Raw genomic sequence first — 72,089 nt, forward strand, 5'->3', positions numbered from 1 at the left:
CATTAGGCAACTCGGTGGTCACTCAGACAAACCTGTGTGGTTGGATTTCTCGTTTTGTAATTGGGCTAGCAAACCTACTCATTTCTCTAAAGTGGAAGGTTAGCTTTTAAAACCGATTTCAAATGATCAAAAAGTTACTGCTGAGGTCAAGAGGTTTCACAAAAGCATGGACAACTAAAATGGATGGATCAATATCAACAGGTTCATAAAGTTTCAATACATCGAATGACAATGTTCAATATTTGTTCAGGTTCTTTTAATAAAGTGTTAACTTGACGTTATGTTAGATAACACTTTGATTTTTCACTTATTCGATCTTGTCTAAGAATGAAATGAAAGGTGTATGGTATAACAAAGATACTAAAGATGTGAAACGGACGAAAAAGTGTGTTTTGAATCAATACATTATTAAATTGGTTTGATTTTTTTAACCGCAAACACACACTCATTTTTTTTTTATTTACGATTAGTTTTTTAATTATTATTATTTTGCAAATTGTACACATTAAGATAGTATAACACCACTTATGAACATAAGTTACTTTTCATAGGAGATTTTGTACCACGAAGCTTGGCTTGAGTGGTATGAGGTGAGATCCAACTTGTGGTACTTCCAACCCATATTCGATTCTAACTCCAAGCAGAAGTTTCCAACATTTGATGGTACTCCCAACATCAATTTGCATTGGGAAGGTCTTGGGGGTTTTTTTCCAACCTTCGATGATACTACCAACATCGCCGCGAATTGGGTTTCTGAAGGGACCCGTCCTAATCCATCTGGACGAATACATTATATTTGGTTACATCGCGAGGTATTTGACCTCTATATGATACATTTTACAAACATTGCATTCGTTTTTAAAAGATAAACTTTCAATACATTGAAAGTTGACGGCATGCATACCATTTCATAATATATCCAACTATAATCGACTTAATAATAATCTTTGATGAACTCGATGACTCGAATGCAACGTCTTTTGAAATATGTCATGAATGACTCCAAGTAATATCTCTAATATGAGCAAATGCACAGCGGAAGATTTCTTTCATACTTGAGAATAAACATGCTTTAAAGTGTCAACCAAAAGGTTGGTGAGTTCATTAGTTTAACATAAATGATCATTTCCAGCATTTTAATAGACCACAAGATTTTCATTTTCAGTTCTCATAAATATACGTCTCATGCATAGAGACAAAAAAATAATCATTCATATGGATTAAACACCTGGTAACCGACATTAACAAGATGCATATAAGAATATCCCCTATCATTCCGGGAAATCCTTCGGACATGATAAAAACGAATTCGAAGTACTAAAGCATCCGGTACTTTGGATGGGGTTCGTTAGGCCCAATAGATCTATCTTTAGGATTCGCGTCAATTAGGCGTGCACTAATTCTCAAAATTAGTGATGTTCCCTAATTCTTAGGCTACCAAGCAAAAAGGGGCATATTCGGCTCCGATCATTCAACCATATAATGTAGTTTCGATTACTTGTGTCTATTTCGTAAAACATTTATAAAAATTTCGCATGTATTCTCAGCCCAAAAAAATATAAAGGGTAAAAAGGCAAATGAAACTCACAATACTGTATTTTGTAGTAAAAATACATATGACGACATTGAACAATGCAGAGTTGGCCTCGGATTCACGAACCTATATTAATTGTATATTCATTAATACATATAATCGTAATCGAATGAATATATATAAATTTATTAATTACACCATTTTTATATTAATAACATATATTTTTAAATTTGTATATACATTCGAAATGATTAATATTTTTATATTTATATTAATATATATGTATAATTTGTTTAGTGTTATATTAAAAATACTTAAGTTGTTATATGTGAATATTTCTAAAATGATTTGTTAATATAGTTAATATATATACTTATAATCTTAATAATATTTTTAAAACCTTTATTTTTATATTCATAATTCTTTTAGTAATAATGATATTGATAGTACTAATAATTATATAACTTTTTGTTTTAATGATAACCTTAAATAAGTTATTAGTAATAATAATAATAGCACTGATAATGATAATCCTAATAATAATAAACAAAATGATTATATTAAGATAGTACTTATAACAATAATAATGATAATAATGATTTTACAAGTTTTAAATATGTTACTAATACTAATAGAAATAATACTAATACTAATATTAATGAAAAACAATACTCTTTTTTTTATCATATTCATTATAACATTAATAATATTAGTTGTTATCATAATAATAACAATAATTAATAATAATTTTTATCCTAATACTTGTATTTGTAATGATAATAATAGTTATATTACTAATAATAACAATAATAAATAATAATTAGAATAACTATAATAACAATAAATAATAATAATAATAATAATAATAATAATAATAATAATAATAATAATAATAATAAAAACCTAATAATAAAAGTATTTGAAGGACTACCTTTATGAATAAGCCTCACAAAAAAAAATAAACACCCCTGCCGGGTCTCGAACCCGTGACCTTCCACTTGCTACAAACTCCCTTAACCATCTGACCCGTAATGTTTTTCTGATTAAAACAGATCCCGTATATTTATAACCTATTTTTGTTTATTCCTAATGCTTCTTCTTCCCAAGTACTTAGTCAATCAGAGATAAAAATCAGTAATTACGAGTTTGATGAATTGTTTTAAGATTTAAAACTTATACATGATTAATTTCTGAGCGTTTAAATTTACTGAAACAGAAAAAAAAATTAAAAATTTAATACGCTGTTAATTAACGAAGAACACCCTTGAACTTACTAATTGATTTTGAAATTTAGGAGGTTTTAGACCATGATTCCTTCTTGAAACATTTCCCAAATCTCTCCTAGAAACCATCTGGACCTTCAATTGCTACTGAAACATCTTATAGGATTCGAATTACCCGATGAACAAACAAGTTTGACTTTTTTAAAAATTAAGGTTTGACTCGAAATTCGAAGTTGATATAACGAATTGGGTTTTGATGTTTTGCAGAAAGTTTTAGCAATAAATTCCTCACAAGACCCCATTTACACTTTTTGAAATTTGTTTCGTAATTGTGGTATTTGAAAAACGGATCAAGAACAGGGCAGGGAGCCTGTGTTCTTCATCCTTTCTGCTAATTTTCGATTTATTAGGAGTGGTTAAAGGGTTCTGTAGTCTGTAAGTGATAATGTGATATAGTGTGGTATCAATTATCAACTGCACGAATTACTTTATAGCAAATTGTCGACAAGAATATTTGATCAGGAATATCTTGAATAAAAAAAATAAAAGCATATTCTAATTCATATTTGATTTGTACTATGGAATACAATATGTAACAGAATTAGGTTAGGAAACAAAATTGAAAATAGTTGAAAGTGATCTGTGTTATCATTCTATTATTTCTGTTTTCATATTTTATATAAATAATATTAATAAATATATTAATAAGACATTTAATATTAGTAATACTAAAAAAATATAAATGTAAATATTAAGCATAATGGTAATTATTAATAATAATAATGTTATTAATAATGATAATAAATAGTGTTATATCGATAATCATAAAATTTTAATAATCTTAATATAATTCTAATAAATTTAATGATAATAACAATCTATATATATAAAAAAATTTTGACTCCCATTGCCATAAATTAGGTCATTAATTCCATTCATCTCACTTATGATTTTTTACCCACCATAAACACTTAATCACATTATAAATCTCTTTTATTAAGTTGAGTCCTAGAAAAGAAATGAGGTTATTAAATGAAGTTAGTAAGTTAAATCCTTTAAAGTTTTGGTTATTCTATAATTTAGAGTTTATAGTTTATAATCTTATAATTATAATTATATAATTATGTATCTATAAACATCATCATATAATATCCATCTTCTATATATATCTAATTCTATATCTATCTATATCAATATATATAAAACTTGAGTTCTAAAACACTAATTTAGTTTATCCCATAATAATGATAGTAAAATAGTAAAAAGAAAAAAAATTGAATTTAATACATGATAGTAAATCTTTTTTTTTTTTTTTTGTACTTTTAGTAGCTATGATTCATTTAACTTTTAACATACATAGAAGTTGTGTTGTATGATATTATATGTGGTTTACATAAAATGATGGTATACTAAAACTCATTGAACTAAAAATAATAAATTATTTTGTTTTTTATTTTCAATTATATGAATGAGTATGGTGATTGTGTTAAAAGATATATAAACTACAATATATCAACTACCAATTATAAGGGATAAATCAAAAGATAAATATTACTAAATATTATTGTAGATATTTTTTAAATGATAAAAATGATTAATCAGTTAACTACATCATGATTAAAACATAATAAAAAAATTGTGTTAACTAATAAATGTTGTTGGTATATAATTATAATATTTTTCATAATAACACAATAATAAAATGTGTTATAATTGTTTTAACCATTTTTATTTTTCTTATATAACATGTATAAGTTTCAATCCTTTCATATTACGTATATTAAATAGATAGGTTTTAATCCTTTCAATTTTCTTAAAATAAATAGACCAATTTCAACCGTTCATATTCTCGATATTAAATAACTATGAGTTGATACATAGTTGCCTATAAATACAATTTTTTATTTTTGCATTACTCACTTTGCAACTGATATAATTGATATAGTTTCACAAAGATTCCTTTTCATCTTTATCATCATCATCATCATTTTAGTAAGATGATTTTCTCCTCCAATGTCAACTATTCGTCCATCACCTTAACAATAAATTTAACGATAAATTTATGTTATGGTAACACTCTATTTGGATGTTATATTATTGGTGTTCATAGAATATTTTCTTATTAATGTAATTTTTATTTTCATTGATTGTTACTTAGAGTTCATTTATATTTGTACTTTTGATTTATGTCCAACTTTTCAATTGTATATAAGAGTGTTTGATTTAGTGTTTTGTTTACTTCGTTTATAAACATTCCACTAAAATGTATTTAGTATTTATATTTTAGAATAATAATTATCTTTGTCATGCATCCATCAACAATATAAATATAATCGTCCATTTGAAAAAAAAAAACTATAACTTGATTAAGAAACTAACGAAAAAAACTATTAACATAAATTGTGTACGTAACTTTTACAATATATTTTGAGGGGCTAGAGTACATATTTGATTTAATCATTTTCTTAATAAAGAATTAAATAAAAATCTTGATTGTATTTTTTTTATTAATTGTCCTAATAGTTATTTTATTATGTGTTATTTAGTAATATTATACGAAGTATATAAGTGGAAGAAAAGGAAAAGATAGTAAAAAATTTCTACATTTTCAATCCATTTATCTATATTATCAAACACACGAACGAAGTAAAGTGTTGAAACTAAAATAAATATGTAACCCAAAGATTCACATATCTATTGTTTAACAAGTCAGAAGATGAATGCCAAAATATTAAAGTGTACGTGCAACGCACGCTCCTTACCTGCTAGGATAATATAATATTGACTCATGGAAAAATAAAAATGGTTATTAATGAGAAGAGCAATCTATATCTATATTTATATTTATATATATATATATATTATATATTATTATATTATTGTTATATCTATATCTATATATCTATCTAATATCTGAGTTCTAGATGGTATTTATGACTTACTCTTTGAATTTACTAATGGTAAAAAAGTTTTAAAAAGTGACTACAATTAAAAGTAGTAAAAAAACTATAAAGTTTTATAAAGTTACTACTATTTAATCTAACTTCTAACTAAAAGTTGAGTCCTAGAATTATAAATATGATTATCCCTATACATTAACTAATGGCAAAAATATCTAACTTCTAACTAAACGTTGAGTCCTAGAGTCATAAATATGATTTACCCCTATACATTAAATTATGATAAATATATTAAAAGAAAAAGTTACTTGACTTTAATATTTAAAAGTAGAATCATAAGTATGATTGACCATCTCTTAATGTATGGTTAAAATTACGGTGATACCTTTATAATAAATAATAAATTATAGCTAAAATGTATGATTAATACTCATGTATTACATGGGATATTATTATTATTTTATCTGTATAAAAATTAAGTTATTGAATGTAATTATGATTATTACCCTTGTATTGATGACGGTAAAAGATGGTAAAAATATAACAAAAATAGAGAACTATCCCCTCATTATGTATTATATTTATATTTAAATATTCGATTTATCTATATTCATGTAACAAAGTCGCATAATAAAGCATTGTAAAAATTGTATGAAAAAACTGGAACACTTGAAATGGTAAAAGTTATAATAAAGTATCGTAAAATTACACGTTAAAAATTGAACACATGAAATGAAAAAAGTTTAGCCACTTTGAATGAAGTGCATAACATATGAAAGCCAAACAGTCTAGAATTAATAGTATTCTAATTCACTTAAATGGTATGATTTTTCAACATCAATTCACTTCAATGCAAGAGACTATTGGATTACTTCTAATATTAAATCACTTAAATGTAACATTTTTTTTTTAAAATTAATTTGAGCATCTAAAAGAGCTCTATACACAATATAAAACCCCACTTTTCATAACTTTGAATTTTGTTGTAAATTTCACTTTCATTATATTAGCCAACTTTATTAATGATATTATGTTGTACTCCAAAAATGCTCAAATTTATATTGTTATAGTGTTAGTTATTATGGTTTTCTATGTAATTGTCTATTGTTACAGGTAATATGCTTAAAGATGATATAGTGACTACAGACAACAATGATTTCAAGTGCTAATAGTTTTTTTTATTATTTTAGAAGATATGATACAAATGTTAGGTATGTTTCAAAATTATTTTATTGTCGTATTTTACTGAGTTACTTTATGTTAATTGGAACAATAATTCGATGTGTGTTAATAGATGAAATTCAGTTAATTTTGATGATCTATATATCTTTTGTTTTGTTTGAAATTTGAATTATTAGTGGATTTTTTATCAATATGATGACAACTGAAAATGTGATAATCATATTTTTATGTATTTTGACATCAATTTTAAACTCATTTGACCCACTTAAGTAAAGTTTTATTTATAAGTCATTAATAGTATATAGTATTAGTAGTAAAACCTTCAATTAAACATTTATTTTTCTTAACATCAATTAAATCTTTGTTTGATATTTAATTTTATTTAGACCTTTTACTAATAATATTTATCTCATCAATTATTAATACATGTTAATAACAATAATATTTTAACCCTATACTAACCATTTAATCATAATCATCTAAATTATGTAATCATACATATTACATAAAACTCTCAATTTTCACCCACTAATGATAACGATAATGCATAAGATCAACATGTATACGTATAAAAAAAGATGCATCAATAAAATGTAAAGATATGATGAGATCTGTATGAATTAATCGAAATTATGCATATTCTTTAATACCTTGAATGTTGAATTTTTAAGTCATGTTGTTTACAATGTATTAGCACATGTTTCTATTGTTATTTCCCTCTCAAAAGTAGGTTTTACAAATCATAAACATATTCGTGCAACGCACGGGCATTGCAACTAGTAATATTAGTAATAATAGCAATAACCATTTAAATGTATCGAATTTCATATAATGATATTAATTTAATTTGATGTTTATTTTATTAGTAATAATGAAGGTATTAAACTATATAACAACTATATTTAACTTGTAAATAAATTTAATATATTATTACATATTATAAATTTTCTAATACTTTTATAGTAACATATTTGAGTATTTAATATATATATATATATATATATATATATATATATATATATATATATATATATATATATATATATATATATATATATATATACATATATATTACAATTTACATATAATAATACTTATACATAGAGATCATCTATACTTATATTTAGATTTATTTTAAATTACGACATAATTATTTTGTATTTTATTTTACATATCAAATTTCGTATCTATATATAATATTATTAATACTAATATTACTATTATTATTTATTTTAATGAAGGTGATAATAATATAGAAATTTTTATTTGTAAGTAAGTTTAAGATATTGATATTACATATCATTTATAACAACAATTGATTTATTAATATTTTTTTTATATATGTAATTATTTATACTTACTTATTTATATATACTTATCTATTTACAATTCAGGGTTCGTGAATAGTCGGAATTTGTCAAAGGGTAATTGCATATATGAAATTAGTTCAGAATTTTTAGACTCAACATTATAGACTTTGCTTATCGTGTCGAATTTATATTAAGATTAAGTTTAAATTTGATCAGAAATTTCCGGGTCATCACAGTTTCCTCCTAATGTGTGTGTGGGTGTCATATGATCGCGAAGGTGGCTAAGTCTCCTCAGGGTGATGCCGATATCACCGTTCGAAAAAAAAAACAACAGATTTTGTATTACATTGTAATATCATTTGTAACCATATATTTAATGATTATTATTTAAGTGTTTATGGTTTTTGCAGAGTTTAATAATCGTCACTTTAAAGTCAACATGTAACCGCTATAAATACAATAATTTCAAGTTAAAAAAATTATTAATATAAATAACTAAATAATAATAAGACAATATACAATAATAATAATAATTTATAACAAACAAATGTGAAATATCACTCATAGTAACCGTCTTTATCTTTATTTACGTCCCACGTTATATAGGAAAGTTATATTTATAAACGTTGTTTCTGATAAATTCACTTAAAATTTCTGTGAAATAAGAATTTTTGTTGAGTATAAGATATGTTAAATGAATATCAGTTTTTTTACATTTAAAATAAGTTTGACGGCATTTATTTTAAAAATAAATGATTAAGAGTAATAAATAAGGGTAATATGAAGATTTGTCTAAAAAATATTCTCAATTAATTTAAATAACAATATATGATCATTTAATTTTTAGTTAAACCCTTTTTATAATTGAAAATATAATATTTCATTTAAAAAAAATCTACTAATTACTTTTTATAATAACTTTGTTTAGTTAAAATAACTCATATAACGAAAGATATAATTATACAACTCATAAAAATATATTAAATCTAACAAAAAGTCAAACCAAATAATAATTCTGAGGTGGACATAGTAGATAGATTTTATTGATATTTATTTTATTAAGCCAACTAATTAAAATTTGTTATAATTCAGTAGGCTTATAACTACCTTTAGTGGTTTGGTTTGTGTTATAATTCAGTAGGCTTATAACTACCTTTAGCGGGTTTGTTCTTGAATATAGGCTACTAATAAACTTAAAATAAGAGAGAGTAAAATAATTGAGATATATGAAAATATATTCTCTATGTGTATCTTATGCAAATCACATTCGTTGGTATTTATAATACAAAATTATCTACTGTGCAGTTAGGTATACACCAATTTGTCAGCCAATGTCTTTATCACAACACTCCCCCTTGGATGACAAATTATTAAAAAGCAACTTAGTACTGCCTCGTTAAAAATCTTGCTAAAGAAAAACCCAGTGGGATAAAACTTTAGTCAAGGAAAAAAGAGTGCAGTATAGAGTTGACTCCCCCTCAAGTAGACATCGCTGACGTCACATATTTTGAACTTGCTTCATGCCAATATTGTGAACGTGTGTTCTGAAAATAGCAGTTGGGAGTGCTTTGGTGAAAAGATCAGCAGAGTTTTTGCTGGATTGAACATATCTCATTTCAATCTGGTTATTCTTAATGAGATCTTGAGTGTAAGAGAAGAATCTAGGAGGTATGTGTTTCGTTCGGTCACTTTTGATATACCCTTCTTTCATCTGTGCTATGCAAGCTGCATTATATTCATAGATAGTTGTTGGGCTTTTATCGCGTTCTAGTCCACAAGAATCAGTAATGAGTTGTGTCATTGATTTCAACCAAAAATATTCCCGAGTAGCTTCATGTAATGCAATCACTTCAGCATGATTTGATGATGTTGCAACAAGTGTTTGTTTTTGAGAACGCCATGATATTGCGGTACCGCCATTTAGGAATACATATCCAGTTTGAGATTTGGCTTTATGTGGATCAGATAAATAACCTGCATCTGCATAACCAACTAAATTTTGTTTTGAATTGTTAGAATAAAATAATCCTAAATCAGTAGTTTCTCGAAGGTATCGAAATATGTGTTTGATCCCATTCCAGTGTCTTTTGGTAGGAGCTGAGCTGAATCTTGCCAACAAATTAACTGCAAAAGAAATGTCAGGTCTTGTACAATTTGTAAGATACATAAGAGCTCCAATTACACTAAGATATGGTACTTCTGGTCCCAGGATATCTTCATGATCTTCACAGGGACGAAATGGATCAGTGTCAATATTAAGTGATCTAACAATCATAGGAGTACTTAATGGTTTTGCCTTGTCCATATTAAAATGTTTTAAAATCTTTTCAGTATATGTTGTTTGATGTACAAGTAAACCATTAGGCATATGTTCAATTTGTAAACCAAGGCAATACTTGGTTTTTCCGAGATCTTTCATTTCTAATTCTTTCTTTAGAAGTTGAATGGCTTCATGGATCTCTTTATTTGTACCTATGATATTAAGATCATCAACATAAACAGCTATGATCACATATCCGGATGTTGTTTTCTTAATGAAAATACATGGGCAAATAAGATTATTTGTATATCCTTTTTCTTATCAAGTAATCACTTAGTCGGGTATACCACATGCGACCCGATTGTTTCAACCCATATAAAAATCTTTGTGATTTAATGTAATACATTTTCTTGTGTTTTGCATTAGATGCTTCGGATACCTTAAACCCTTCATGTATATATCACTATCAAGTAATTCATATAGATAAGTAGTAACAACATCCATGAGATACATTTAAGTAACTACCAGGTTGATTAAGTATCTAATAAGTAATTGTATTCATTACATAAGGATAAGTTTTCCTCATAATTCATTTCTGGTCTTTGTGGGAAACCTTAAGTTACAAGTCTAGTTTTACCTTGTATCTTTATCTTCACATTTCTTTTTCGGATAAAGATTCATTTTTTATCTCATACGTTTCACATCTTTAAAAGTGAATAACGATTGATCCGAAAACTTTTCCTTTATTGAGCGATTCTAATTCAGCTCATATTGCTCATTTTCATTGAGCTTAGTCATGTCTTATATTGACATTCAATGACAGATTTTGGTTCCAGATCATCATCTTTATTCATGATGTCATTTTAACATTATTTGAAAAATTCTCATCAATATTTGTCATTTCGTTTCGGTTCTATAATATTGCATATTTTATTGCAATTTCTGTATTTTCATCATCAATATCCTCTGCAGAAGGAGTATTGATTTGTGGTTCTTCTTGAACACTTTCTTTTACCTCATTATCAGCTGATTTTCTTTTTCGAGAATTTTTATCTTTGGAACCAATTGGTCTCCCACGTTTCTAGCGTGGCAAAGACTCATGAGTGACATTATTGCCAGCTTTTAGAATTTCAATTCTAGCTGAAGCATTTACTGCTAGTATATATGATTTAGTCACTCCTTTTTGTATCTGTAAATACATCAGGTAATTTATTTGCAAGTTCTTGCATATGTATTATTTTTGAACTTTCTTTTCACATTCTTTTGTGCGATGATCAAGATACATTAATTTATGTTCACATCATGAAACATCTTTTTCTTTATTTTTTTTATTTCTCCTCCTAATATAGGGAACAATGTTTCATTAAAAATGACAATCAGCAAAACATGCTGTAAAAACATCACCCATCATGGGATTTAATATATCTTATGATTGAAGATGTTTTATATCCAAAATATATTACCATCTTTCTTTGAAGAACCATTTTATTGCGTTGTGGTGATACAATTGGAACATACACTGCACAACCAATGTTCTAAGGTGGAAAATATTTGGCTCTTGGCCAAAATCAAGTAGTAAGTGAAAATATTTATGACTTCCACATGGTCTAATGCGAATTAATGTCGCAGCATGTAAATTTACATGTCCCCATATTCCCATATAAATATTGAGAGTTTTGTACTCATTATCAATTGTCTAGTTATTAGCTGTAAGCGTTTATCTATTGATTCAGCTAAACCAATTTTGTGTATGCACATGAGCAACTGGATGTTCAACAACAATCCCTGTAGATATATGATGATCATTAAATGCTTGAGATGTTAACTCACCGACATTATCAAGTCTCATCCTTTTAATGGTGTAATTAGAATAATGTGTTCTCAATTTAATAATTTGTGCAAGAAACTTTGCAAATGCCATATTACGGCATGATAACACACAAATATGAGACCATCCGCTAGATGCGTCTATTAGAACCATGAAATATCAAAATGGTCCTCATGATGGATGAATCGGTCCATATATATATATATATATATATGTGATTTTTCATTAATCACCATATGTGCTTTTCATTAATTAACATATGTACTTTTTCATCATATATCCTTTTCACCATATGCGCTTTTAATCATATGCGCTGTGTTTTTCACCATATGCGCTACGCTTTTCATCATATTCGCCTTTTATCATATGCGCTTATCATATGCGCTGCGCTTTTATCATATGCGCTTTTATAATATGCGCTTTTTATCATATGCGCTTTTTATGTGAATAGTAAATTAATTAATTTCGTTTTACTATTCATATGAATTAATTTCGATTTACTATTTTGTTAATTGAGTAATATATATACATCATATATATATTTTATTTGACGTCTCGGTGTATATGTGTGTGAATCCGAAGGCTCAAATGAATTTGACCATATAGTTATATGTTGTACCTTGCACATTAATTTTCAGTAGAAGCTTTAGATGCATTTTTTTTTTTTTGATGAACTATTTGTTTCATATCTAGCTTAGGCAATTATTGTGAATATTTGGTTCCTATAAGAGCATTTATCTTTTTAGACTTTTAGTTGATTTGTACTCGTCACAATTAGGGATGGCACCCGCGGGTCACGAATGCGGATCCATTGGATCCATCACCCGTACCCTCGGATTTTTTTTTTTTAAATCAAATAACTGAAAATTTGGATTTTTTTTTTTAAGAAACATCTGATTGAACCCTTGTTCGTTGAAACAATTTGACTATCTTTTTAATTCCCCATTATTAAACGGGCCATTTTGATGCACACTCTTAAAAAAATAATTTTGTTTTTTAAGTTTTATTATTCAACCTCCTTTTTTTCAACGGTCACGTTTTTAACAAAACATTTGACAAGTTTGGAAAAAAGTTTTTTTACTTTGCTTTCCCCCTTTCTGTAAAACTCATTTAAACACTTTTTTCTTCATTCGTATTACATACATACACTTATAAATTAATATTTTTTAATTGATTAAATTAGATACAGTGTAGATATAATTGGGGACATTGGTACAAGTGGAAGATGCAAAGGTAACTTCATTTTCCATGATCTTCCAACTCACTTTCACATGTTAGGTTGACAAGATTATTAGTGAGAGGTTATTGGTGAGACACGTATTTACATAACACCCACTTTTGATTTATGACAAACTTAGCCAACTTATTAATGTAAATAGATAATATACAATATTTATTATCTTTATCTCAATATACACTCTTTAATTATTTGAATTTCACCACTTAGTTTACAAATAAAATAATACAACCACCTCCTCATATGATTCAACCGTTAATCACCCTCACCACCTTCAAATTCTTTTTATTTTCTATGTTTCACTAAATTTTATTTCTTCTGTTCGAAGACAATGATGTTTGTGATGATGCCTACCAGTTATATTAAAAAAAAAATGTTAAAAGTTGATTATGGTGACAACATAATGAAAGTGATGGACTACCCATTTCCACGTACAAATTGGACTTTTAAGAAAAATGGTGTAATATTTTTCTTTGCTTTACCATTTGTGGCCGACACCCTTTTTACTCAAGTAGCCCACTTGATTATTAATAGAAGGGAATTGAATTATTACAGAAATATATACTAGGCCACCATGTTCTCTTTAAAGCCATGGGATTATTTTATTAAGTAGACTCAATAAACTAATCGAGTTTTTTTTTAATGGGCTGTGACTAGTCTTAGATAATTTTTAGACCGAGATACAAAATTCGATGAAGCTAGTGGTAACAAGATGTTAATAATAACATGATAAATCGTATGTTGATAAGGGAGATGTTTCGGTGATGTTTGTAAGTTGTTTTTATTTTACTATTAATATGTCTCGTAGTTAAGTTTATACTATGTTCATCACTCCAATCAAAAATCTCCATTCTCAAAACAGGTTCATTTTATGATTGTTGTAAAATCTTGGTTATCATTGACTTTGTTTACATTTATATTATAAATACGAAGATTAAGAGAATAAACATATTATGCATAAATAATAAATTTAAGAATAAAAATTAGCATGCATGAAATAAATAATGATTAATTGCATAAGTAATCATAAATGTTAGATAACATATAAAGACCCCATCGTATTCGTATTGATCAGAATTAATCTCGACCCATGGTACCGTGTTGTCAAATGACGTGTTGCGTACATAAAGTACCGTGTTGTCAAATGACGTGTTGCGTACAATCATGAGGTCTTATTAACATAAATATAAATGTTAGTGAAGTTAATAAGAGTTAGATTACAGAAAATATAATTCAGGCGGTATAACCGACCATATATAACTTAAATAACATAAATATAAATGTTAGTGAAGTTAATAAAAGTTAGATTACAGAAATATAATTCAGGCGGTATAACCGACCATATATAACTTAAATAACATAAATATAAATGTTAGTGAAGTTAATAAAAGTTAGATAATTTCTTACCTTGATTAGTGGCGTGTGCTTGCTTAGATAAACCTTGATTATACGGAGCACTTCGTGCTGATAACGTGTTATAATTCAGTAGGCTTATAACTACCTTTAGTGGTTTGGTTTGTGTTATAATTCAGTAGGCTTATAACTACCTTTAGCGGGTTTGTTCTTGAATATAGGCTACTAATAAACTTAAAATAAGAGAGAATAAAATAATGGAGATATATGAAAATATATTCTCTATGTGTATCTTATGCAAATCACATTCGTTGGTATTTATAATACAAAATTATCTACTATGCAGATAGGTATACACCAATTTGTAGCCAATGTCTTTATCACAACAAAATTACGATAAATGAGCATGTTAAGTGGGTTCCTTGCAATTGACCACTTATTTCCTAATCTTAAATAATTTAGAATAGAAAGCCACCAATTCTTTGTTGACTCCATTAGTAAGTTTTGAGTATTTTTATATTGGTGTATAGTATAGTATATGATGATCGATGATACGTATATGCGTGCATCATATTCATCTTAAATTACTAGATTCCGTTGAAATTCTATCTCTAAATAACCTTAAAATTCAAAATTTAACTGTCAATCATTTATGATCACTGTCAAGCTCAATGCAATCAGATAATTTGAGTTACGTTACGGTTTCGGCTTCCAAGTTATGTTACGGGCATCAAGCGTATGTACGGGATTTCAACTCCAAAGTTTTAATTATGGACGCTTAGTCATTGTTTAGGCGTGTAGTTTAATTTTTCAATGGCTCTGTGCCAATTCATTTATTATTGTACTTTACTCAAATATTTAGATCATAATATTGTTGATCTCTTATTAATATACTGTTATTTTTAACAACAAAAAAGTACGGAGTAAATAAAAAAAAAAAAACAGATAACTTGAGTCTGAATATCAAGAGTTTACAATTCAGTTCATATTTGCATTCAACTTTAATCATACTCTTTGTTAATTATGATTTCATTTTCGTTAACAGAAATTGAAATATTCATAAATTTAGTACTTAAAAGTGAAAAAATATTACAAGTAATTCAAAAAGTTTTATTAGCATAAAAACAAAATCATAACGTGTAATCCAAATTAAAAAAAACCACAGCATGAAACAAAAACAGACTGTCCAGGTTCATCCTCCCAATCCAGCAACTACTTTATATTCCTCGGATTACAACCCCATTATTCCACCCCAGCCCCCCCATTTTTATTTCCCTCTTGAATCGAGGGAAACAAATTAAACATCAAACAAACAACAATGGCGTCCATGTTTCTCAAAACCCCAATTCAACCCACCACCAGTTTTTTACCCAAACCCAATCAAAGCATCAATCTTTCATCTTATGTATCATTTTCATTAAAACAAAAAAACCGGGTTTTGAAAAACCCGGTCCGGATATCATGTGGATTGATTGAACCGGATGGTGGGAAGCTGGTTGAGTTAGTGGTACCAGAATCATTTTTTTTTTTTTTTTTTTTGAAAAGCAAAAATATTATTATTATTATATGGAATATTACAATACAAGTCCCTATATGCTTTTATACAATGCTATAAACGAAACGGATCAGCTGAGAAAATATGGAATAATTATCTGAACTTATGATCGGGGGAGACGTAGACTAGATAACACTACGAGGGACGAACTTGCGTAAAAGAACAACAAGCGGGGAAGGAGGGGACAACCGTGCCGATCAAGCGACTACAAAGTTGACACACAACCAACCCATTTAATCTAACCCACATAGGCTATATAGAATAACGAAACCATCCCGATTTGAATTAAGTTATGTTAACTGACGCCTATGCGGTTTGAAGGAGGTGACACGTAAAATGACGGGTTGAGTAGCCATTGATGCCAATCGATAGGTGTTTTCTTCCGTGAACGATTTGAGATCCAGCTAAAGCTTTGAGATTGGATCTCGGAGATTATGACAGCGGGGTTCCATATTTTTCCGGAAAAAATCTTTAAGTTCCTATGTTTCCAAATAATGTAGCACGCAATCCATTTAGCAGCTTGCCATATTGAAGAACCAATGGAATTATGTGATATGCCTTGATCCGAGATGATGGCATCATTGATGTTAGAGATACTTATGTTGTTTTGATTCCACCAATCGAGAAATTGTATCCATATTGAAGATACTTTTTGACAATTTAACAACGCGTGATCAATGGTTTCAATTTGGTGCTCACATAAGGGACATAAGATGGTGTGAAGGTCAATTCCTTTTTTATCGAGTTCGCTTCTAACCGGGATTTTTTGTTGAACGGCCCTCCATGAGAAAATGAATATCTTTTGTGGAACGAATTTGTTTTGAGGTAGTGAAAGGTTTCTAGAGTTTGTGCCGTATTTAAGCTTATTGATCAGATTTGACAGTGCTGCTGAAGTGTAGATGCCGGATGTGTCAAGGGAACATTTCCATGAGTCGGGGCGATCTGAAATAATAACAGATGTTATTAGGTTGTTGAGCTCCGTGAGATAATCCTTTGCACGACCACTAGGAGGGCGGGACCAATCCCAGTTACCGATCGAGGTAGAGTTAACGTTCATTATTCTATCAGCAACAGTTGCTTCTTTGCGGGATTCCAACATGAATAGTCTATGAAATGTATCTTTTAAGCACTCAGATCCGATCCATATATCATGCCAGAAGCTTATTGATGTGCCATTTCCTATGCGCTTTGAAATCGAGGATGTGAAGGTTGTGCCTATATTGTCAGCAACTTTTCCAGCTTTAATAATCTCTTTCCAAATGGTGCGACCTGAAATGTTCCTGCATAAAAAGTTAGTATCCAACCCTCCCCCCGGCCCATAAATGCTTTTGATTATTTTTACCCATAATGCATTATCTTCGTTTTTAAAACGCCACCACCATTTACAAAGTAATGATATGTTTTTAGCAAAGAGGGACCCCACGTTTAAACCCCCACAGTCGTATGGCAAAATTATTTGGTCCCATTTGATCCAATTAATTTTATTATCGTTTGAAGATCCTCCCCAGAAGAATTTCCGTCTTTTAGATTCAAGTACCTTAAGGATAGCGGATGGTGCATGAAATAAGGAGAAGTAGTATAATGGGATACTACTAAGAATTGATTTGATGGTCGTAAGTCGACCTCCGAAAGAAATAGATTTAGCAGCCCAATCTGAAAGCCTTTTGTCGAATTTCTCAACGATCGGCTGCCACGAGGAGGCGTGAGATGTGGGTACACCAATAGGAAGTCCAAGATAGGAGAACGGGGTATGACCCGCAGAGCAGTTCATGTAGCAAGCCATTTGTTCGGTTTCGGTCGTAGATGTACCTATACCGTAAAGTTTGCTTTTACGGAAGTTAACTTTGAGGCCTGAAATATTTTCAAAACATTTTAGTAGTTTGGAGATATATTTGGCGTTTCTTTTATTCCATTCGCCGAAGAAGATTGTATCATCAGCATATTGGAGGTGTGTAATATTGATATTGTCATGTCCGATCTTTAATCCTTGCAAATGACCATTGGCTAATGCTCTTTTGACAAGTATGTTAAGACCTTCAGCAACAATGATGAACAGGAATGGCGAAATGGGGTCACCTTGTCGAATTCCCCTTTCAGGGAAAAATTCTTTGGTGGGAGAGCCATTGATTAGTACAGAAATAGATGATGACCAAAGGCATGCCCGAATGAAACCAATCCATTTTGGACCAAAACCCATGAAGTGCATGGTTTTAAATAGAAAGTCCCACTCAATGCAGTCAAATGCCTTTTCGAAGTCAACTTTAAAGATTAAACCTTTTTGTTTTTTACGTTTTAATTCATCAATTATTTCGTTTGCAATTAGGACACTATCTAGGATATTTCGACCTTTGAGGAAAGCTGTTTGTTCACTACCAATGATTTTATGAATGACCATGGCAAGGCGATTGGAGAGTATTTTGGTGAGAATTTTATAGTAGCTACCTATTAGACAGATTGGGCGATATTCATTTAATCCGATTGGGTTGGGTTTTTTCGGGACTAATGTGAAGAAAGATGCATTACATCCTTTGGAGATTTCTGAGTTTTCCCAGAACCAATCTAGAGATTTAATGAGGTCGGTTTTAATCAGTTCCCAATGTTTTTTAAAGAATCTCATGTTGAAACCGTCCGGCCCAGGAGCTTTAGAGCTATCGCAATTACATATGGCTTCCCATATTTCTTTTTCGTTAAATTTAGCTTCTAGGAGTTGATTGTCCAAGGAAGAAATGTATTCAAGATGTGAAACATGATCGAAAGGGCATTCGTCACGTAAGTGTTTGGATCGGAAGATGTTGTTAAAATAGGAATATGCTTCTTGTTTTATTAGATTAGGATCTTCAGTCCATGTACCATTAATTGAAAGCCCGTGGATGTTGTTTTTACTTGTTCTTCTTTTGATATAGTTATGAAAGTATTTCGAATTTTCATCACCCTCAAGCGCCCATTTGATTCTAGATTTTTGTTTAAGCATGTTTGTTTTCTTTTTTTCTTTGACGATGTGATGCATTTTTTCATCGATCCATTTTTGTTTTTCAGTTTCGGATAAAGGTCTAGTTTCGGCGGTTTGTTCCCAATTATTACATTCAGTAAGATGGTCACGTATTTGGGAGTCTAAGTTATCAAGTTGATTACTATGTTTTTTAAGTTCTAATTTAACGTTTTTTAGTTTGTTACGGAAAATGCAGTCAGGCCTATTCCCACTAATTGGGATCAACCAAGCCTTTTCTATGATGGTGTCGGCATCTTTTAAATCTAGCCATGTGTCAAAGACACGTATTGGCTTAGGGCCAGAATCGAGGAGGTTATTTCTTAGGATAATGGGACAGTGGTCAGAAAGGTCCCGATCAAGAGTTTTGGAGGATGTGTTGGGCCAGATAGTGAAGATGCCATCGGAAATGAGGAATCGGTCAAGTTTACTAAACTTCATTGTTTTTTCACAAATCCTTGTGAACCTTTTACCACCTAAAGGAAGATCAATTAATCCAGAGTTATTTATAAAGTTATTAAAATTATCTGCCCAATTTTGATTATACTCTGTGTTCATGCGTTCTGTTTTGTTTCTTACTTCGTTGAAGTCACCAAAAACAATGTGTGGGATATTAAGGGAGTTAGTAAGGGATGAGAGTTCGCTCCAAAGTCTAAGTTTTTTTGAAAGGGAATGGGGGCCATAAACATTAATGAAGGCAATTTCAGAGTCATGACCCGCCCACGTGCCACAAATTGCAAGAAAGAATTCACCCTCAATAGCATAGTTGAACGAAAAGATATTAGTATCCCAAATAGTTAGGATACCACCGGAAGCACCATCCGAATCCTTTTGGACGAATTTAAAATCAGAATTACCCCAGAAAGATTCAATGGTGTTGTCACGTGTTTGGCCGCATTTGGTTTCCTGGAGGCCTAGAATTGATGGTTTTTCTTTATAGCAAATACGTTTAAGCCAGCTTATTTTACCCGTTTGTCCAATACCCCGAATATTAAGAGAAATCGTACACATGAGAAAAAACTTACAGAATCGATGTGACGGAGGTGGATTCATGGGTTGTTGCGACGAATCCCGATGCTTTTCCCGAATTCGAACGTATCCAAGCTTTTGCTAGAGGTAGAACCTGTCTTTTTAGTCTTTTTGTTATGTACCATGTCCATATGAGATCCCTTCGAGAAGTAGGATGTGCTACCACCACCGTTAGACGAGGACTTACAACGTTTAGCCAGTTGAGAGATTCTAAGTTTTTGGCCACTTCTAGCTAGATGTTTGATGTAAAGCATATTGGATCTAGGTCTTTTAACATCTGGGTTTTGAGAGGTGTTTTTTGACTTAATGATAGGTTTGGCGATGGTGCTAGAAATTTTTCTCTTTTTAGAAATTTCTTTACCCGTATAAAGTAAAGGTTCGAGGTTGAAAGGATCGGAATTTGTTTGTTGTGTAGCGTTAGGGGCAGGCATAAAATTTAATGGAGAGTTGGATTGAGGGTTTAAAGGGGTAGTACAGGGGGTGTCGTTTGTGGTATGGTGAGGGAGGGTTTCGGGAACAGAATCTGCATGTTCTTGTGTCACTATTGGTGAGCATAAATCATTTGTTAGAATGTGTTGAGGTGAGCTGTCCATATTAGATTTACCCGAGATGTGGCTAGGTGTAACAGGGGTATCATTTACATGATTCGATGGGCCGTTAATAACAGTGTTGGGCTGCGGGATTGCAAGGGTATCCTCTCTTGGTGGGCTTGGGGGGGTATTGGTGGTAATGGGCTGCGTGATTACAGTGGACTCCAAAGGGATGGTTTTTGGTTTTGGTTGATATGAGGTGGTATTATATGGCCTTGCTGTATTAAAATCAGGAATAGGAGGTGGTTCAATTGGATCAGTTTCATTCGATGGGCTAGTTTCTTTTGTAGAGCTAGTATTATTTAAAACAGTTTCGGGATTGGAAGGATTATGGGTGTGAGGGTTTGTGGTGTCAAAGTGGTTGATGGGTTTCGATATGCTAGGAGATTGGAGAGATTGGTTATCGGCATTATTATTAAAGGGACGAGTATCCATTCGTTTAGAGGAATTAGAGGAGGTTTGGTGAGAAGGCGTGGGATCGTGGTTGTTGTTACGGGTGGTCTTTTCAGCGTTTCCTTCAACTCGATTTTCACAATCCAAGTGGGACTCTTCGTCAGAAATGTGATCGTCCGAAAGAATTTCATCATCCCAATTCGACGAATTATCGATATCACCATAAGTGTTAAACATAGAAAAGTTTTGAACTTCAATGATGTAAGCCTTAGATTGATTGACGTCACCGGGGTTGATAATAACTTGGCCGTTTATCGGTGAGAAATTGTTTGTTTTGATAATTACCGAGCCATGCGATAAATCTTGGTTGTTCTCATTGGTTATAGAGCAATTAAACGTTTCAATTACCTCGCCCCAATTTTTTGCTATGTCAATGAATGTGGATTCTAACCAACAAGTAATAGGTACCCCGAATATGTTAACATAAACAAGTCTACCAGAGGTTTTGTAAATTTCGGGATCCCATGGGTTTATATCTTCAAGCCATTTCCATAATGGGTGTTCCGAATTGTTAATCAAGTCTAGGGCCGGGTTGGGTTCCTCAAATATAAGCATTAGATCATGCCCGCCCAGGTATTTGATAGTAAACCCACCAAGGTTTTCACTTTCACATATTTCATTAAAATATTCAAGGAATTCAAGATCTTTAACTTTGGCAATAACCGCTTGACCAAGTATTTGGATAAGATCATCATTAGAATTTACCTTAATCGAGGGGATGCCGTAGTTTGTAGCCTGCTTGTTTAGGACCACTTCTTTGAAATTCCTTTCGTCTACAGGTGAGTTAAATGCAACCTTAACATTGTTCCTAGAACCCGATTTTGCATTGTTAGGCTGTGGAGCTTGTTTCTTTCCTTCGGGATCACGGGCCTTGTATACTTTGAGTAAATTGTCACCCGCAACAATGAGACTTAGTCTCCTCGCAAGAGAATCTTTGTGGTAATCTGGAACGTCTAAGAATCTAACAAAACCAAACTTCCTTCCGTTTTTTAAGGTCTTCCTGGGGATGTAAACCTCGTGGATATTGCCATATTTTTTGAAAACATCCCATAAGTCCGTTGAACACCAGTGTTCGGGAAAGTTGTGGAAGAGGTATGAAGTGATTCTAGACTTGTCGATCGGTTTTGGCAATTGATTTGTTTTAGAATTATTCGCATCTGGAAAAGGCTTGCCATAACGATTGATAAGGTTGGTGGCTGATTCCCGTATTTTGAAGTTGTTGTATAATTGATTGTAGGATGAGTTTAACCTTGTCGATTGATGATTGAGACCAGATTTGGATCGGACAAGGTGGGTTGGATTCTGCTGGTTATTGTAATTAGGGTTAGGGTTTTTTGAAGGTGAGTTTTGCTTATTATGATCAATTTTAACCCAAATACCCTGATTGATAGGCTGATATCGGATATGCTTGTTATCAGCAAAGAAAGATTGTTTCGACTGGGATTGGTTGTTCGATGCTTTTGGTGTAAAAGGGGATGTCGGTATGTTTGACATGATAAAAGAGTATTTCAAATTGCAACTATTATTTAATTCATAACATACTGAACCTAAATCACTCCCCCTTAAAATTCATTCCCCCAAATCTGATTTTGTGATTTTAATCGAACAAGATTTGGTAATTAGGAGACATTATTAATGTAAAGATCTGAAACAGGAAGTACCTTCGTTGCAGATCTGGAGACCTCGAAACGGAAACGTTACAAATTTATCAAGATCCGGTTGATTTAATTCTTGCTACCCTTTTTCTTTTTCTTTCTGTTACAAGTCAGTTTCAAAGCTTAAATCAGAGTTGTGAGCTTCATCTTGTTGCTACCGAGAAGATCAAGGAACTCACGGCGGAGTTGAAGGGAGTAGAATCCGGCGAGTTTAATCCGGTGGAAAGGATCAAAGACGGATTCGCTTAATTCTGTATTTCAGTTCCGTGATTATTATCTGCCATTCCTAGACTCATGTTTGCAACAAAGATCAGTTAAATAACTAAAAGGTAGTGAAAATTGTTGGGATGAAAATGGAGATCTGATCGGAGAATGGAGAGAGAAATAGTGGGTTTTTTGTTTTTACTCAGTATAAATAAATCGACAAGGCCATTTACTAATGATATGGTTAAGATTAAGTTATCAAGAATTGATTTAGAATGGGTTCATGTGCTCAGTGAAGGCTGGGCGAGTCCATTAAGCGGGTTCATGAGAGAATCCGAGTTCCTCCAAACTCTTCATTTTAACTCGCTCCGATTAGGAGACGGGTCGGTTGTCAATATGTCTTTACCGATTGTTCTAGACATTGATGATGCCCAAAAGAATCGGATTTCTGGTTCAAATAGCGTTGCTCTTGTTGATGCTGATGATAACACTGTTGCTATTTTGAACAAGTAAGATGCTTTTTGTTTTGTTTTATTTTATTTTAATTTTTTGTCGTTAAATATTTAATATTATTATACTTGTATGCCGAGTATTTGGTTGGTAGGTTGTTGGCATTATTTGGGTAGGGATCAGTAGGTGTAGATGGTTGACAGAAGGGGTACTTTTGGCATTTTACACGGATTATGCTAGAAAATAGTTGATGAAGATTTATGAAATGAATTCTGATACTATCATGCATTGTGATTTTTTTTTTTTTTTTTGAAAGGCAAGAGACAATTTTCATTAAAATGTCAAAAGGAAACAATTATAAAGCTCATGCATGCATATGAATATATAATACAGTAAAAATATGTGATTTTTAGTAATATTATTGCTTTTTAAAAAAAAAAAAATCTGATACTTTGGGTCTGTTTTCAGCATACTCATGAAGAATTTAGGGCAGGATTGTGCTATTACAATTTTAGCACAATTATATTTTGGGCAGTTCCCTAAAGAAGTGTAAGTAAAAAGTTTAAAGGGGCAAGCTTTCAAAGTTGCTGATAAAAGGCTTACTTCAAAATGTTTCCGTTAGAGGATTCTGACTAGGTTGCCTGGTTAGAACGATGATGTAGTAGCTGACGTGTCTTTCCTAACGTTATGCTTGAAAATCTGGTATAGATTGCTTTTAGTATACTTTTCTAGAAGTGTGATAAGTTATTATATTTTGTTATCTCTAAGTATAAATCTAACCAAAGTACGCATTAGAAACAACCTGATTTCTGACCTCTCGCATTGCATTACCATAACGAAAAGATACTTTTTTATGCGATTGCACATTTGTTTATAGCACTTCCTTTCGGGGTGGGCTGGCATCATCTCACTAGTTATTAATATATCTTTGTTTTCTAGAAAAAAATATATTGAGAAAGTAGTTTGTTATAGTGGTACTTCAACTAATAGAGAAATGGTCATATTTTATATATATATATTTGATATAACATAAAATTGTTATAATTTGCTCCTTTTGGATATCAAGTCAAAATGACCTATATACAAATTTTTTTTTTTTGGCAAAAAACGAAAACTTCATAACAAAGGCGCTTTCTTCGGAGGATGACACAGAGGGAACACAAAGACATATATACATGTTGGTTGAATCTAATGTGACTAATGATTTAATAGTTAACTAATTTTGTGTGTTCATCAACTGGTATTTACTTTTTCGTGCTTTTTATGTATTTAATTGTTTAGCATTGAGATCTACAAGCACAATAAAGAAGAACGAATTGCAAGAACATGGGGTACAACTGCCCCTGGTCTCCCTTATGTGGAAGAAGCCATAACTGGTGCAGGAGATTGGTTGATTGGTGGTGATCTTGAAGTTATACAACCAATCAAGTATCATGACGGTCTTGACCGTTACAGACTTTCACCTTCCGAACTTCGTGCCGAATTCGAGAAACGTAATGCTGATGCAGTGTTTGCTTTCCAGCTCAGGAACCCTGTGCACAATGGTCATGCTCTTTTGATGACTGACACAAGGCGTAGGCTTCTTGAAATGGGTTATAAAAACCCTGTTCTTTTGCTCCATCCACTCGGGGGTTTTACAAAGGCGGACGATGTTCCGCTTAGCTGGCGAATGAAGCAACATGAGAAGGTTTGCAAATAAATTCATCTTAACAATTAAAAGTTTTTATGGACTGAAAATACACTTTAGGTGAATGTTGTTTTCTTTATAGCTATTCATGTATATTGTGTGTTTGACTAGTTAGAGGGAGACCATAATCCGAATTGCCCCTTTCATAAGTAAACAAGTGGAAGTTGCCATATTTATTAAGAGCCTTTTAATTACTTTATCTATTTTTTCTATAGTATAGTAGATTTTGTACTCAAATTCAACACATTAAGGTTTTAATGGATTCAAAAGAAGGGAAGAAACACGCGTATGCAGACCGCTCCTACATAACCTGGTCTGTTTTGACTTATACTACAAAGTTACCCTTTTTGACCCGTAGCACAATCCATCTGGCTTGTCCGTTTTGTAACTCCTTACCTTCGCTGTTGTTATAATGTACAATTATAGACATTCCCTAATTATTGCACTCTTGTTAGTCTTGGTACTAAAAGCTATGATTATATGGTTTCCATCATGAGTATGTTTTGTAATATAATGCCATTTATCGCCATATTTATTAAATTAGTTACCAAAGTCGATGATCAACTCACTCTGTACTGTAAATGGTTGCAGGTACTTGAAGATGGGGTTCTTGATCCAGAAAACACAGTGGTATCAATATTTCCATCTCCGATGCACTACGCTGGCCCAACCGAGGTGCAGTGGCATGCCAAGGCTAGGATCAACGCAGGAGCCAACTTTTACATAGTGGGCCGTGATCCAGCTGGCATGGGTCATCCAGTAGAGAAAAGAGATCTTTATGATGCTGACCATGGCAAAAAAGTACTTAGCATGGCACCTGGACTTGAACGCTTAAACATTCTCCCTTTCAAGGTACTTGCTTTATCAATTCATCACCTTTTATGATACATGCAAATAACATTTTCACTTTGATTATATTATTACATCTTTGGATATTGTTTTAAGTTACTGATTTGAGATTACTAGTTCAGGTGGCAGCGTATGACAAGAAACAGCAGAAAATGGAGTTCTTTGATCCCTCTAGAGCTCAAGATTTTCTTTTCATTTCCGGTACCAAGGTATGTGAAATGTGTTAACATATTGCTTCAAGTTATGCACCAAAAATATGTTAAATCGGTATTAAAATACGTAAAAGAAAACAATTCAAATGGATCGAAAGTTTGCCAAATGTGTATATTTGATGCCCAAAGTTGCCAAAATAATTTTATAATTAGATTGTTATTATTATAGTTATATAGTTAATATAGTGTTATAATTCAGTAGGCTTATAACTACCTTTAGTGGTTTGATTCTTGATTTAGAATACTAATAATGAAGTGTAAGAACAAAGATGATAATGGAGAGAAAGAAAGAAACACTTTGTAAGTGTGAGAAATGGTGCAAGTTTAATGCTTGCATTCATGAGTATTTATAGCCTAAAATCTCAATATAAAAATACATACTTTGTGTACCAAAATTGACTATATGTATACACCAAAATTGACTATCCATATCTATATTATTATTATTATTATTATAACACTCCCCCTTGGATAGCAATTTTATTTTGTTGAAGATCAACTATAAATTACTGCCTCGTTAAAAACCTTGGCCAAAGAAAAACCCAGTGGGATAAAAACTTTAGCTAAGGGAAAAAGAGTGCAGCATATAGTTGACTCCCCCTCAAGTAGACATTGTTGAGCTGTTACATCTTTTGAACATGCCTCATGCCAATATTATGAACATGCGTTCTGAAAATAGCAGTTGAAGATGCTTTGGTGAAAAGATGAGCAGAGTTCTTGCTGGATTGAACATATCTCATTTCAATCTGGTTGTCCTTGATGATATTTTGAGTGTATGAGAAGAATCTAGGGGGTATGTGTTTTGTTCAGTCACTTTTGATATATCCTTCTTTCATCTGTGCTATGCGAGCTGGATTATCTTCATAGATAGTTGTTGAACTTTTATCGCGTTCTAGTCCACAAGAATCAATAATGAGTTGTGTCATTGATCTTAACCAAAAACATTCCCGAGTGGCTTCATGTAATGCAATCACTTCGGCATAATTTGATGATGTTGCAACAAGTGTTTGTTTTTTAGAACGCCATGATTTTGTGGTACCTCCATTTAGGAATACATATCGAGTTTGAGATTTATCTTTATGAGGATTTGATGAATGACCTGCATATACATAATCAACCAAATCTTGTTTTGAAGCGTTAGAATAAAATAATTTTAAATCGGCAGTTCCTCAAGGGTATCAAAATATGTGTTTGATCCTGTTCCATTGTCATTTGGTAGAAGTTGAGCTGAATCTTGCCAACAAATTAACTGCAAGAGAAATGTCAGGTCTTGTACAATTTATAAGATACATAAGAACCTCAATTGCACTAAAATATGGAACTTCCGATCTGTTAAGATTTTCATGATCTTCGCAGGGATGAAATAGATCAGTGTCAATATTGAGTGATCTAACAACAATGAGTTTGTCTTTAAAAGATGTTTTAAAATCTTTTCGGTATAAGTTGTTTGATGTACAAGTTAACCATTAGGCATATGCTCAATTTGCAATCTAAGGTAATACTTGGTATTTTCAAGATCTTTCATTTCAAAATAATTCTTTAGAAGTTGAATGATTTCATAGATCTCTTTATTTGTTCATATGATGTTAAGATCATTGTTTTTCATAATAAAATAACATGGCAAATAAGTTTATGTGTATACACTTTTCTTATCAAGTAATCACTTAATCAGTTATACCACATACGTCCTAATTGTATAGACCCATATAAAAATCTTTGTGATTTAATAGAATACATTCCCTTGGGTTTTGTATTAGATGCTTATGATACCTTAACCCTTCAGGTATATTCATATATATCACTATTAAGTGATCCATACAGATAAGTAGTTACAACATTCATGAGATGCATTTAAGTAACTACCAGGTTGATTAAGTATCTAATAAGTAATTGTATCCATTACAGGAGGATAAGTTTTCCTCATAATTCATTTCCGGTCTTTGTGGGAAATCTTGAGTTACAAGTCTAGTTTTGCCTTGTAACTTCATTTGCACATTTCTTTTTCGGATAAAAATTCATTTGTATCCCATACGTTTCACATTTTTCAAAGTGATAACGATTAATCCGAAAACTTTTCTTTTATTGAGCGATTCTAATTCAGCTCGTATTTCTCCTTTTCATTGAGCTCAATCATGTCTATTTTGATATTCAATGACAGATTTTGGTTCTAGATCATCATCTTTATTCATGATGTCATTGTAATATTATATGAAAATATCTCATCAAGATTTTTTTTTTTTTTTTTTTTTCATTTCATTTCGGTTCCATAATATTGCATAATTTATCGCAATTTATGTATTTACATTTATCAATATCCTCTGCAGAAGGAATATTGATTTATGGTTCTTCTTGAACACTTTCTTTTATCTCATTATCAGCTGATTTTCCTTTTCTAGGATTTTTATCTTTGGAACCAATTTGTCTTCCACGTTTCAGATGTGGCAAAGACTCATGAGTGACATTATTGCCAGCTTTTGGAATTTCAATTCGAGCTGGAGCATTTCCTGCTATTATATATGATTTAGTCACTCTTTTGTATCTTTAAATACATAAAGTAATTAATTTGCAAATTCTTGCATATGCATTATTTTTTAACTTTCTTTTCGCATTCTTTTGTGCGAGAATCAACATACCTTAATTGATGTTCATACTATGAAACATCATTTTCTTTATTTTTCATTTCTCCCCCTAATCTAGGGAACAATGTTTCATTAAAATGACAATCAGCAAAACGTGCTGTAAAAACGTCACCTGTCATAGGTTCAATATACCTTAATATTGAAGATGTTTCATATCCAACATATATTCCCAACCTCCTTTGAGGACCCATTTTTGTACGTTGTGGTGTCGCAATTGGAACATACACTGCACAACCAAATGTTCTAAGATGGGAAATATTTGGCTCTTGACCAAAAGCAAGTTGTAGGGGGGAATATTTATGACTTGCACTTGGTCTGATGCGAATCAATGCAGCAGCATGTAAAATTGCATGACCCCATATAGATACAGGGAGTTTTGTTCTCATTATCAATGGTCTAGCGATTAACTGTAAACGTTTAATCAATGACTCGGCTAAACCATTTTGTGTATGCACATGAGCAACAGAATGTTCAACAACAATTCCTATAGACATGCAATAGTCATTAAATGCTTGAGATGTAAATTCACCAGCATTATCAAGTCTCACCCTTTTAATGGTGTAATCAGGAAAATGAGCTCTCAATTTAATAATTTGGACAAGAAATTTTGCAAATGCCACATTACGGCTTGATAACAGACAAACATGAGACCATCTGCTAGATGCGTCTATTAGAACCATGAAATATCTAAATGGTCCACATGGTGGATGAATTGGTCCACATATATCACCTTGAATTCTTTCAAGAAACATTGGTGATTCTTTCTCAACCTTAAGTGGTGAGGGTCTAGTTATCAATTTTCCAAGAGAGCAAGATGTACATGGAACCATTGTATCATGATGGATTTTTCTATCCTTTAATGGATGTCCATGAGTACATTCAATAATCCTTTTCATCATTGTTGATCCTGGATGGCCTAATCTGTTATGCCATAAACTGAATACACCAGGATCAATATATTTTTCGTTAACTACCATATGTATTTCTGGTACATTTATATGTGTATAATGTAATCCAGAACTAAGTCTTGGCAGTTTTTCAACCACATGACTCTTGTCAGTGATACTTAAATATTTCTCATTTTCTGTTGTCACTGACTGATAATCATACCCGTTAAGGTATATGTCGGAGAAACTCAATAAATTTCTGCTTGACTTGGGAGAAAATAAGGCATCATTTATTAAAAATTTTGTACCATTTGGTAGTATGAAATTTGCCTTTCCTATCCCTTTTATCAAGTTAGCAGGTCCTGATATTGTATGTATAGTTCCTTCCGTTGGTTTTAGATCAATAAAATATTTCTCGGATTTAAGTATAGTGTGTGTAGTTCCACTGTCTGCTATACAGAGATCTCCACCACTTGATTGATGTTGTATTCCAGCAAAATTCATATTGAACTTCATATATAAGAAATAAATAGTGAGTACATTAATATTACACAATATTTTAAACGCAAATAGATAGTACTGAAACATTTAGCAAACATAATGACAAAGACAGACGATATTAAATCGTTTATTTTTCAAAAAACACACAACTTAAACATTCAAGAAATCTTCATATAAATCAGATGGTTTCTCAGTGACTGTTGGATCAATATTATCCACAAAATTTACTTCCTTTTCTTTACCTTTCAGCGAATCCTGATACATCTTAACAAGATGTTTAGATGTTCGGCAAGTATTAGCCCAGTGGCCCATTCTACCACATCTGTAGCAAGATTCTTCAGAATTTTTAGAAGAATTTTCTTCAACATCTTGTTTAATGGGCTTGTTTTGTGGTTGATATTTATATTTTCGTGGATTACTATTTCTTTGACCACCACGGCCACGACCACGACCACGTCCACGCCCATTACCATTACCATAAGGATGGTTTCTACCATAGTTATGGCTTTTGGCATGATGATGGTGATGGTTATTATAACCACGACCTTGCCCGCGTCCTTGTCCCTGTTTATAATTATTTGCAGTATTTGCTTCAGGGATTGCAAGTGTACCAGTAGGACGGGATTGCTGATTTTTCATTAATAGCTCATCATTTTGCTCTGCAACTAAGAGATATGAATTAAGTTCAGGATATGTTTTGAACTTTAGCATTCTCAAATTTCTTTGCACTGTGATGTTTGCAGCATTCATTGTGGAGAAAGTTTTCTCCATCATGTCTGCATCACTAATTTCATGTCCACAGAATTTAAGTTGTGAACATGTATTATACAGAGCTGAGCTGTATTCATTTACTTTCTTAAAGTCTTGGAACCTTAATGTTCTCCATTGTTCCATTGCAGCTGGAAGTAAAATTTCTCTTTGATTATTGAATCTGCTTTTGAGACCTTCCCATAAAACATGGGGATCTTCTACAGTCACATAATTATTTTGTAAGCATTCATCAATATGTTGATGAATAAAGCAACATGCCGTAGCTTGTTCTTTTTCAGAACAAGTGTTGTTTTCATTTATGGTTTCAAGAATGCCCATTGATTTAAGATGCATTTTTACTTTTATAACCCATGGCATGTAGTTGTTTCCAGTTGATTCTAAAGGAGTAAATTTAAGCTTTTCCAGATTCGACATTTTCTATTATCAAAAATTAAAACAAACATCATGATAAATTAGAGTCAATTTATATTCATAAGTATATAAACATTAAACATAAATTTAATATAACATAAATGATAAGTAGGTGACAGTGTCGACCATGTGTAAGCAATCATAAATAAATGTTATATAACAAAAATATAAATATTAGTAAACATAAATGAAAATTTGGCGACAGTGTCGACCATATATTTTTTCAGGTGGTATAACCGACCTATATCATTCTGGTGGTATAACCGACCATATATCATTTTGGTGGTATAACCGACCATATATCATTTTGGTGGTATAACCGACCATATATCATTTTGGTGGCAGAGCCAACCATATTTAGTATTAAGATTATCGTGCTGATAACGTGTTATAATTCAGTAGGCTTATAACTACCTTTAGTGGTTTGATTCTTGATTTAGAATACTAATAATGAAGTGTAAGAACAAAGATGATAATGGAGAGAAAGAAAGAAACACTTTGTAAGTGTGAGAAATGGTGCAAGTTTAATGCTTGCATTCATGAGTATTTATAGCCTAAAATCTCAATATAAAAATACATACTTTGTGTACCAAAATTGACTATATGTATACACCAAAATTGACTATCCATATCTATATTATTATTATTATTATTATAACATATAGTTATATATTGTCTATTGAAAAGATTTTACACACCAGTTATCAATAGAAAGTAAGAACAGAAGATGCCGGCCACTTACATTAAAATATTGGAATTTGCGAACTGTCGTTAACGTGCATAAAATGGTTGTACATGGTGGTTACACATTGACTTTATAGCGATGGTTATTGAATTGTACAATATTTTTATGCACGTTAATGACAACCCTAAGGATCGTCGTTAACAAAATCCTAAAATACTTTTAACTTTTTTATTTGACACATACTAGTATATTACTACGTACTGCAAGCCTGCGTGGTTTGAAATCGTTTGTTTTGTCCACGTCCAGATGCGAACACTTGCAAAGAACAAAAAAAACCCGCCAGATGGATTTATGTGCCCTGGTGGTTGGGAAGTGTTAGTTGAATACTATGACAGTTTGGCTGCAAACGAATCAGGGAGAGTTCCTCAACCAATCCTTGCTTGAGTCGTCGTTGTAGATGTGCGGCATACAAGCAAGCAAGCATGGACCGAAACCAGAATATGTCCCGGCCAGCTTCGATATCCAGGATTATGCTGAGTTTTGGTATGTTAAAAGATCAATGCTTTAAATTGTTTGGTATGCAGTGTGGATTGTTTTTGTAAGAAAATGATTGCTACTTATCTGAATAAGTCGAGGCGCATTACTAGCCTCCATGTATAAAGTCTTGTGCTGGTTCTTGTGCACATTGTAACATATTGTAGTTTTTGTGCTTTTGACGCGGTATATACTTGGGTTTGAAACACATTATCGTTTATCTCAGATGTATGTTTTACTCAAATGTATGTTTTTTTTTTTTGTGTGTGACCGGTTTTAGCTTTTTCGTGACCAACCTAAGATATATCTAAGTCAAACAACCAATCTAGGGATCAGACCTTTGTAAATACATTAGGGCGAGTTGATTAAACCACTTGATTGTTGTGATGATGGTTAACCACTACATTATATATTTATTTATCATCTTTCATGACTTTTGACAATTGCATATACAATTTTGCTGAGGTTCATAACTTCTGCATTTACTTTGCTTGATGAGCCTCAGTATATTTCAATCCTTACCAAATTTTGTAACTTTTGATAAGCATTTAGTAAATGATGAAATGCTTGAAGTCTTTATTAAAAGCTATTTATTGATTTTGGCTGTAAGTCTGTCTTCTAAGAATAATGAAGATGATGATATTCAATTAAAAAAAAAGGTACTGGAGTAGGTGCATCATCAATATGTTTTTGAAATAGTTTTTCACATGTTTTTGAAATAGTTTTTGACATGTTGTGCTCTGGATATCTCTGTCCCTGAACATTATTAAAAGAAAGTACGAATTTATTGACATCATTAACTTTTAATGACTTTTTTTGGAGCAAGAGTACATGTTCGCATTCATCCAAGCTTCTTCAACATCGAACCAACAACCTCAAAGTTGATACTTCGTTGCTTTTGGTTCTCAATTTAGACGCCCCTCATTACTTCGCTTATGCTTTTCTGATGTACCATTTTCCGGGGTTGGTTCAAATATTTCATGTATCATTTCTTTTAAAGTTAGGTGATGATTTTTTGTGTTTTTGTTGGGCTTTCAAGCAGTCAGTCAAGTATCACATGCCCTCTATAATCTTTAAATCTTGATCAAGTTTCTTGGTATCTATAAATATGTATAGAATCAACAATCACACAGATTTAACTTCAATTAGCGGAATAACCTTGCTTTGATTAAAAGTGGTTAGTCACGGAACATTAACAACATATCTACTAATACCTACAAAGAGTTTGGTCGTTTCATTTCATAGAGTTCGTGTTTTGGCCAAGGAAAGTTTGAGTAAAATGTCAAATAGTTCAAGGGTACAATATGTAATTATTTAGGGGTAAATGTTAAAAATGTTTAGAAACTTCGAGGGTTAATATATAATTTTTCAATTTTAATATAATTATTATCAAGGTTGCAGAAATCGGTTCTCGGGGAGTTCTCGGCAGGGCCTCCAAAACGAGAACTCGGGGAGTTATCGGTGGTTGACTTTCGTTGACTTTTGAGATTTTGCCGAGTTTTTTTCCGAGATTTGACCGATTTACCGAGATTTGACCGATTTTTTTCGAGATTTGACCGATTTTTTGTCGTTGACCGATTTTTTGGCCAATTCCAAAACGAGTTCTCGGCAGGGAGGTCAAACCGATTTCTCCCCGAGAAATCGGCCGAGTTTTCCGATTTTTGCAACACTGATTATTATTAAACAAAATCACTCAATTTTTTGACGGGATTTATATTTTTATTTGATGCGAGTTAGGTTTATCCGTCATCACCGTTAAACTCGAAATAATTTTACGAACAATATGAAACTAATTATATTCAAAACGGAGCGTTTTATATACTATATTTTATACATATATAATAAACAAACTCAACTAATTCTATCAAGTGGATGGCTAGAGCAAATGATAAGCTCTTGAGTTTGTAAGGGAAAAGATTCGAGTTCGATTTTTTCTCTCCCGTTTTTCGCAATTTTTTTACTCACTTCTTGGTCAACATTACAACAACAACAACAACAATACCCAATCCCATGAATGCAGGGTATGAGGGAGGTGGAGTGTAGACAATCATTCCTCGAACCCTAGATTAAAAGGAAGTCCCTAATCCACCCGCGGGTATAGAACCCGTGACTAGATAAGATCGTCCCTCTCTCTACTCGAAGAGCCAAGAGATTGCTTCCTAAAGGACCTCCGGCCAGGAATGCTCCTCCAAACGAAATAGTGCGGGCAAACGTAACTGTAAGAGTTATGTGTAGAAATAGCAACTATACAAAGTATCCATAAAAGAAAACACATATAACAGTTATGCACAACAGTAGGACAAATAACATGGATAATATAATGCGCAGAAATATGTAAATCCAAGTAGACATGCAAACAATCAAAATACACCCACCCTCCACACACACACACACACACACACACACACACACACACACACACTCTGTAGCGACCCGACAAAATCGCCATTGACGGCGCCGTTAGCTTAGGTCCCGTTATGTGGTCATAGTCCCTAAATGAGACGCGTTTGACCAAAATTATGTCGCATTCATTTGAAACGTGCATGACTTGCAAAGTTTTAAGTTACCAAACGGTTCGACAAAAAGTTTAAGTTTACAAGAGAGATAAAGTATAAAAGAAATAACTTGCGACATAATAAGTTTAAAATCACGGTTGCAATAAATAGCGTAAGTATGTATGTATGCTTGACTCCAAGCAAGTAATCAGAGTGTATGCATGTATGCTTGACCCCAAGCAAGTATGAGTGTACGTGGAAACATGTATCAAATAGCCATTCATGAACCTGAGAAACATATAGAAAACTGTCAACGAAAAACGTTGGTGAAATCATAGGTGTATTTGTAAACGTTGTTTTTGAACCGCAAGATTTTGTATAGTTGATTATCCAAATCGTTTGCATTCTAAAAGTACGTTCGCGAGCACCCAATTATCAAGACTTAACTGTTTTGTACCCTGTTACGTAGTGTTAGAACATACACTAAACCCGAAAATATATTTCATCCGCTAACGGTAGCGAACCGTCCGAATGAGGCTCGTCAAGCCCATGTGATCACATAATATAAGTTCACATTTACACCCTGCAAGTGTAACTAATGATAATTGAATTGAGGCTTTTTGTTTTAACTCGCTGTGGAATGTTTGTTTTCGTATTTGTGTTCAAAGCATAAAAGTATGATACGTATATGTTTCTCATCCCATGATTTAAAAGTATAAAAGTTGTTGAAAAGATGAGACTATAATCTCACCTCGAGTGCACGAGTATAAATGTACTTCACAAAGTAAACGTGTGCATGAAAGTTGTTTAGTCTTGACCTAAACAAGTAAGTTGCATCAATTACCGGTTACGATACAAGGTCGGACGAAAGGTGTTCAATTAGTCCTATGGCTCGTTACGACTCGATTATATAGCATGTGAATCACGTTGTCAAGTTTCATGCAAGAATCAAGTATAAAAGAAGATTAGAACGATTTCATAAGTATTTGGTTAAGTTTGACTAAAAGTCAAACATTGGTCAAAGTCAACGAAAAAGTCAACGTGTTCGGGTCGGGTCTCAGACAATTTTTCTAAGCTTAGAAGTCATATATAAGCATGTTGGCCAAGTTTCATGTCAATCGGAGTTGCGTAGCATAGTTAGAATTTTACGAAAACTGGCAATTTTGGACAGTCCACTTTCCACGCTTTAAGCCGCGCCGTGGCTAGAGGAGCCGCGCCGCGGCTTTATAACACAAAAAAAAATGCTGGTCTGTTTCATGTATATGCTCGAATCAAACTTCAAACAAACATAACTTATGAACCGTACACATTCAAAACACGTATCTTACATCGTTGGAAAGGTAATTTAACAAGGAATACAACTAAACACATTTCATTAAACAAAAACATCATTTACAATAACCGAAATCTCGCCGAAAGATCATTATTTAACGTTTCAAGCTCAAAAATGCAAATGGTGATTCGGGAATCCAATTTACACATACGATACGCCGTTTCGAAGGTAATTAAACATACAATACAACTAAACACTTACTAACAACATTTTATAGCATTCAATGCATCAAAATTCATATTCAAGGTTACTAAACCCTAACCAAAAATCATGAATTCAATAATTTTTGTTTATGAAGTTTTTCTAAGTCAACCAACATAACAATACGAAGCTAATGATGCTAGTAACACATTTAATACATGAACTTAAACATTTAATCAACATTTAATCACCCAAAATCAAAGATTAAGCACACCCATTTCAAGTTCATGCTAGTTTATGCAAAACAACAAGATCGAGCAAATAAATCACATATTCATGCTAGACTCGAGCCATAGACACTAATTAACACCATTTCAAATCTATAAAACGAATTTAGAGAAATCTAGAGTTTTAGAAAAGTTACCCAAAAGAGATGAAGTTAGTATCAAAACGTAGAGGATGAAGAGAGGATTCCAAATATGTCGTCGGATTTGTTGTGAGCTTCATGAATTGAGTTTAGATGATGAATTAGCAAGAATGGAGGAAATGGTGTTTTGTTGCTAGTAAGAAATGAAAGAAAAAGAGAAAAGAAAAGAAAAGAAAAGAAATGGAAATGAATGGTGGGGGAGGATACTTTGACTATTTGACCTAGTCAAATCTTTGGTCCCTTGGCAATTTCGGTCCCTCAAGTTTAAAAGCGGGTGCGTGAATTAATCAAATGAAATATTTTAAATACGCTAGAGTAAACGAGAGATGTTATAATTAAATAACGAAAATATTAGAAACACTTATTAACGGGGGATACGATCTTAGATAACGAAAGGTGTTATCTAAAAAAAAGAGACGGGCGTTAAAATAATTTAACGGAAAAAGGCGGGATGTTACATTACCTACACCTTAAAAGAAATTTCGTCCCGAAATTTAGTTGGAAGTAGTAGTCGTTGTTTCTTCCTCGAGATCTTGCGTTGTCAATTCTACGGATAAGTGAGGGTACTTCCTTAGGCATTTCAACGAACTTTGACAATCGGGATTTTACGTCGTTTTAGAGTTTGGTTTCACGATTCATCATTTCAATCGGTTTCCCCATGAAGTGGAGTTCGTCATCGATATTAAGCTCATCGAAAGGAATAACAAGTTCTTGTTCCGCAAGACACTTCTTTAAGTTGATACATGGAATGTAGGATGAACGGAGACTCAAATGAGTCGGAAAATCTAAACGGCTAGCAACGGGTCCAAAACGCCCCAAGATTTTAAAAGGATCAAAGTATCGCGGATTTAGCTTTCTACGTTTCCCAAAACGGATTACACCTTTTCAAGGTGCGACTTTTAACATTACGCGGTCCCCCATTTGGAATTCAAGAGGTTTACGTCTAACATCGACATAGCTCTTTTGGCGACTACGGCCGTCTTGAGCTTTTCTCGGATTTGAACGATCTTAACGGTTATTTCATGAATGAGTTCGGGTCCGGTGGTTTGCTTGTCACTTACTTCGGTCCAACAATTAAGAAAAACGTCAATTGCGGCTATACGAGTTCTCGAAAGGTGTGGCGTTAATACTCGAATGATAACTATCGTGGTAAGAGAATTCGGTTAAAGGCAAATACTTTTCTCAAGTAAATTTGAAGTTGATAACACAAATTCGTATTATGGTTTCCAAGGTTCGAATCATACATTTGCTTTGTTCGTCGGTTTGTGGGTGATACGCGGTACCCATGTCTAAACGTGGTCCCAAGGCTTTTTGTAAGGCACTCCAAAAATCTAGAAGTAAAACGAGAATCTCGATCCGAGACGAGGTACATTTCTTTAAGATATGTTTGAACAAGTTTTTGTTTCTTAAGAAATTCGCGCCGCGGAAGATTTATCGGTTTCCGAAACGTTTGTTAGAGCAAGTTTCTTATCGGGTTCTGAAAACGTTCGTTAGGACTATTCACCCTCGTGGTGAATACTAGTATAACGTGAAGAGTCTCTCTCTCCATTGAGAATTTAGATAAAAGATTTTCTTAAACGGAAGTACGAGTGTAATGCGAGAGAAGTTTCCGCCTCGATGTGAGCATAACAAGCATATTGTAGTTCGTCGATAAAACTGCGATAAAACGAGATAGTATACACGTGTAACATATGGTTGAAGTCGAAAGAATTTGTCATTCATTCAGAAGCATAAATATGGTTCGACAATAATCGACGATGTGTCCCGGGTATGGTTGTTATCAGTATTCTCGGAGTTTTCGGATGTTCAAACAAGAAAAATGAAGTCATGTACATGGCACATGGTGGTGATTAGGTTGATCGAGTCCAATCACCATCACATGTCATTAGAACTTTGGTATGACTTACTATAATATAACCACGTTGATCGAGTGTCGTTATATTATACTAACTCATACCACCATTTCCACATCACCCCATAGATTCAAGTTTGTGCAATCGTGAAGATCTAAAATGAACAAAGTGTAACGACGTCTCAAACGTGACTCGTATTGGATAGAAAGAATTTGTGTGACTCTGAATATGCGTTTCTCGAAGGAAGTGTATAAATGATTGTTCACGTCAATGCGGTTCAAGTCAAACAATAATGTCTTTAGGCACGAAAAGAGTAACGAAATATGATAACGAGTAGTACGTAACCGTAGTGATAAGTAGTGATGACGATACTCATCTAAAGTAGAGGTGGTAACTTTACAACACTTGTGGATAGTAAGCCGGGATGATGACGAATAACAACCGAGGAGACAGAGTTCCCGAACTAGTGTGACTAATGAAGTCATCGTCATCCTTACGCGTATGAATCTTGAATTTACGTGTGTTACCAGAAAGTGGCAGAATACGAGTTCGTATGATGGAAATTTAGTACCATTAAGGAGTTCACCTAGGAAAGATTCAAGTATAATGTACAAGTAGTCAAGTAAGTACTATCTATAGCAAATGCAAGTCAGAATGCAATGATTCTCTATCCGGTTGTAGTCTAGGTTCACTAATGTGTCCTAACGACTCTGTCTGACACACTAATGCATATCCTAGTTCCCTACAACCAACGCTCTGATACCATCTGTAGCGACCCGACAAAATAGCCATTGACGGCGCCGTTAACTTAGGTCCCGTTACGTGGTCATAGTCCCTAAATGAGACGCGTTTGACCAAAATTATGTCGCATTCATTTGAAACGTGCATGACTTGCAAAGTTTTAAGTTACCAAACGGTTCGACAACAAGTTTAAGTTTACAAGAGTGATAAAGTATAAAAGAAATAACTTGCGACATAATAAGTTTAAAATCACGGTTGCAATAAATAGCGTAAGTATGTATGTATGCTTGACTCCAAGCAAGTAATCAGAGTGTATACATGTATGCTTAACCCCAAGCAAGTATGAGTGTACACGAAAGCATGTATCAAATAGCCATTCATGAACCTGAGAAACATATAGAAAACTGTCAACGAAAAACGTTGGTGAAATCATAGGTGTATTTGTAAACGTTGTTTTTGAACCACAAGATTTTGTATAGTTGATTATCCAAATCGTTTGCATTCCAAAAGTACGTTCGAGAGCACCCAATTATCAAGACTTAACTGTTTTGTACCCTGTTACGTAGTGTTAGAACATACACTAAACCCGAAAATATATTTCATCCGCTAACGGTAGCGAACCGTCCGAATGAGGCTCGTCAAGCCCATGTGATCACATAATATAAGTTCACGTTTACACCCTGCAAGTGTAACTAATGATAATTGAATTGAGGCTTTTTGTTTTAACTCGCTGTGGAATATTTGTTTTCGTATTTGTGTTCAAAGCATAAAATTATGATACGTATATGTTTCTCATCCCATGATTTAAAAGTATAAAAGTTGTTGAAAAGATGAGACTATGATCTCACCTCGAGTGCATGAGTATAAATGTACTTCACAAAGTAAACGTATGCATGCAAGTTGTTTAGTCTTGACCTAAACAAGTAAGTTGTATCAATTACCAGTTACGACATAAGGTCGGGCGAAAGGTGTTCAATTAGTCCTATGGCTCGTTACGACTCGATTATATAGCATGTGAATCATGTTGTCAAGTTTCATGCAAGAATCAAGTATAATAGAAGATTAGAATGATTTCATAAGTATTTGGTTAAGTTTGACTAAAAGTCAAACTTTGGTCAAAGTCAACGTGTTCGGGTCGGGTCTCGGACAATTTTTCTAAGCTTAGAAGTCATATATAAGCATGTTGGCCAAGTTTCATGTCAATCGGAGTTGCGTAGCATAGTTAGAATTTTACGAAAATTGATAATTTTGGACAACCTACTTTCCACGCTTTAAGCCGCGCCGTGGCTAGAGGAGCCGCGCCGCGGCTTAACACACAAAAAAAATGCTGGTCTGTTTCATGTATATGCTCGAACCAAACTTCAAACAAACATAACTTATGAACCGTAAACATTCAAAACACGTATCTTATATCGTTGAAAAGGTAATTTAACAAGGAATACAACTAAACACATTTCATTAAACAAAAACATCATTTACAATAACCGAAATCTCACCGAAAGATCATTATTTAACGTTTCAAGCTCAAAAATGCAAATGGTGATTCGAGAATCCAATTTACACATACGATACGCCGTTTCGAAGGTAATTAAACATACAATACAACTAAACACTTACTAACAACATTTTATAGCATTCAATGCATCAAAATTCATATTCAAGGTTACTAAACCCTAACCAAAAATCATGAATTCAACAATTTTTGTTTATGAAGTTTTTCTAAGTCAACCAACATAACAATACGAAGCTAATGATGCTAGTAACACATTTAATACATGAACTTAAACATTTAATCAACATTTAATCACCCAAAATCAAAGATTAAGCACACCCATTTCAAGTTCATGCTAGTTTATGCAAAACAACAAGATCGAGCAAATAAATCACATATTCATACTAGACTCGAGCCATAGACAGTAATTAACACCATTTTAAATCTATAAAACGAATTTAGAGAAATCTAGAGTTTTAGAAAAGTTACCCAAAAGAGATGAAGTTAGTATCAAAACGTAGAGGATGAAGAGAGGATTCCAAATATGTCGTCGGATTTGTTGTGAGCTTCATGAATTGAGTTTAGATGATGAATTAGCAAGAATGGAGGAAATGGTGTTTTGTTGCTAGTAAGAAATGAAAGAAAAAGAGAAAAGAAAAGAAAAGAAAAGAAAAGAAATGGAAATGAATGGTGGGGGAGGATACTTTGACTATTTGACCTAGTCAAATCTTTGGTCCCTTGGCAATTTCGGTCCCTCAAGTTTAAAAGCGGGTGCGTGAATTAATCAAATGAAATATTTTAAATACGCTAGAGTAAACGAGAGATGTTATAATTAAATAACGAAAATATTAGAAACACTTATTAACGGGGGATACGATCTTAGATAACGAAAGGTATTTTCTAAAAAAAAGACGGGCGTTAAAATAATTTAACGAAAAAATGCGGGATGTTACACACACCCCACCCACACTATATATATATATATATATATTCCCGCCCATACATAAGCATGTATAAATAACTATACCTAAACATGTATACATATAGAGACATTCATAGGTATATATACCTAGGTACAGATACAAGCATACATATATAAACTTATATATATATATATATATATATATATATATATATATATATATATATATATATATATATATATATATATATATATATTCCCGCTCACACATAAGCATGTATAAATAACTATACCTAAACATGTATACATATAGAGACATTCATAGGTATATATACCTAGGTACAGATACAAGCATACATATATAAACTTAGATACATGCACTTATATACATACATACATACATACATACATACATATAAAGATACAAACATATACACATGAACCTATATATATGTAGTGACCCGAACTTTTTCATGATTATATATTAAATGAAAACTATATTTGCATGATTAAATGTTTCCAACATGTTAAGCAATCAAACTTGTTAAAACTTGATTAATTAAAATAGGTTTCATATAGACAATTGACCACCCAAGTTGACCGGTGATTCACGAACGTTAAAATTTGTAAAAACTATATGATGATGATATATATGGAGATATATATAGTTAACATGATATTATGATAAGTAAGTATATCACTAGATATATTAACAATGGGTTATATACATAAAATGAGACTATTGAATTAAGAAACTCAAAACGATATATATAACGATTATCGTTATGACAACGTCTTACTAAGTACATATGTATCATATTAAGATATTGTTACACTATATTTAACATGATAAAATGATAATTATATATATCATTAAATATGTTAACAATGAACTACATATGTAAAACAAGACTACTAACTTAAGAATTTCAAAACGAGACATATATGTTACGATTATCGTTGTAACGACATTTTAATGTATATATATCACATTAAGATATATTAATACATCATAATATCATGATAATGTAATAATTTAACATCTCATTAGATATCATAAACATTAGATTAACAATATTAAATGAGATCGTTAACTTAAAGGTTTCAAAACAACACTTATATATAACGACTAACGATGACTTAACGACTCAGTTAAAAAGTATATACATGTAGTATATTAAGATGTATTAGTACACTTTTGAAATACTTCATGACACATACCAAAGTACTTCTACTTAACAAAAATGCTTACAATTACATTCTCATTTATTTTCATCAACAATTCTACTCGTATGCAACCGTATTCGTACTCGTACAATACCCAGCTCCTAGATGTACACACTATTGGTATATACACATAAAAATATGCTCCTTGGCAGCCTTAAATGATTAAGGAACATGTGGAACTAACCATTTGTCAACTAGCATGAATTATTTAGCAAGAAAACAAACTTAAGAATCTTTTCTTTCTTTATAATGAGTAAAAATGTTTTTATGATTTCACCTCATTTTTCCATTTCATTTTCTTTTACTTACACTCCAAATTCTCTCTCAAAATACTCCTAACATCATACTTGATATTCTCCAAGCATTTTCACCATCTTTTAGCTTCAATTACAAGCTTTAATCATCATAAAAACAACCATTCAAGAACACTTCACTAAATCTTTCAAACTTGCTAGATTACTTCCAAGCATTCAAATCCATTCCAAGTAATCATCCAAGATCAAGAAACTTTTGTTAATCTCAGTAGGTTTTCATTCTAAATCAAAGGTAAGAATCATATTCAAGCTTTGGTTCAATTTCTATAAACATAACTATCTTAATTCAAGTAGTAATCTTACTTGAACTTGTTTTCGTGTCATGATTCTACTTCAAGAACTTTCAAGCCATCAAAGATCCTTTGAAGCTCAAGTTTATTTTTCATCATTTCCATTAGGTTTACCTACTACACTTGAGGTAGTAATGATGTTCATAACATCATTCGATTCATATATATATATATATATATATATATATATATATATATATATATATATATATATATATAACTATCATATTCGAAGATTTAAACTTGTAATCACTAGAACATAGTTTAGTTAATTCTAAACTTGTTCGCAAACAAAGTTAATCCTTCTAACTTGACTTTTAAAATCAACTAAACACATGTTCTATATCTATATGATATGCTAACTTAATGATTTAAAACCTGGAAACACGATGAACACCGTAAAACCGGACATACGCCGTCGTAGTGAAACCGGGGGCTGTTTTGGGTTAGATAATTAAAAACTATGATAAACTTTGATTTAAAAGTTTTTATTCTGGGAAATTGATTTTTCTTATTAACATAAAACTATATCCAAAAATCATGGTTAAACTCAAAGTGGAAGTATGTTTTTCAAAATGGTTATCAAGACGTCGTTCTTTCGACTGAAATGACTACCTCTTACAATATTGACTTGTAACCTGTATTTATGACTATAAACTTATACTTTTTCTGTTTAGTTTCATAAATTTAAGTTCATTATGAAACCATAGCAAATTGAATCACTCAAAACGGATTTAAAACGAAGAAGTTATGGGTAAAACAAGATTGGATAATTTTGCTTGTTGTAGCTACGTGAAATTTGTAACAAATCTATACAAATCATAACTTAACTAACTTATATTGTATTATACATGTATGACTTAATTACACGAATAGTCACTGTGGTTTGTCAAATCTTGCAACTTTAGTCACTATGTTTTTTTTTCTTGCAATTTTAGTCACTGTGGTTTTAAAATATTACACGTTTAGTCACTCATGATGACAGACTTTAAGTTTCTCCGTTAAAGGTCAATCACGTGCTAAACATGTGAGGGCATTTTGGTCTTTGTACATTTTCTTTCCATTTTAACTGAAATATTCTAATTTTCTTCAAGAATTTTCTTCAACCCTCATCTTCTCTAAAAAAAAATAGTCCTTGTGGTTCCTTCCTTCATCTTCTTCCCAAAACTATAACCCCTATATTTATATCATCCCAAAATAACTGCAAATCTACTTCATTATCAAACCAAATTTATATGAATAACGCTAACATAGTTTAAATCTAAAATAAAAAACTTAACATTAATAACATAAATCAAATCCACTAAACATCTTTTGCTTTCTTCAATCTTCCTGCTTTATTTGTCCTATATTAATATATACAGATCCACTAAATTCCAGCCTTCAAACCAACCACCCCAATCACATGTTTATAAGAAAATACATACATTCATCAAACACTCGGTAAGCTACAACTGCACTAGATCTACTGATCAAAACCATCTGAATCTATTTAATTTAATTATTAATTAATCAAATTAAATAGAAATAATAAATAATAAATAAATAAACATGTCGATGAATGGAATGGCATATTCAGATCTGTTTCAAATCTGGATTTTACACTCTTACATGGGTTCATGAATTTGTTTATATAAAACGATTTGTAACTTCGTGGCTTGTTGAATTTGTTTCTTTAACACAAATAAACATCACCCTTCATCACGATCTGGAACATCAAACTTCGTCAGAAACTTGATTTACCGGCGAAGACTTGATTCATCATCGCCGAAAACTTGATTTACCGGCAGCTCTTTAAAACCCCATCATCGTATTAAAGAACGCATGGGTACTAGTTTCTCTTTTTTGATTTTTGGGTTGTGAAATTGAAGGTGGGTCCAGGTTACCGATTACATTTTGAGTTGTGAAATTGATTTTTGATGTTAGGGTGTTTGTTGTTGATTTTAAATGGTGTTTGTTGAAGGGTGTGTGATGTTAGGCTGTATGGAATTTTGAAATTAGGGTTGCAGATGGAATTGGGGAAGAATAAGTGTATAAGGTTGAAGTTATAAAGGAATTGACGAAATTACCCATCACGTGAGCAGCACATGACCAGTTTAAACAGATCAAACTAACGTCAGTTTGATTGAGTGACTATACGTGTAATATTTTGAAACCACAGTGACTAAAATTGCAAGAAAAAAAGCATAGTGACTAAAGTTGCAAAATTTGACAAACCACAGTGACTATTCGTGTAATTAAGTCTACATGTATTCTAACATATATTATGTAATCTTGGGATACTATAGACACGTATACAATGTTTTGACATATCATATCTGTAGTGACCCGAACTTTTCCATGTTTATATATATATTAAATGAAATTGTTATTTACATGATTAAGTGTTTCCAACATGTTAAGCAATCAAACTTTTTTTAAGACTTGATTAATTGAAATATGTTTCATATAGACAATTGACCACCCAAGTTGACCGGTGATTCACGAACGTTAAAACTTGTAAAAACTATATGATGACATATGGTTATATATATAGTTAACATGATATTATGATAAGTAAACATATCATTAAGTATATTAACAATGAACTTCATTTGTAAAAACAAGACTACTAACTTAATGATTTTGAAACGAGACATATATGTAACGATTATCGTTGTAACGACATTTAATGTATATATATCATATTAAGAGATATTCGTACATCATAATATCATGATAATATAATAATTTAAAATCTCATTTGATATTATAAACATTGGGTTAACAACATTTAACAAGATCGTTAACCTAAAGGTTTCAAAACAACACTTACATGTAACGACTAACGATGACTTAACGACTCAGTTAAAATGTATATACATGTAGTGTTTTAATATGTATTCATACACTTTTGAAAGACTTCAAGACACTTATCAAAATACTTCTACTTAACAAAAATGCTTACAATTACATCCTCGTTCAGTTTCATCAACAATTCTACTCGTATGCACCCGTATTCGTACTCGTACAATACATAACTTTTAGATGTATGTACTATTGGTATATACACTCCAATGATCAGCTCTTAGAAGCCCATGTGAGTCACCTAACACATGTAGGAACCATCATTTGGCAACTAGCATGAAATATCTCATAAAATTACAAAAATATGAGTAATCATTCATGACTTATTTACATGAAAATAAAATTACATATCCTTTATATCTAATCCATACACCAACGACCAAAAACACCTACAAACACTTTCATTCTTCAATTTTATTCATCTAATTGATCTCTCTCAAGTTCTATCTTCAAGTTCTAAGTGTTCTTCATAAATTCTACAAGTTCTAGTTTCATAAAATCAAGAATACTTCCTAGTTTGCTAGCTTACTTCCAATCTTGTAGAGTGATCATCCAACCTCAAGAAATCTTTCTTATTTACAGTAAGATATCTTTATAATATAAGGTAATACTCATATTCAAACTTTGATTCAATTTCTATAACTATAACAATCTTATTTCGAGTGGAAATCTTACTTGAACTTGTTTTCGTGTCATGATTCTACTTCAAGAACTTTCAAGCCATCCAAGATCCTTTGAAGCTAGATCCATTTTTCTATTTTCCAGTAGGCTTATCTACAAAACTTGAGGTAGTAATGATGTCCATAACATCATTCGATTCATACATATAAAGCTATCTTATTCGAAGGTTTAAACTTGAAATCACTAGAACATAGTTTAGTTAATTCTAAACTTGTTCGCAAACAAAAGTTAATCCTTCTAACTTGACTTTTAAAATCAACTAAACACATGTTCTATATCTATATGATATGCTAACTTAATGATTTAAAACCTGGAAACACGAAAAACACCGTAAAACTGGACATACGCCGTCGTAGTAACACCACGGGCTGTTTTGGGTTTGATAATTAAAAACTATGATAAACTTTGATTTAAAAGTTGTTCTTCTGGGAAAATGATTTTTCTTATGAACATGAAACTATATCCAAAAATCATGGTTAAACTCAAAGTGGAAGTATGTTTTTCAAAATGGTCATCAAGACGTCGTTCTTTCGACTGAAATGACTACCTCTTACAAAAACAACTTGTAACTTATATTTCTGACTATAAACCAATAATTTTTCTGTTTAGATTCATAAAATAGAGTTCAATATGAAACCATATCAATTTGATTCACTCAAAACGAATTTAAAATGAAGAAGTTATGGGTAAAACAAGATTGGATATTTTTTATTTTTGTAGCTACGGGAAATATTAACAATTCTATACAAATCATATCCTAGCTAACTTATATTGTATTATACATGTATTCTAATATATTATGTAATCTTAGGATACCATAGACACGTATGCAAATGTTTTGACATATCATATCGAACCATGTATATATATTTTTTGGAACAACCATAGACACTCTATATGCAGTAATGTTGGAGTTAGCTATACAGGGTTGAGGTTGATTCCAAAAATATATATACTTTGAGTTGTGATCTAGCCTGAGACGTGTATACACTGGGTCGTGGATTGATTCAAGATAATATATATCAATTTATTTCTGTACATCTAACTGTGGACAACTAGTTGTAGGTTACTAACGAGGACATCTCACTTAATAAACTTAAAACATCATAATGTATTAAAAGTGTTGTAAATATATTTTAAACATACTTTGATATATATGTACATATTTGTTATAGGTTCGTGAATCGACCAGTGGCCAAGTCTTACTTCCCGACGAAGTAAAAATCTGTGAAAGTGAGTTATAGTCCCACTTTTAAAATCTAATATTTTTGGGATGAGAATACATGAAGGTTTTATAAATGATTTACAAAATAGACACAAGTACATGAAACTACATTCTATGGTTGAATTATCGAAATCGAATATGTCCCTTTTTATTAAGTCTGGTAATCTAAGAATTAGGGAACAGACACCCTAATTGACGTGAATCCTAAAGATAGATCTATTGGGCCTAACAAACCCCATCCAAAGTACCGGATGCTTTAGTACTTCGAAATTTATATCATATCCGAAGGGTGTCCCGGAATGATGGGGATATTCTTATATATGCATCTTGTTAATGTCGGTTACCAGGTGTTCACAATATGAATGATTTTTATCTCTATGTATGGGATGTATATTGAAATATGAAATCTTGTGGTCTATTGTTACGATTTGATATATATAGGTTAAACCTATAACTCACCAACATTTTTGTTGACGTTTTAAGCATGTTTATTCTCAGGTGATTATTAAGAGCTTCCGCTGTCGCATACTTAAATAAGGACAAGATTTAGAGTCCATGCTTGTATGATATTGTGTAAAAACTGCATTCAAGAAACTTATTTCGTTGTAACATATTTTTATTGTAAACCATTATGTAATAGTCGTGTGTAAACAGGATATTTTAGATTATCATTATTTGATAATCTACGTAAAGCTTTTTAAACCTTTATTGATGAAATAAAGGTTATGGTTTGTTTTAAAATGAATGCAGTCTTTGAAAAACATCTCATATAGAGGTCAAAACCTCGCAACGAAATCAATTAATATGGAACGTTTTTAATCAATAAGAACGGGACATTTCAGTTGGTATCCGAGCGTTGATCTTAGAGAACCAGAATTTTGCATTAGTGTGTCTTATCGAGTTTGTTAGGATGCATTAGTGAGTCTGGACTTCGACCGTGTTTACTTGAAAAATGATTGCTTAACAAATTTTGTTGGAAACTATATATTTTTAACATGTGAATATTATGTGATATATTAATCTCTTAACGTGTTTGATATTATGTGATAGATGTCTACCTCTAGAACAAGTCCCATTGACTCACCTAATAATAATGAAGAGTCAAATATAAATTGGAATGATTCGTGGACTGATTCACAAGTTTTCGAAGAGGAACCGGAAGAAGAGTCGGAACCGGAAGAAGAATCGGAACCGGAAGAAGAATCGGAACCGGAAGAAGAAATAGAACCAGTGGGAGAAATAATAAAACGGTTAAGTAGAAGAAAATCCTCAACCAACCGACCAAAGTTAATTATGGTCAATGGTGTTCCGGCCAAGAAAGCAAAGTATTGGGAGGATTACCAATTCTCCGATGAATCGGATCCCGACAAGGATTCCGATGATGTTATAGAAATTACCCCAACACAATTTAATAAGGCAAAAGAGAACAATAAGGGAAAGGGCATAAAAATAGAGAAATTTGATTCCAAACCCGATGAACTTTATATGTATCGTCAACACCCGTATTTCTTAAGTTGTGACAATAACCCGGGAACCTCTAAACCACCAGGTTTTTCTAAACCAATGTGGAAAACGACGGCTCGTATTAGGGGAACATCATATATCCCTAGAAACTTGGCAAAACAAACCAAAACTAAAGAAGAAGAAACGAGCGAGTCAGAATAAGATAGTTGTATTCGTGTGGTGTAATATATGTAATATAGTGTGCTTATGCTTTATGATATATGTAAAAATTGCTTGTATTAGTAAGCATTTTTTTATGAATCTAACTCTTGTCTATTTTATAGTATAAAAACACAAAATGAATAGACAACCCAATATTTTAAGAGACCTACCCGGAGACATGATTGATGAAATCTTGTCTAGAGTCGGTCAGAATTCCTCGGCACAACTATTTAAGGCGAGATCAGTTTTTAAGACATTCGAAGAACTTTCCAAGAATTCTTTGGTTTATAAAAGGCTTTCGTTCGAAAGATGGGGGATATCACATTGGGAAATCCATAAGTTACGATGTGTTTACTTTGACGCATACATTGCGGGGAACCCAAATGCTATTTTACGCAACGGGTTAAGAAATTATTTTGACTCAATATATCCAAATATAGGACTTCGTGATTTAGAAAAAGCGGCTAACATGCAACATAAAGAAGCATGTTATGCTTACGGGTTAGTAATGTTCGCTTCTCACCAAAGTGAGAACAAGAACATCGGGCTACAACTATTAAACAAAACGTTCTCACAAATGACGGAGTCGGTAATTGGGGTAAGAAATGAGGTTTTTAGGTTATTACGAGACTGTTGGTCATTACGTAACCTTCATCCTTTTGACGACGTTACAACACATTGTCTTACTATTGGTCACAACGGTTATGTTCCACAAAACCAAGGATGGGAAGTGGTATTAGTAAAACCAGAATGCATGACTTGTTTCTGGACGTATGAATTACGTGTCTTTATTGCCTTTGATGAACGCCTTATTTATTAACTAGAATTATCTTCGCAACTACTTTGTATCAAAGTTTTATGTGCTATATTTCATACTATATGTAAAATAGCGGTATTGTAAGTTTGCAAGTTATTGTATAAAGGTTTGAATATGATATTATTAATTTTTTGTTGTGATTAGTTTTTCATATAGAATTGTAGTAGTTGAAATGGTATGTTAGCTACTAAGTATGAACTTAACGGGTAGGTACTACCCGAATTAAAGAGTATAAAATGCTAATATGAAGAAAGAGCTTTTATAAATAAATTCATATTACGCTACGAAATACTATTGACTACTCTTGATATTCTATATGATTAACTCGTTTCAATTGACTATTTTGAAGGAAATGGCACCGACTACTCGACACACCTTGAATATGAGCGAAGAGGAATTTCGTGCCTTTCTTGTTTCAAACATAGCCGCAGTACAGGCCGCGCTACATACCAACAATAACTCTAAATCTAGCAATACAGCTAACGGCGCAAGAAATCGTATAGGATGCTCCTACAAGGAATTCACTACCTGCAAACCTTCAGAATTTAATGCGACCGAAGGACCAATCGGATTGAAACGGTGGACCGAGAAAGTTGAATCGGTCTTTGCCATAAGTAAGTGTGCTGAAGGAGACAAAGTGAAGTACGCTACGCATACCTTCACAGGTATTGCGTTAACATGGTGGAATACCTATCTAGAGCAAGTGGGACAAGATGCTGCTTACGCGCTACCGTGGTCAGCATTCAAGCACTTGATGAACGAGAAGTACCGTCCTAGAACCGAGGTCAATAAGCTCAAGTCAGAACTTAGAGGGTTACGAACACAAGGATTCGATATTACTTCGTACGAAAGACTATTCACAGAATTGTGCCTATTGTGTCCGAGAGCGTTCAAAGATGAGGAAGAGAAGATTGACGCGTTTGTGAAAGGGTTACCGGAGAGAATCCAAGAAGATATAAGTTCACACGAGCCTGCCTCCATACAAAAGGCATGTAGAATGGCTCACAAACTAGTGAACCAGATTGAGGTAAGAATTAAAGAACAGGCGGCCGAAGAGGCCAATGTGAAGCTAGTCAAAAGAAAGTGGGAGGAAAACGGTGATAAGAGTCACCAAAACAACAACAACTATCCCAACAATCGCAACATCAATCGCAACTACAACAAACGGCAAAACAACAACAACAACTACAACAATCATTCCAACAACAATAATAACCGCAACAACAACAACAATCAGAAGCAGCTAAGCCAAAGGTGTGAAAAGTATCACTCGGGGTTCTGCACCAAATTTTGCAACAAGTGTAAAAGAAATGGTCATAGCACGGCGAAGTGTGAGGTGTACGGACCAGGGGTTAACAGAACGAAAGGAACAAATGGTGTCGGAACGAGTAATGGCAGAGCAAGTAGTGTTGGAGCAAGTTATGCCAATGTAGTTTGTTATAAATGTGGAAAACCGGGCCACATTATTAGAAATTTCCCGAACCAGGAGAATACGAATGGACAAGGCCGCGGAAGAGTTTTCAATATTAATGTGGCAGAGGCACAGGAAGACCCGGAGCTTGTTACGGGTACGTTTCTTATTGACAATAAATCTGCTTACGTTTTATTTGATTCGGGTGCAGATAGAAGCTATATGAGTAGAGATTTTTGTGCTAAATTAAGTTGTCCATTGACGCCTTTGGATAGTAAATTTTTACTTGAATTAGCAAATGGTAAATTAATTTCAGCAGATAATATATGTCGGAATCGAGAAATTAAACTGGTTAGCGAAACATTTAAGATTGACTTGATACCAGTAGAGTTAGGGAGTTTTGATGTGATAATCGGTATGGACTGGTTGAAAGAAGTGAAAGCAGAGATCGTTTGTTACAAAAATGCAATTCGCATTATACGAGAAAAAGGAAAACCCTTAATGGTGTACGGAGAAAAGGGCAACACGAAGCTACATCTTATTAGTAATTTGAAGGCACAAAAACTAATAAGAAAAGGTTGCTATGCTGTTCTAGCACACGTCGAGAAAGTACAAACTGAAGAAAAGAGCATCAATGATGTTCCCGTCGCAAAAGAATTTCCTGATGTATTTCCGAAAGAATTACCGGGATTACCCCCACATCGATCCGTTGAATTTCAAATAGATCTTGTACCAGGATCTGCACCAATAGCTCGTGCTCCTTACAGACTCACACCCAGCGAGATGAAAGAACTGCAAATCCAATTACAAGAACTTTTAGAGCGTGGTTTCATTCGACCAAGCACATCACCGTGGGGAGCTCCTGTTTTGTTTGTTAAGAAGAAAGATGGTACATTCAGGTTGTGTATCGACTACCGAGAGCTGAACAAACTTACCATCAAGAACTGCTACCAACTACCGAGAATCGACGACTTATTTGATCAACTACAAGGCTCGTCTGTTTAATCAAAGATTGACTTACGTTCCGGGTATCATCAAATGCGGGTGAAAGAAGATGATATTCCAAAGACTGCTTTCAGAACACGTTACGGTCATTACGAGTTTATGGTCATGCCATTTGGTTTAACTAATGCACCAGCTGTGTTCATGGACCTTATGAACCAAGTGTGTGGACCATACCTTGACAATTTTGTCATTGTTTTCATTGAAGACATACTTATTTACTCAAAGAATGACCAAGAACACAGTGAACATTTGAGAAAGGTGTTAGAAGTATTGAGGAAGGAAGAATTGTTCACTAAGTTTTCAAAGTGTGCATTTTGGTTGGAAGAAGTTCAATTCCTCGGTCACATAGTGAACAAAGAAGGTATTAAGGTGGATCCGGCAAAGATAGAAACTGTTGAAAAGTGGGAAACCCCGAAAACTCCGAAACACATACGCCAGTTTTTAGGACTAGCTGGTTACTACAGAAGGTTCATCCAAGACTTTTCCAGAATAGTAAAACCCTTGACTGCATTAACGCATAAAGGGAAGAAATTTGAATGGAAGGATGAACAAGAGAAAGCGTTTCAGTTATTGAAGAAAAAGCTAACTACAGCACCTATATTGTCATTGCCTGAAGGGAATGATGATTTTGTGATTTATTGTGACGCATCAAAGCAAGGTCTCGGTTGTGTATTAATGCAACGAACGAATGTGATTGCTTATGCGTTTAGACAATTGAAGATTCACGAACAAAATTATACGACGCATGATTTGGAATTAGGTGCGGTTGTTTTTGCATTAAAGACTTGGAGGCACTACTTATATGGGGTCAAAAGTATTATATATATAGACCACAAAAGTCTTCAACACATATTTAATCAGAAACAACTGAATATGAGGCAGCGTAGGTGGATTGAATTGTTGAATGATTATGACTTTGAGATTCGTTACCACCCGGGAAAGGCAAATGTGGTAGCCGACGCCTTGAGCAGGAAGGACAGAGAACCCATTCGAGTAAAATCTATGAATATAATGATTTACAATAACCTTACTACTCAAATAAAGGAGGCGCAACAAGGAGTTGTAAAAGAGGGAAATTTAAAGGATGAAATACCCAAAGGATCGGAGAAGCATCTTAATATTCGGGAAGATGGAATCCGGTATAGGGCTGAAAGGATTTGGGTACCAAAATTTGGAGATATGAGAGAAATGGTACTTAGAGAAGCTCATAAAACCAGATACTCAATACATCCTGGAACGGGGAAGATGTACAAGGATCTCAAGAAATATTTTTGGTGGCCGGGTATGAAAGCCGATGTTGCTAAATACGTAGGAGAATGTTTGACGTGTTCTAAGGTCAAACCTGAGCATCAGAAACCACCAGGTCTACTTCAACAACCCGAAATCCCGGAATGGAAATGGGAAAACATTACCATGGATTTCATCACTAAATTGCCAAGGACTGCAAGTGGTTTTGATACTATTTGGGTAATAGTTGATCGTCTCACCAAATCAGCACACTTCCTGCCAATAAGAGAAGATGACAAGATGGAGAAGTTAGCACGACTGTATTTGAAGGAAGTGGTCTCCAGACATGGAATACCAATCTCTATTATCTCTGATAGGGATGGCAGATTTATTTCAAGATTCTGGCAGACATTACAGCAAGCATTAGGAACTCGTCTAGACATGAGTACTGCCTATCATCCACAAACTGATGGGTAGAGCAAAAGGATGATGCAAATGCTTGAAGACATGCTACGAGCATGTGTTATTGATTTTGGAAACAGTTGGGATCGACATCTACCGTTAGCAGAATTTTCCTACAATAACAGCTACCATTCAAGCATTGAGATGGCGCCGTTTGAAGCACTTTATGGTAGAAAGTGCAGGTCTCCGATTTGTTGGAGTGAAGTGGGGGATAGACAGATTACAGGTCCGTAGATAATATAAGAAACTACCGAGAAGATCATCCAAATTCAACAACGGTTGAAAATCGCCCAAAGTCGACAAAAGAGCTACGCTGACATTAAAAGAAAAGATATAGAATTTGAAATTGGAGAGATGGTCATGCTTAAAGTTGCACCTTGGAAAGGCGTTATTCGATTTGGTAAACGAGGGAAATTAAATCCAAGGTATATCGGACCATTCAAGATTATTGATCGTGTCGGACCAGCAGCTTACCGACTTGAGTTACCTCAACAACTCGCGGCTGTACATAACACTTTCCACATCTCGAATTTGAAGAAATGTTTTGCTAAAGAAGATCTCACTATTCCATTAGATGAAATCCAAATCAATGAAAAACTTCAATTCATCGAAGAACCCGTCGAAATAAAGGATCGTGAGGTTAAAAGACTTAAGCAAAATAAGATACCAATTGTTAAGGTTCGATGGAATGCTCGTAGAGGACCCGAGTTCACCTGGGAACGAGAAGATCAGATGAAGAAGAAATACCCGCATTTATTTCCAGAAGATACGTCAACACCTCCAACTGCTTAAAATTTCGGGACGAAATTTATTTAACGGGTAGGTACTGTAGTGACCCGAACTTTTCCATGTTTATATATATATTAAATGAAATTGTTATTTACATGATTAAGTGCATGTTAAGCAATCAAACTTGTTAATACTTGATTAATTGAAATAGGTATCATATAGACAATTGACCACCCAAGTTGACCGGTGATTCACGAACGTTAAAACTTGTAAAAACTATATGATGACATATATATGGTTATATATATAGTTAACATGATATTATGATAAGTAAACATATCATTAAGTATATTAACAATGAACTTCATTTGTAAAAACAAGACTACTAACTTAATGATTTTGAAACGAGACATATATGTAACGATTATCGTTGTAACGACATTTAATGTATATATATCATATTAAGAGATATTCGTACATCATAATATCATGATAATATAATAATTTAAAATCTCATTTGATATTATAAACATTGGGTTAACAACATTTAACAAGATCGTTAACCTAAAGGTTTCAAAACAACACTTACATGTAACGACTAACGATGACTTAACGACTCAGTTAAAATGTATATACATGTAGTGTTTTAATATGTATTCATACACTTTTGAAAGACTTCAAGACACTTATCAAAATACTTCTACTTAACAAAAATGCTTACAATTACATCCTCGTTCAGTTTCATCAACAATTCTACTCGTATGCACCCGTATTCGTACTCGTACAATACACAGCTTTTAGATGTATGTACTATTGGTATATACACTCCAATGATCAGCTCTTAGCAGCCCATGTGAGTCACCTAACACATGTGGGAACTATCATTTGGCAACTAGCATGAAATATCTCATAAAATTACAAAAATATGAGTAATCATTCATGACTTATTTACATGAAAACAAAATTACATATCCTTTATATCTAATCCATACACCAATGACCAAAAACACCTACAAACACTTTCATTCTTCAATTTTCTTCATCTAATTGATCTCTCTCAAGTTCTATCTTCAAGTTCTAAGTGTTCTTCATAAATTCTACAAGTTCTAGTTTCATAAAATCAAGAATACTTCCAAGTTTGCTAGCTTACTTCCAATCTTGTAGAGTGATCATCCAACCTCAAGAAATCTTTCTTATTTACAATAATATATCTTTCTAATATAAGTTAATACTCATATTCAAACTTTGATTCAATTTCTATAACTATAACAATCTTATTTCGAGTGGAAATCTTACTTGAACTTGTTTTCGTGTCACGATTCTACTTCAAGAACTTTCAAGCCATCCAAGATCCTTTGAAGCTAGATCCATTTGTCTCTTTTCCAGTAGGTTTATCCACAAAACTTGAGGTAGTAATGATGTCCATAACATCATTCGATTCATACATATAAAGCTATCTTATTCGAAGGTTTAAACTTGAAATCACTAGAACATAGTTTAGTTAATTCTAAACTTGTTCGCAAACAAAAGTTAATCTTTCTAACTTGACTTTTAAAATCAACTAAACACATGTTATATATCTATATGATATGCTAACTTAATGATTTAAAACCTGGAAACACGAAAAACACCGTAAAACTGGACATACGCCGTCGTAGTAACACCGCGGGCTGTTTTGCGTTTGATAATTAAAAACTATGATAAACTTTGATTTAAAATTTGTTCTTCTGGGAAAATGATTTTTATTATGAACATGAAACTATATCCAAAAATCATGGTTAAACTCAAAGTGGAAGTATGTTTTTCAAAATGGTCATCAAGACGTCGTTCTTTCGACTGAAATGACTACCTCTTACAAAAACAACTTGTAAATTATATTTCTGACTATAAACCTATACTTTTTTTATTTAGATTCATAAAATAGAGTTCAATATAAAACCATAGCAATTTGATTCACTCAAAACAGATTTAAAATGAAGAAGTTATGGGTAAAACAAGATTGGATATTTTTTATTTTTGTAGCTACGGGAAATATTAACAATTCTATACAAATCATATCCTAGCTAACTTATATTGTATTATACATGTATTCTAATATATTATGTAATCTTGGGATAGCATAGACACGTATGCAAATGTTTTGACATATCATAACGACCCATGTATATATATTATTTGGAACAACCATAGACACTCTATATGCAGTAATGTTGGAGTTAGCTATACAGGTTGAGGTTGATTCCAAAAATATATATACTTTGAGTTGTGATCTAGCCTGAGACATGTATACACTGGGTCATGGATTGATTCAAGATAATATATATCGATTTATTTCTGTACATCTAACTTTGGACAACTAGTTTTAGGTTACTAACGAGGACAGCTCACTTAATAAACTTAAAACATCAAAATGTATTAAAAGTGTTGTAAATATATTTTGAACATACTTTGATATATATGTACATATTTGTTATAGGTTCGTGAATCGACCAGTGGCCAAGTCTTACTTCCCGACGAAGTAAAAATATGTGAAAGTGAGTTATAGTCTCACTTTTAAAATCTAATATTTTTGGGATGAGAATACATGCAGGTTTTACAAATGATTTACAAAATAGACACAAGTACGTGAAACTACATTCTATGGTTGAATTATCGAAATTGAATATGCCCCTTTTTATTAAGTCTGGTAATCTAAGAATTAGGGAACAGACACCCTAATTGACGCGAATCCTAAAGATAGATCTATTAGGCCTAACAAACCCCATCCAAAGTACCGGATGCTTTAGTACTTCGAAATTTATATCATATCCGAAGGGTGTCCCGGAATGATGGGGATATTCTTATATATGCATCTTGTTAATGTCGGTTACCAGGTGTTCACCATATGAATGATTTTTATCTCTATGTATGGGATGTATATTGAAATATGAAATCTTGTGGTCTATTGTTACGATTTGATATATATAGGTTAAACCTATAACTCACCAACATTTTTGTTGACGTTTTAAGCATGTTTATTCTCAGGTGATTATTAAGAGCTTCCGCTGTCGCATACTTAAATAAGGACAAGATTTGGAGTCCATGCTTGTATGATATTGTGTAAAAACTGCATTCAAGAAACTTATTTCGTTGTAACATATTTTTATTGTAAACCATTATGTAATAGTCGTGTGTAAACAGGATATTTTAGATTATCATTATTTGATAATCTACGTAAAGCTTTTTAAACCTTTATTGATGAAATAAAGGTTATGGTTTGTTTTAAAATGAATGCAGTCTTTGAAAAACGTCTCATATAGAGGTCAAAACCTCGCAACGAAATCAATTAATATGGAACGTTTTTAATCAATAAGAACGGGACATTTCAATATCGACACATCTATATATATATTATTTGGGAACAACCATAGACACTCTATATGCAGTAATGCTAGAGTTAGCTTTACAGGGTTGAGGTTGATTCCAAAATAATATATATACTTTGAGTTGTGATCTAGCCTGAGACTTGTATACACTGGGTCGTGGATTGAATTGAGATAATATATATTGATTTATTTCTGTACTACTAACTGTGGATAACTAATTGTGAACTACGAACGTTCGACTGTTAACTTAATAAACTTAAATCATTAAAACATAAGAAAACATATTGTGAATATATTTCGATCATACTTTGATATATATGTATATATTTGTTATACGTTCGTGAATCGACCAGTGGCCGAGTGTTATTTTCCAACGAAGTGATAATCTGTGAAAGTGAGTTATAGTCCCATTTTTACTATCGAATATTTTTGGGATGAGAATACATGCAGTTTTATAAATGATTTACAAAATAGACACAAGTACTTGAAAATTACATTCTATGATTGAATTATATTATTGAATATCACCCTTTTTCTTGGTAACCTAAGAATTAGTGAACGCCACTAATTGATGCGAATCCTGAAGATAGATCTATGGGCCTAACGAACCCCATCCAGATTATGGATGCTTTAGTACTTCGATTTTTATATACAGATGAGTGTACCTGTATATTTGGGGATATTCTATATGCATTTGTTAATGTCGGTTACCAGGTGTTCTTCATATAAATGATTTTTATACAGATGAGTGTTCCTCTATTATTTTTTTTTGCAGATGAGTGTTCCTGCAGTTAATTATGAAAATGAAATCTGGTGGTCTATTAATATAATTTGATACATAGGTTAAACCTACAACTCACCAACATTTTTGTTGACGTTTAAAGCATGTTTATTCTCAGGTGATTGTTAAGAGCTTCCGCTATTGCATGCTAAATAAAGACAGGATTGGAGTCTTTATGCTTGTACAATATTGTTTAAAAACTGCATTCGAAGACTTAAGTTGTTGTGTAATATTATTGTAAATGTAACGACCCGACTTCGTTATCTCAAAAACACACTAAAAAAAAATTTCTGATGCAGTACATCTAGACATCGTCCAGTTATCTGGACAGCGTCCAGCTCTGAAGGACTGGACGGCGTCCAAGCCCTTGGGACAGCGTCCAAATGAACTAAAAATTCCTGATCAGTTTTTCAAATTCACGCGAGCAGAAATCCCGCTTCCCGACACTTTTAAACGAAACAACTTTCCCAACACATCATATTAAGTAAAACTAAGAGATTTCCACAATGAAAATAAGTTTTACAACACCGGTCCCACAATGACCCGTTTTACAAATAATGTAGCGATTTCGACCCATTTATCTCTTTAGACGGATTAGGACTCTACAACCCAACCCGATACCAAGAACACAATCCCGGGGACTACCAAATCCCCAATCCACGTTCAATATCCAAAAGCTACCCCATCGAGCCCAAGCGCTACTATGCATCTAGTTTAACAAACTAGCTAACTTCAAACCACAATACCTGTAAAAAAGGTAAACAACGAGAGGGGTAAGCATAAAGCTTAGTGAATGCAATAATTATACATACATATATATAACCCATCTATTTGCGACCGCACCCATCAAATACCTCATACGAAAATATAACTCAAAATAGCATGCCGTCATACACATAATGTTAACAACTCATACGCTATCACAACACCACATTAGCATATACTCAACACATTCTATATATAAATATATATAGCATGCTAAACAACATCCAACAACATAATATGGTTAACCATAACGCTATGGTGCTACCAGCACGTGGTTCACACCATACGCATTTGAGTCTCACTCTTTTATAGTGCTACCGGCACGTGGTTCACACTTTGGCGCTACCGGCACGTGGTTCACGCCTCATTTTATAGTGCTACCGGCACGTGGTTCACACTTGATGCTACCGGCACGTGGTTCACATCATAATACCCGTCACATACATGTTATGGTACTACCGGCACGTGGTTCATACCATAACATTCACAAATAAATACGCCATATACATGTATGCATAATTATTCCACTCACCTCGAAACGCCCGCGCAAGTCATGTGTGTAATTCGCCTCCAAACGCAACCGAGCAAACCTTTTACCTATAATACGCATATAGATATACAAACAATCAACATACATTCTCTACAAGAAAATTCGACTCCAACACCCTCAACCAAGGGTTTATACCGACCTCCACAAACCGCCCATTTAGACACCTAAAGGGGACTTCACCAATTACCACTACGGGTGGTAATTTTGGCCCATCACACGAGTACAATTTAACCTAAATTATACTTGGCACCATTTAAACCAAACTAGTGTCATTACCAATTTTTGACCCATCAAAGTCAACCCATTTTGACATAAGTCCCAAAAACAACTTTAATCACTAACGGCTAGTGATTAACTTTTCAAAACACTAACTAACACCTAAATCAAGTATTCACATATTTGATTTACCAAAACTTGACTCAAAACTTAATTTGACACCGAATCAAGCTTACTTGACCCAAAATACCCATTTGACTCAAATTAGGGTATACACCCAAAATCAAGTCAACACACACCTAAAATCACTAGTACACAAGTGTTCTAAGTTTAACCAACACATGCAAGATCCAAACTCACAATTTCATCAATCAAAACCCTAAGTCACCAATTCGGGTTTACTTACATGAATCTTACCCAAAAACCCCCAAATTTTACAATAAGTGGGTTATAACTCTAACTAGCACAAACTCTAACTCAAACAATAATCTTAACAATGAAATTCGGATTTAGAACTTACCAACACTACCACAACGTAGCCGTGAATGAGGTGAACAACATTAACACTCGCGACTTGACTCGATTCACCCTTCTTATTCCCCAAACCAAGCTCTCTCTCTCTCTCTCTCTCTCTCTAAAATGGTCACTCTCTCTCTAGGAATGGATGAGAGTGTTTGGGAATGTGGAAATGGGGATAAGAATGAATTTGGATCAGTTTTGATGGCCCAAACGACCCCCAAGTGAAAGACCCAAATACCCTCTTTTAAAAACTTCAAAATATCACAGCTGGCCCGTCAGGCCATTTGAACGGCGTCCAAAATGGCTGGACGGCGTCCCAATGAACTGAGACAGAAACTGAAACTTGTTTTGGTCGTAACTTTGAAACCGTAGCTCCGTTTTTGACGAATCAAATATCGTTGGAAACGTAATGAGATTTACTATCCAATGGTAAGGTTTTAGAACATCAACTCCAACTTTATTTGGGATCCAAATATACGCTTACATGTCTTGTATTTCGAATGACGTTCGAAATAACGCGTAACTGAAAAACGGGTGTTACAGTAAACTATTATGTAATGGTCGTGTGAAAACGCTACATTTTAGATTATCATTATTTGATAATCTTCGTAATATTTTAAACCTTTATCGCAAATATAAAGGTTATGGTTTGTTTCAAAAATCGAATGCAGTCTTTGAAAAATGTCTCATATAGTGGTCAAAACCTCGCAACGAAATCAATTAATATGAAACATTTATAATTATTATGAACGGGCCATTTCAGTTGGTATCCGAGCGTTGGTCTTAGAGAACCATAAATTGCATTAGTGTGTCTTATCGAGTTTGTTAGGATGCATTAGTGAGTCTGGACTTCGCCCGTGTTTTCTTTAAAAACAATTGCTTAACACTTTTTGTTGGAAACTACAAATTGTTAACATGTAAATATTATGTGATATATTAATCTCTTAACGTGTTTGATATTGTGTGATAGATGTCTACCTCTAGTACAAATCCCATCGACTCACCGAATAATAATGAAGAGACGAATATATATTGGGAAGATTCACAAATTCTCGAAGAGGAACCGGAAGAAGAGGAACCGGAAGAAGAGGAACCGGAAGAAGAAGAGGTTTCGGAAGAGAAAATATTAGGAATCACAGAAAAACAGATAAATAAAAGAAAATTCTCAACCAATGGACCAAAGTTAAAAATGGTCAATGGTGTTTCCGCCGAGGAAGCAAAATATTGGGAAAATTACCAATTTTCTAATGAATCGGATCCCGATGATGTTATAGAAATTACCCCGACCCAATTTGAAAAATAAAAAAAAAACAATAAGGGAAAAGACATCAAAATAGAAAAATCTAATTCCAACCCCGATGAACTTTATGTTAACATGAAATATCCCGATGGGAAATACCGTCAACACTCGTATTTCTTAAGTTTTAACTATAACCCGGGGACATCTAAGCCCCCAGGTTTTTCTAAACCATTTGTGAAAACAACGACTCGTATTAGAGGAACACCATATATCCCTAGGAAATTAGCGAAACGAACCAAGTCCGAAGAGGAAGAAACAAGTGAGTCAGAATGAAGAGTAGTAATCATGTTGTGTAATATATGTATTGTAGTGTGCTTGTACTTCGATGATATATGTACAAATTGCTTGTGTTGTTTGTTAATTATCTTTTACAAATATAATCTTTGTCTATTTTACAGTATAAAACACACAATGGACGTTAAGGATAGACAACCAAAAATTATAGAAGACCTACCAGGGGATATGATTGATGAAATCTTGTCTAGAGTCGGTCAGAATTCATCGGCACAATTAATTATGGCGAAATTAGTTTGTCAAACATTTGAAAGACGTTCTAAGCATGCCTTAGTTTATAAAAGACTTTCCTTTGAAAGATGGGGTATATCACATTGGGGAGACTCTAAGTTACACCGTGTTTTCTTTAAAGCATTGAATGCGGGGAACCCAGATGCAATTTTACGCTACGGGTTGAGAGCCTATTTTGACTCTACCTATCCCAACATAGGACTTCGTTCTTTAGAAAGAGCTTCAAACATGCAACATAAAGAAGCATGTTATGTCTACGGGTTAGTAATGTTCGCTTCTCACCAAATCGAGAAAAAGAACATAGGATTGCAACTACTAAATAAAACATTCCCACAAGTGACGGATTCAGTAGTTAGGGTGAGAAATAAGATTTTTAGATTATTACGGGGCTGTTGGGCATTACGTAACCCCCGTCCTTTTGAAAACGTTACAACATGCTGCCTAGCCAACGGTCACAACTGTTATTTTCCACAAGACCAAGGATGGGAAATAATACTAGTAAAACCCGAATGCATGACTTGTTTCTGGACTTATGAATTACGTGTCTTTATTGCTTTTGCTGAACGACTTGCGTATTAACTAGAATTGTCTTCACAACTGCCTTGTATCTAAGTTATTGTGTAATATATTGCATGCTATATGTAAAATAGCGGTATTGTAAGTTGTAATTTTTTTATAAAAGTTTGAACACGAAATGTTATTGTATTTAGTTTTTCATATAGAAGCGTAGTAGTTGAATTGTATAGTAGCTACTAAGTATGAACTTAACGGGTAGGTACTACCCGAATTAAAAACTATAAAACGCTAATATGAAGAAAAAGCTGTTATAAATAAGTTCATATTATGCTACGAAATACCATTGACTACTCTTAATATTCTATATGATTAATTTAATTCTTTTGGCTATTTTTGAAGGAAATGGCACCGACTACTCGTCAGAACTTGAACATGAGCGAGGAAGACTTCCGCGTTTTCCTTGCAACAAACATAGCCGTAGTGCAGGCCACAATGCAAAATAACAACAATAACTCTGGATCTAGCAGTGGAACTAATTCCACAAGAAATCGTGTGGGATGTTCCTACAAAGAGTTCACTGCTTGTAAACCTCTGGAATTCGATGGAACCGAGGGTCCAATGGGATTAAAATGGTGGACCGAGAAGGTCGAATCGGTGTTTGCCATAAGTAAGTGCACTGAAGAAGACAAAGAAAAGTACGCTACGCATACCTTCACAGGTTCTGCGTTAACATGGTGGAATACCTATCTCGAGCAGGTGGGACAAGATGCTGCTTACGCACTACCGTGGTCAGCATTCAAGCACTTGATGAACGATCAGTACCATCCCAGAAATGAGGTCAATAAGCTCAAAGTAGAGCTTAGAGGATTACGAACGCAAGGTTTCGACATTACCACGTACGAACGACGATTCACAGAGTTGTACCTATTGTGTCCAAGAGCGTTCGAAGATGAAGAAGAGAAGATTGACGTATTTGTAAAAGGGTTACCAGAAAGGATTCAAGAAGATGTGAGTTCACACGAGCCCGCCTCCATACAAAAGGCAAGTCGAATGGCTCACAAACTCATAAATCAGATTGAGGGAAGGATTAAAGAACAGGAGGCCGAAGAAGCCAACACGAAACAAGTCAAGATAAAGTGGGAAGAAAACAATGACAAAAGTCACCAACATAACAATAGTAACAATCACCTCAACAATCATCATAACAATAATCACAAATTTAATCACACCATTTATCGCAACAACAAATGCCCCAACAACAACAATAACCACTACAACAACCATCCCAACAACAATTTCAACTGCAAAAATAACCCCAACAATAACAACAACAACAACAAGAGGCAGAAAAATCGATGCCTAAGGTGTGAGAAATATCATTTGGATTACTTTTGTAGGGAGTTATGCACCAAATTCAACCGAATGGGTCACAATGCTACAAAGTGTGAAGTCTACGGACCAGCAGATAACAGAATTAAAGGAACGTATAACATCGGAACAAGTATTGCCAACGTTACATGTTTCGGATGCGGGAAGAAGGGTCATTACAGAAATACATGTCCAAACCCGGGAATAATAATGGTCAAGGCCGAGGAAGAGTCTTCAATATAAATACGGTTGAAGCACAGGAAGACCCAGAGCTTGTTACGGGTACGCTCCTTATTGATGAAAAACCTGCTTATGTTTTATTTGATTCGAGTGCGGATAGAAGCTATATGAGTAGAGATTTTTGTGCTAAATTAAGTTGTCCATTGACGCCTTTGGATAATAAATTTTTACTCAAATTAACAAACGGTAAATTAATTACAGCAGATGAAATATGTCGGAACAGAGAAATTAAACTGGTTAGCAAAACGTTTAAGATTGATTTGATACCAGTAGAGTTAGGGAGTTTTGATGTGATAATCGGTATGGACTGGTTGAAAGAAGTGAAAGCAGAGATCGTTTGTTACAAAAATGCAATTCGCATTATACGAGAAAAAGGAAAACCCTTAATGGTGTATGGAGAAAAGAGCAACACGAAGCTACATCTTATTAGTAATTTGAAGGGACAAAAACTAATAAGAAAAGGTTGCTATGCTGTTCTAGCATACGTCGAGAAAGTACAAACTGAAGAAAAGAGCATCAATGATGTTCCCGTCGCAAAAGAATTTCCCGATGTATTTCCGAAAGAATTACCGGGACTACCTCCACACCGATCTATTGAATTTCAAATAGATCTTGTACCAGGAGCTGCACTAATAGCTCGTGCTCCATACAGACTCGCACCCAGCGAAATGAAGGAACTCCAAAGCCAATTACAAGAACTTTTAGAGCGTGGTTTCATACGACCAAGTACATCACCATGGGGAGCTCCTGTTTTGTTTGTCAAAAAGAAGGATGGTATATTCAGGTTGTGTATCGACTACCTCCAACTGCTTAAAATTTCGGGACGAAATTTATTTAACGGGTAGGTACTGTAGTGACCCGAACTTTTCCATGATTATATATTATATGAGATTAATATTTACATGAATAAATGTTTCCAACATGTTAAGCAATCAAACTTGTTAAGACTTGATTAATTGAAATGAGTTTATGTAGACAATTGACCACCCTGTTTGCCTGATTATTCACGAACGTCATAACTTGTGATAATTATATAATCATTTTATTTTTTTTATGATGTAAGTTTTTATTATATATATATATATATATATATATATATATATATATATATATATATATAAGAAATACAATTAAATCAAAGATGTACAACTAAAACACTATTTGCTACAGTAAATTTTCGTTTTGCTACATTAAAATACTATTTGCTACAGTAAAATACTATTTGCTACAGTAAAAATACTATTTTCTACAGTAAACACTATTTACTACAGTATACTATTTACTCGTATTCAATTCGTATTCGTACTCGTACAATACACAACTTCTAAATGTATATACTATTGGTATATACACTTCAATGATCAGCTCTTAGCAGCCTTAATGAGTCACCTAAAAATTTGGAAACCATCATTTGGCAACTAGCATGAAATATCTAACAATAATACAAACTAATGGAACCTTATATTCAAGGGTAGGATCACGTTTTTCTTCACCAACCATAAACACATTTTCATTCCAACTTTTATGCATCAAATTACTCTCTCAATTCCTCTCTTATTGTTCTAAGTATTCTTCATCATTTTCTTCATAATCTAGCTCAATCTAGCTCAATCTAGTCAACCTAGATCAACATACAAAACAACTACTCAAGAACACTTCATAAACACTTTAAAGTTTACAAGTTTACTTCCAAGCTTTCTAATCCATTCCAAGTAATCATCTAAGATCAAAAAACCTCTATTATTTATAGTAGGTTATTATTCTAATTCAAGTTATAATTCGTATTCAAACTTTGATTCAATTTCTATAACTATAACAATCTTAATTCGAGTAGAAATCTTACTTGAACTTGTTTTCGTGTCATGATTCTACTTCAAGAACTTTCAAGCCATCCAAGATCCTTTGAAGCTAGATCATTTCTTGTCACTTCCAGTAGGTTTACCTACTAAAATTGAGGTAGTAATGATGTTCATAACATCATTCGATTCATATATATAAAACTATCTTATTCGAAGATTATAAATTGTAATCACTAGAACATAGTTTAGTTAATTCTAAACTTGTTTGCAAACAAAGTTAATCCTTCTAACTTGACTTTTAAAATCAACTAAACACATGTTCTATATCTATATTATATTCTAACTTAATGATTTAAAACCTGGAAACACGAATAACACCGTAAAACCGGACATACGCCGTCGTAGTGAAACCGAGGGCTGTTTTGGGTTAGATAATTAAAAACTATGATAAACTTTGATTTAAAAGTTGTTCTTCTGGAAAAATGATTTTTCTTATGAACATGAAACTATATCCAAAAATCATGGTTAAACTCAAAGTGGAAGTATGTTTTTTTAAAATGGTCATCAAGACGTTGTTCTTTCGACTGAAATGACTACCTCTTACAAAAATGACTTGTAACTTATATTTCTGACTATAAACTTATACTTTTTCTGTTTAGATTCATAAATTTCAGTTCAATATGAAACCACAGCAACTTGAATCACTCAAAACGGATTTAAAACGAAGAAGTTATGGGTAAAACAAAATTGGATACTTTTACTTGTTGTAGCTACGTGAAATTTGTAACAAATCTATACAAATCATAACTTAACTAACTTATATTGTATTATACATGTATTCTAACATATATTATGTAATCTTGGGATACCATAGACACGTATACAATGTTTTGACATATCATATCGACCCATATATATATATATTTGGGAACAACCATAGACACTCTATATGCAGTAATGTTCGAGTTAACTATACAGGGTTGAGGTTGATTCCAAAATAATATATATACTTTGAGTTGTGATCTAGCCTGAGACTTGTATACACTGGGTCGTGGATTGATTCGAGATAATATATATTGATTTAATCCTGTACATCTAACTGTGGATAACTAGTTGTAGATTACTAACGTTGGACTGCTAACTTAATAAACTTAAATCGTTAAAACGTAATAAAACATATTGTGAATTTATTTTGATCATACTTTGATTTATATGTATATATTTGTTATAGCTTCGTGAATCGATCAGTAGCCAAGTCTAAATCTCAACGAATTAAGAATCTGTGAAAGTGAGTTATAGTCCCACTTTTAAAATCTAATATTTTGGGATGAGAATACATGCAGTTTTATAAATGTTTTACAAAATAGACACAAATATGCGAAACTACATTCTATGGTTGAATTATTATTACCGAATTTCACCCTTTTTAATCTGGTAATATGAGAATTAGGGAACAGAAACCCTAATTGACGCGAATCCTAAAGATAGATCTATTGGCCCTAACAAACCCCATTCGGATTACGGATGCTTTAGTACTTCGATTTTATCATGTCCGATGAGAGTCCCGGAATGATGGAGATATTCTAGACGCGTTCTGTTAATGTCGGTTACCAGGTGTTCACCATATGAATGATTTTTATCTCTATGCAGTTTATGCGAAATGCCTGATATGAGATGGATGTTTATGAAAAATGAAATTTTGTGGTCTATTATTACAATTTGATATATATAGGTTAAACCTATAACTCAGCAACATTTTTGTTGACGTTTTTAAGCATGTTTATTCTCAGGTGATTATTAAGAGCTTCCTTCGTTGCATGCTAATTAAGGACAAGAATTGGAGTCAGCATGCTTGTATTATATTGTTTAAAAACTGCATTCGGAGATTTAAATCGATGTGTAATATTATTGTAAACCATTATGTAATGGTCGTGTGAAAAATGTTATCATTTAGATTATCATTACTGGATAATCTACATTATGATTTTAAAACCTTTAACGATAAAATAAAGGTTATGGTTTGTTTTAAAAATGAATGCAGTCTTTGAAAAACGTCTCATATAGAGGTCAATACCTCGCAAGGAAATCAATTAATATGAAACGTTTATAATCGATATGAACGGGACATTTCAAGTTGAACAAACTTACCATCAAGAACCGTTACCCACTACCGAGAATCGACGGCTTATTTGATCAACTTCAAGGCTCGTCAGTTTATTCGAAGATTGATTTACGTTTTGGGTATCATCAAATGCGGGTGAAGGAGGATGATATTCCGAAGACTGCTTTAAGAACGCTTTACAGTCATTATGAGTTTATGATTATGGCGTTTGGATTAACTAACGCACCAGCTGTGTTCATGGACCTCATGAACCGAGTGTGTGGGCCATATCTTGACAAGTTTGTCATTGTTTTCATCGATGACATACTGATTTACTCAAAGAATGAAAAAGAGCACGGAGAACATTTGAGAAAAGTGCTTGAATTGTTGAGGAAAGAAAAATTGTACGCTAAGTTTTCAAAGTGTGCATTTTGGTTGAAAGAAGTTCAATTCTTCGGTCACATAGTGAATAAAGAAGGTATTCAGGTAGATCCGGTAAAGATTGAAACCATTGAAAACTGGGAAACCCCGAAAACTCCGAAGCATATACGTCAATTTTTAGGACTGGCTGGTTACTACAGAAGATTCATCCAAGATTTTTCCAAAATAGCAAAACCCTTGAATGCATTAACGCATAAAGGGAAGAAATTTGAATGGAAGGATGAACAAGAGAAAGTGTTTCAATTGTTATAAAAGGATTTCTTTTGAAAGATGGGGTATATCACATTGGGGAGACCTTAAGTTACGCCGTGTTTTCTTTAAAGCGTTAAATGCGGGGAACCCAAGTGCAATTTTACGCTACGGGTTAAGAACCTATTTCGACTCAACATATCCCAACATAAGACTTCGTGCTTTAGAAAGAGCTTCTAACATGCAACATAAAGAAGCATGTTATGCTTACGGGTTAGTGATGTTTGCTTCTCACCAAAGTGAGAAAAAGAACATCGGATTACAACTTTTAAATAAAACCTTCCCACAATGACGGATTTGGTAGTTGGGGTGAGAAACAAGGTTTTTAGATTGTTATGGGGGGCTGTTGGGCATTACGAAACCCTCGTCCTTTTCACGACGTTACAACATGCTGCCTAGCCAACGGTCACAATGGTTATCTTCCACATAACCAAAGATGGGAAATAATATTAGTAAAACCAGAATGCATGACTTGTTTCTGGACCTATGAATTACGTATCTTTATTGCTTTAGCGGAACGACTTGCGTTAAACTAGATTTGTCTTCGCAATTGCCTTGTATCAATGTTATTGTGTGCAATATTTCATGCTATATGTAAAATAGCGGTATTGCAAGTTTGTAAGATATTGTATAAAAGTTTGAACGTGAAATATTATTGTAATCAGTTTCTCATATAGAATTGTAGTAGTTGAATTGTATTTTAGCTATTAAGTATGAACTTAATGGGTAGGTACTACCCGAATTAAAACTTATAAAACGCTAATATGAAGAAAAAGCTTTTATAAATAAGTTCATATTATGCTACTAAATACTATTGACTACTCTTAATATTCTATATGATTAACTCATTTCTTTTGGCTATTTTTGAAGGAAATGGCACCGACAACTCGACACACCATGAATATGAGTGAAGAAGAATTTCGTACCTTTCTTAATGCAAACATAGCCGCAGTGCAGGCCGTAATGCAAAATAACAACAATAACTCTGGTTCTAGCAGTGGAACTAATTCCACAAGAAATCGTGTAGGATGCTCCTACAAAGAATTCACGGCCTGTAAACCTCTAGAATTTGATGGAACCGAAGGACCAATCGGATTGAAATGGTGGACCGAGAAGGTCGACTCG

At 33.0% G+C, this 72,089-nt stretch overlaps 2 protein-coding genes across 3 annotated transcripts; one reads left to right on the forward strand and one right to left on the reverse strand.

Annotated features, from left to right (window-relative positions):
- Positions 1 to 17,534: 17,534 nt before the first annotated feature.
- LOC139839663 (uncharacterized) lies at positions 17,535 to 22,968 on the reverse strand. 2 transcript variants are annotated; one of them, XM_071829795.1, is made up of 2 exons: positions 20,394 to 22,968; positions 17,535 to 17,651 (listed from the first exon to the last, which is right to left on the reverse strand). In XM_071829795.1, exon 1 carries the CDS (start codon positions 22,932 to 22,934, stop codon positions 20,418 to 20,420), a length of 2,517 nt encoding a protein of 838 aa, XP_071685896.1. In that variant the 5' UTR covers positions 22,935 to 22,968; the 3' UTR covers positions 17,535 to 17,651; positions 20,394 to 20,417. The 2 variants fall into 2 exon arrangements, with proteins under 2 accessions (XP_071685896.1, XP_071685895.1); XM_071829794.1 differs by having other exon boundaries at positions 17,536 to 17,662.
- A 569-nt stretch (positions 22,969 to 23,537) lies between these two features.
- Positions 23,538 to 33,169, forward strand: LOC139839664 (ATP sulfurylase 1, chloroplastic-like). The gene is made up of 5 exons (XM_071829796.1): positions 23,538 to 23,808; positions 25,031 to 25,436; positions 26,028 to 26,288; positions 26,408 to 26,494; positions 32,698 to 33,169. The coding sequence occupies exons 1-5, from the start codon at positions 23,540 to 23,542 to the stop codon at positions 32,833 to 32,835; spliced, it is 1,161 nt and encodes a 386-aa protein (XP_071685897.1). The 5' UTR covers positions 23,538 to 23,539; the 3' UTR covers positions 32,836 to 33,169.
- The last annotated feature ends 38,920 nt before the right edge of the window (positions 33,170 to 72,089 follow it).

This window comes from Rutidosis leptorrhynchoides, chromosome 4, assembly GCF_046630445.1.
Source record: "Rutidosis leptorrhynchoides isolate AG116_Rl617_1_P2 chromosome 4, CSIRO_AGI_Rlap_v1, whole genome shotgun sequence".
Taxonomy (NCBI): Eukaryota; Viridiplantae; Streptophyta; class Magnoliopsida; order Asterales; family Asteraceae; genus Rutidosis; species Rutidosis leptorrhynchoides.

Coding starts and splice junctions, on each gene's coding strand:
- LOC139839664 (XM_071829796.1), top strand. CDS start 23,540: ATGGTTAAGATTAAGTTATCAAGAATTGATTTAGAATGGGTTCATGTG. Junction 25,437..26,027: donor GAATGAAGCAACATGAGAAG/GTTTGCAAATAA, acceptor AAATGGTTGCAG/GTACTTGAAGATGGGGTTCT. Junction 26,289..26,407: donor TAAACATTCTCCCTTTCAAG/GTACTTGCTTTA, acceptor TTACTAGTTCAG/GTGGCAGCGTATGACAAGAA.
- LOC139839663 (XM_071829795.1), bottom strand. CDS start 22,934: ATGTCAAACATACCGACATCCCCTTTTACACCAAAAGCATCGAACAAC.